Source organism: Silene latifolia, chromosome 4 (genome assembly GCF_048544455.1).
Source record: "Silene latifolia isolate original U9 population chromosome 4, ASM4854445v1, whole genome shotgun sequence".
Lineage (NCBI taxonomy): Eukaryota > Viridiplantae > Streptophyta > Magnoliopsida > Caryophyllales > Caryophyllaceae > Silene > Silene latifolia.
Window position 1 is genome coordinate 3,380,090 of NC_133529.1, and position 52,270 is coordinate 3,432,359.

The following is a 52,270-nucleotide window of genomic DNA, read 5'->3' on the forward strand; positions in this document are numbered from 1 at the left end:
TTTTATTCCGCTACGTATTTTATTATTCAAAAATCAAACATCGAAATCCGAGTAGTTTTACATCAATTTGGTAAAACTCGTGCTTATTTTATATCAAAGTGGTTATTAGAGCTGTGTTCAAATTTGTTTCTTAACAAGTTTGTCTTGGGAAAAGCCTAATCATGGGAGACAATGATGGAAAAGAGCTGGATTGCTACAATGATGAAGTTAAAGTAGAGGATATTTTATTCTTTTTCAAAGAATTTAAGAAGGAAGAAAATTCTTCTTTTAATTTCGATTTGCACCAATATATGATGATTATGGTGATGATGAACTACTCAATGTTTTTGGCTTCAAAGTTACAAACCCTATGAACTTTTATGTGATTGATTTCGTAGAAGAAGAGGATTATAAATCGCCACTTGACAAATATATTGATAAGAAGCTATATGGGAGGTGGGGTGGAAAGCACATGAGAGGAAAGCATGAACACGAGACGATTTTCGCATTTGATGCATGCTCCAACTTCAAATCAAACAAGGTGGATAAGCTAAAAGTCAACATATAAGATGATGAATTAGAGGAGCGTTTAGATTTGTGTGCAAGATTAACTTCTAATATTTTTGCATCTTGTGAATTCAAGCTTAGAAGATTTGTGTTTGATCCTGGAGGGCCTGATGATGAAAATTTCAACTTTAATATTTTGAAGATTCGAGGACGAATGTTTTTGTAGAAGGGGAGAATGATACATGAGAATAAATTCAAAACGAAAGTTCAAATCACTCTTGTCATTCAGATTCGTTCACTTGATTTAAAAGCTCAATATCTCCGAAAATATGGCTATTTTTGGTGTGATGTTTGTTGGAGATGAACTACATGATGTTAGCTTTCCAACGAGTGGTCATATGCCATATTTGGCTAAGTAACGAATGAGATATGATCGTTTTAAGATAAGTTGTCCAACTTCTACGCGGGTGACGAACTGACTCAAGTTTACTTTCCTAAAGCGAGTCTTATTATTAGTTTCCTTATTTTATTTTGCCTAATTTTAAGGTAGTGTTGTTTATTTCCGTGTTGTTTATTTCCTAATTTTAGCAAGTTGTAATAAGGCAATTTTGCCAATTCTCTAAGGGTTGAGTTTAGGAAAGTTGTTTTTCGGCAGTTTTAGGCCTTCTCTTAGTCGGCCTACTCTACTATAATAGAGGGCTTTGTATTCAGTTTATTCAAATGGAGTTTGAGAATTACTACAAGAGTTTCTTGTTGTGTGCTTATTTCTTGCGAATTATAAGTTCTTTATTTCGTCCTTGCGAGGTTGAGCTTTTAGTGTGATTCGATCATTGCGAGGTGAGAGCCACCATTCGTGTATATCTTCGAATTTCTTGCGAGGAAGGAGAGTTTATTCACGTCATATCCTAGTTTTAGTTGAGAGATATTGCCGGATTTTCACGACTAATTCATATCCATATTTATTTTTCGTTCCAATTTATACACAAAAAAACACATAAAAATTTACAATACATAATTCCGCTGCAATTTTACTCTAAAAGTCTCTAAAACTCATAGTTATTTTATATCACCAGGGAGGCGGAATAAAACTCTTCGGAAATCACACAGAAGGTTCCTCGGATCAGGTAAAGCGGTCACATAAAATTTGAGGAGTAATGGAGGACATTTGGGGGTGGCGGTATGCGATAAACGAGCATTCATCGAACCCCGGATAATCGTGGAAAATGAATTAATACTCCTATTTTAGACCTCAAATCAAATTGGATAACTCCTGAAATGCCTCGACCACGTGGTTGAAAAGCCGGGAGAAAAAGAAACTTGTTTCGGTACGACCTCCTAAACAACTCAAATTGAAGTGTATAATACACGGTTTTCGGGATTCCAAGGACCAAGAATAAAATTATCCGGAATTCACACAGAAGGTTTCTCGGATCAAGTAAAGCGCCCACACAAAATTTGAGGATCAACGTAGGACATTTGGGGGTGCCTGTATGCGATAAACCAGTAGTCCTCGAACCCCGGATAATCGTGGAAAATGGATTAATACTCCTTATTTGGGTCTGAAATCGAATTGGGTAACTTCTGAAATGATTTTGAACACGTGGTTGAAAAACCGAGAGAAAAAGGAACGTGGTCCGGTACGACCCCCCGAACGGCTCAAATTGAAGTGTAATACACGGTTTTCGAGATTTGAGGGGCCTGGAACAAAATTCTCCGGAAATCACACAGAAGAATCCTTGGATCGGGTAAAGCGGCCACACAAAATTTGAGGAGATACGGAGGACTTTTGGGGGGTACCGGTTTGTTATAAACTAGCATTCGTCGATCCTCGGATAATTGTGAAAATGGAACTTAATACTCCTTATTTGGGCCTAAAATCGAATAGAATGAATCCTGAAATGACCTCGGACACGTGGAAGAAAAATCGGGAGAATAAGAAACGTGGTTTGGTACGACCTCCCGAACGGCTCAATTTGAAGTGTATAATACACGATTTTCGAGATTTCAGAGACCCAAAATAAAATTCTCCGCAAATCACACATAAGGTTCCTCGGATCAGGTAAAGCGGCCACACAAAATTTGAGGAACAACAGAGGACATTTGGGGGTGCGGGTATGCGATAAACCAGCATTCGTCGAACCCCGAATAATCGTGGAAAATGGATTAATACTCCTAATTTAGGCCTCAAATCGAATTGGGTAACTCCTTAAATGCCTCGGAAACGTGGTTGAAAAGTCGGGAGGAAAAGAAGTGTGGTCCGGTACGACCTCCTGAACGGCTGAAATTGAAGTATATAATACACGTTTTTCAGGATTCCACGGATCCGGAATAAAATTCTCAAGAAATCACACAGAAGGTTCCTCAGATCAGGTAATGCCGACACACAAAATATTAGGTGCAACTGTAATACTACGGTTTTGTGTACCTTTGGGTGTTTTATCGTGTAAGGCTCACTCTGTCGAGTACACTGTCTGATGGGTACTCGATTGGTGGTCACTCTGTAATGCATGCTATTTTGAAACGATTTTAAAATCTATTTTAATAAAAAAAAACTTAAAAAAGATGTTAGGGTTTTTTTTTAAACAATGTGATGTATGTGAGAAGCTTATTCCGAATTTCAACTAATTTTAATTTTTTTGTAGGTTGTTAGTGACGAAGGTCATGGAGGACCGTTGTTGTATGTATCTCAAAGATGACTGTTTTTTGTTTGGACATTCAGAAACTAATCAGCCAACTCCTCTTCCGAGTGGTTACCCAATTGTCCACTTTTCTAGTGAGGAAAGTGTGACAATTTCAAATTTGATAATGGATGATGCTTTAAAAAATGTGTGTTTTTATTCCCGAGTTTTATCCTATTTATTCAATAATGTTTACATTAAAAAAAGGGGGAAATGCCGAGTTAAATTGTAATTTGAAAAATGTTATAAATTCAATATTAATGAATACATATTTACTTTTATTTGCTTTTTTTTATATTATATGTGCTAAATGAACTTTACCTTTTTATGTTATCTAGGAATGTTGTTCATGCACAAGTTTTGGTGGTTTATATATAAATTTTTACTGCATTAATGGTAAACTTATAGCGTCACATTTTGTAGGTGTGTATACACGAAATTGACTGCTTCAAAAAGAAAAGAGATAACGAAAACACCTTTCATGTCACAATTCTCGAGCAAAGGACCATGTGAAGTATTTAGAAATTTTATGAAGGTATTATAATTCAAGTATTTGTTATATTAATATGTTTAGAATGTAGAAAAGTAATTATTTTTATGTCATTAAACTTTAAATTGATACACTGTCATTTATTTCATAAAGATTATAACTATGATAACTTTAAGTAAAACTGATTTATTGGTTGTTGGGAAGTAAACGTATTTTCCTACGTGTAAGTACGGAAAATTAAATTAAATGGTGAATTAAATAAAATATTTCAAGAATGCTTGTAGCTCACCATCAATCTTCATATCCACCTTAGTTAAATGATTTACAAGTTCTTTGAAATTGTCAAAGAGCTCAATCATGCCTTGATCTTTCTTTTTCTAGTCTCACGCAACTTTCATTGAATCAAGATCCGTCTTCTCAACGTCCTCCTTTGTCTTTGAATCTTTCAGAATTATTTTAGGATCTTTCAAAATTATTGTAAAGGCATCATTCAATGCTTTAAAAAACAAGGCGGGACTATATATTGACAATTTAATTTGTTTGTATGTATGTTGAAATAATATAATGACATATTATATTTATGCTATGTATTTTATCACAATATACGTATATTTACCACATTTTAATAAAATTTTGCCACGTATTATTAGTATTTTATCATAACTATTACATTTATTTGTATTTTACCACGACTATTGTTATTATATTTATTGTTATTATCGTTCTTTTTCTTATTCTTATTTTTCTTATTATAGTTTTTAGTAACGTAAAAAAAATATTTCTCGGCAAGTGATAATGGATGCCAAGAAGAAATTCCTTTAAATAAATAAACTATATATTTGATTTATTTTCCCTCAAGTTTCAAGCAGGATTCACCTTTCGACAGATACAACAGACATGGAGAAGTAAGCTTAATCTCTGGCGTTCTACAAAAACATAAACCCTAGAATTAGTTGGAGTTGAACACTTTTTATTACAAATCGATAATAAATAAATAAGACTATTTTGGGACTACCTTACTGGTAAGGTATCATCACCATAATCTGCTTTTATCACATTTAGAGATTGGATCTAAAAAAAATACATAGTAATTAACTAACGGTAGACTTTACTAATTAGATAATTCATAAAACAAATTAATTAAAAAAAACTATCTCGATCTCGTGTACCAACTTTCCCTCTATAAAAAACTTACACAAGTAAAATATTTCTTACTCGATGGACAAGAACCAACACTCAGACACCACAGTCCTAATACGGCTATTGATCTTAAGCCTCGTTCTCCCTTGTTGTCCGCTAGCACCATAGTTACTATATCGGCTCTTAAAGCCTTCAAGACTTTAAGCTCTTTTGCCCACAAATTATGATATAAGAAGCTAGCGACATAGAAATCACCTTTACTTTTTCATTAACACAAGCCGATATTGCGTCTATAATATCACTCTTTTTCATCCTTCCATACGAACACATCCGATAGCATACAGGGAAAGACGAGGTGGTGTATCCAACCCTCTTAAACAACCGAGCGTGATATCCTTGAGCTTTGCATTAGGGATTCTTCGAGAAAAAAAATAATTGAATCACAAAAATAACAGTCGAGACATCTACTACCCAAATGCTCATAGTTAACTATTCCGGTTTTATCATTTAGAAATTTGAGCTTGTCCCTTTTGAAAATTTGTCCAGAATCTTTATATCACCGTCAATTATGACAACGGTAAGATTAAACAGAAACTTGGTTTTAGAAATATTAAAGAGTATGTCGATGAATCGAAAGACTTAATGGTACAAGTAATAACTTCCTGATATTGAAAACATGAAAACAATATAATTAAAAGGGTAACTAAAACACCTAATTAATGTGACATGGCAAAAATAAATGTGACATGGCAAAATAAATTGTGACATGGCAATAATTTATTTATTTGTGGCATTACTAGCATAGTAGCATATATTATACATTAATTAATTAAAATTCCTTATAAAAATGTCAATATATATATAATAAATTTTTGTATATATTAAATATTAATGATTAAAAATTCCAAGAGTGATGTAAACTCTACAAATCACATCTATTTCATATTTTATAACTGAAATTGACATTTTAATTAAAATTTTCGTAATCGAACGTGTTAGTGAACCGATTAAGATTTTTCGTACTAATTTTTTTAAACCGATATCATATGATAAAATGTTGGTTGAAAACGTTATATATTTTTTCTTTTGTAATTGTTAAACTTAATTTTTCAAATATCGTACTACTTAAAAATTACACATTCATTTATTTATTTAAAATTTATACAAATGAGTACAATTTTTTTTAAAAATATTTTTTGCAAAAAAAAAAAAAAAAAAAACTAAGTTAATACAAACTTTTTAATTTCCTCTCATAACTTTGGTTATCAATATACCCTATTTATTTAACCTTTATTTCTTTTATTTAATGGGACGACTTTTTGTTTTCCCTTAACATTATCATTATATTTTGTATTTATGTTACCATAATTCTTTTTTATGTTCCAATTCATTAACAAAATCTTTCTTCTTTCCTCGAATAATTAAATTGTTAAAATTAATTCGAAAATTAATTACAAAAAGTTTCTTATATAAATATTATATAATCCTAATTTTCATTGTAATTCAAAAAGTTGGTAAGAAAAGTATACAAAGAGAAATAAATTAATTATTTCACTTTATTATGTTTTGAATTAATAGTTACAATTTTTTTAGTTATTATTTTTGTGTTTGTGTTGAAATGACATTCTCATATCATCAGTAACATTGTATGAAATTGGGAAATCACAAATTCTCATTATAGACGGACACTATCCGTCTATATGTATAGACGGATACCATTTCCCCTCACAAAATACCCATTTGCCATAAAGTGGGAAGCACATGGAGGGTGCCCCACCTTGTCCCCCCTACCCATTTTATTAGAGGTCTTTACCCGTCTGTTCGCTTCATCCGTCTATACCAAGACCTATTGTTGGGAAATAATGGTTATGGATTTTCTTTACAATTTTCTTTTGGCTTGAATACTCTTTCATTTTTTATCGGGTTTTCCTTTTTTTAATTATTATTATGGTGTATGTGAAATATCAAATGGTAGTATGAATCTCTAATAAATGGTGAAATATTATATTTTATAATTCTATATACTAACCTTTGGGATATTAATCGGCAAATTCTATAAATTGTACTAGATTCTCTTTCACTCTTTCTTGCACTTTAATTTCCCGTGTGAAAAGTTTCTTCTATTTGTATTTTATCAAAAAGGTTATAAATCAAATTTCTTAGTCGAAGTGTTTAAGTTATTTTGCATGATTATTGATTAGAACTCGATGCTCATTCTCCAATTCGTTGTTCCAATTTTAAATGTTTTCAAGCTTGCTTTGAAGCCATTAAATCATTTTTGGTTTTTCATCAAATATTTTCTTCTAATACTCACAATTTTTCTTCGAGAAATGTTTATTTTTAATGAATTGTGTATACTTATTTTCTCATGAACTAGGAAAGCTAATAATTTTTATGAAGTATAGTAATATTGTTATGATTGTAATGTTGGATGAATGAAGAGGAAACATCTATGCTTAAATTTTACGAAGTATGTTTGAATCATATATGCTTAAATCTGTATTGATTGTGTGACCCTTTGAATAACGTGTTGTTAGTTTTGCTAATTTTCTACTACTAATAATTGTCAAGTCCACCTTTGTAGTTCTATTCCTTACATTTCTCTCCTACTCTTTCTCTCAAATCCAATCTTATATATACTACGAATTAGAAAATATAATGTTTTTAAATTGTGGATTTTATTGTTAAAATAAGTTATAGGACGAATAAGAATCACATTACATTACTCTTATTTTTTTTATTATTTATAAATTTAATCTACTCTTTTCCAATATATCCTCCAATTTAAATGAGTTGTAAGACCATCCGCATCAGTGAATATTCACCAATTTTCACTCTACACTGTTTTACCTATTCTATCCTCAATTCACGATCCACCTAACCTTTTCACTCACCACCAAAACCACCAAAAAACATAAAAAAAAAAACCACATCAACAAATACTCAACTTTCCTTCTCTTTCATACTTTACTATACCCCATACTATCCACCTCAACATTCCACTATCTTACACTATGTATTTATTTTTACTTGATTTTCATTATTTTCAATCATATAAAATTTTCGATTTTATAATTTATTATTTTTATTGTTATTATTGCAAATTCGATTTTTTTTTTTTTATGTTTTTTTTTTTTTGCATATAGATTAAGTAGAGAAAAAATAAAAGAAGTGTGAGGAAATATATAGAGGGTAAAAAAATATGAATTATAGTTATTTTATCCTTTTAAAAAAATAAATTATCTGTGAAATATTATCATTGTAAATTTTCTGCAAATATAACCATTGATAATAAAATGTATGGTTGGGAGAGTTGGGCAGAGGGACACATGTCAAATTCTAAGTGGCTAATTGATTTAATAAAGAAAAAAAGTGAAATGCAATGTTTCCTGCAAAAAGTAACTTAGAGGCCCCACTTCTGAATTCTCACAAAACTTCGAACAAGTGAAAATATCGCCAAAAAAATTGTGCCAAAAATGTACCTTTTTTATTTTAATATTATTTTCACATTTTCACGAGAATGGGTGAAGAGCCCATTGTGGTGGTCTAATGTTGTATACATAAAAAGAGTTTAAAACATAATGTTATAAAGTCACGTTTATGCAAGAAAACTTGTACAATAAATCTTAAACGCACCCGTGATTTTCACGGACACAAAAACTAGTTTGACAATTAAACACATCAAGTATTTAACTATACATTTTGCAGTTTCTGCACTTGTAGAAGTATTAACAAAGGCTCGTTATTGTCGCACACTTGTTTATGCATGAGAGAATAACAAAATGACATTATCAGTAAAACAATTTAGACATCAACATTTTATTGAACATCATTCTTTTCATGTCAGTGAGCTTTATTAATGAGCACGGTAAGATTGATCAATAGACATTTAGAAAACTTTGCAACCAATGACAAGAATTAGATCCAAAAAACTAGCTAGTAATCACAAAAAGAATGTTAATTAGAAATTGTAGAACAGGAAGAACAACAGTTAAGAGGAGATAAGGCTCTAAGAAACATTAAAAAAGAGCAGAGATACACAATAGATCATCCAACATATCTGATCGATTAAGCCCCTGAACTGATCTCCAATATTCATCTTTGAAGCAATATTTTGGACCTGCACCACACAACGATTCCATAATCAAAACTTCCTAAGGATTAGCAAAGATCAGTGATTTCAATTAGTTGGACTTTATAGGTAGTTGACTCTTTATTTCATAATCCGTTGTGTCTTTGAACTCGTTTTCATTAGTTGGGTTTGATTTTGGAACATTTGTATTTCATTTATCGGTTTTGGGATTTTGATGATTGTAAACACTTAAACTCATTTACTAAATATAGTACGTTTCTTTATGGTCAATTTGATATACATTGCCTCGAGTAACCGAGATGGTAGCACTTCCATGCATTAGGTGGTCTTGGTAAGGCATCTTGGTGTATGGAGGTGTTACAACAACGAAGGACACTTGACGGTGAAAAGAATGTTGTAACCGAGGTGAGTGAACCCTCGGGCTTTTCAAGACCTACCACGCTCAGTATGCGATAAAACAACATTCGTCGAAACTTAGATAATCGTGTAAATTGGATTAATACTCCTTATTTGGGCCTGAAATCAAATTGGGTAACTCCTTAAATGACCTCGGACATGTGGTTGAAAAACCGGGAGAAAAAGAAACGTGGTCCGGTACGACCTCCTGAACGGCTCAAATTGAAGTGTATAATACACGATTTTCGGGATTCTAGGGACCAAGAATAAAATTATCCGGAAATCACACAGAAAACTCTAATAATCGTGGAAAATGGATTAATACTCCTTATTTGGACCAGAAATCGAATTGGGTAACTTCGGAAATGACCTCGGACATGTGGCTGAAAAAGCGGAAGAAAAAGGAACGTGGTCAGGTATGACCTCCCGAACGGCTCAAATTGAAGTATACAGTACACGGTTTTCGAGATTGGAGGGACTACGAACTAAATTCGATTGTAATCACAAAGAAGAATCCTCTGATTAGGTAAAGCACACACACAAAATTTGAGTAGCACCAGAGGACATTTAGGGGTGCCGGTATGCGATAAATCAACATTCGTCGAACCCCGGATAATCATGGAAAATGGATTAATACTCCTTATATGGGCCTGAAATCGAATTGCGTGTTTTCTAAAAAGTCCTTGGACACGGGGTTGAAAACCGGGAGAAAAAGAAATGTGGTCCGGCACGAACTCCCGAACAGCTTAAATTGAAGTGTATAATACACGGTTTTCAGGATTCTAGGGACCCGGAATAAAATTCTCCGAAAATCACACAAAAGGTTCCTCGGATCAGGTAAAGCGGTCACACAAAATTTGAGGAGCAACGGGTGACATTTGGAGGTGCCAGTATGCCATAAACCAGCAGTCGTCGAACCCCGGATAATCGTTGAAAATGGATTAATACTCCTTATTTGGGCCTGAAATCGAATTGGGTGAGTCCTAAAATGAACTCGGACACGTGGTTAAAAAACCGGGAAAAAATGAAACCTGGTCTAGTACGACCTCCCGAACGGCTCAAATTGAAGTTTATAATACACGGTTTTCGGGATTCCAGGCACGTGGAATAAAATTCTCCGGAAATCACACATAAGGTTCCTCGGATCAAGTAAAGCGGCCACACAAAATATGAGGAGCAAAGGAGGACATTTTGGGGTGCGGGTATGCGATAAGCGAGCATTCGTTGAACCTCGGATAATCGGTGGAAATTGATTAATACTCCTAATTTTGGCTTCAAATCGAATTGAGTAACTCATGAATTGCCTCGGACACGTGGTTGAAAAGTCGTAAGAAAAAGAAACGTGCTCTGGTACGACCTCCTGAACGGCTCAAATTGAAGTGTATATTACACGGTTTGCGGGATTCCAGAGACCCAGAATAAAGTTATCCGGAAATCATACAAAAGGTTCCTCGGATCAGGTAAAGCGGTCACACAAAATTTTAGGATCAACGGAGGATGTTTGTTGGTGTCGGTATGCGATAAACCAACATTCGTCGAATCCCATTAATCGTGGAATATGGATTAATACTCCTTATTTGGGCCTGAAATCAAATTGGGTAAATCCTGGAATGACCCTGGACACGTGGTTGAAAAAACGAGAGAAAAAACGTGGTCCGGTACGACCTCCTGAACAGCTCAATTTAAAGTGTATAATACACGGTTATCGGGATTCTAGGGACTCGGAATAAAATTCTCAACAAATCACACAGAAAGTTCCTAGGATCCGGTAAAGCGGGCACACAAAATATGAGGAGCAACAAAGGACACTTGAGGGTGCCGGTATGCGATAAAATAGCATTCGTCGAAAATTGGATCAATACTCCTTATTTGGGCCTGAAATCGAATTGGGCAACTCCTGAAATGACCTTGGACACGTGGTTCAAAAATTTGGAGAAAAAGAAACGTGGTCCCGTTCGATCTCCCGAACGGTCAAATTGAAGTGGATAATACACGATTTTCGGGATTCGAGAGACCCGGAACAAAATTCTCCGGAAATCACATAGAAGGTTCTCGGACCAGGTATAGTGGCTACACAAAATTTGAGGATCAACAGAGGACATTTGGAGGTGCCGGCATGCGATGAATCAATATTTTTCGATCCCCGGATAATCGTGGAAAATGGATTAATACTCCTTATTTGGGCCTTAAATCGAATTGGGTTACTCCTGGAATGACTTTGGAAACGTGGTTGAAAAAACGGGAGAAAAAGAAACGTGGTTAGGTGCGACCTTCCGAAGGGCCAAATTTAAGTGTATAATACACGGTTTTTGGGATTCGAGGGACGCGGAACAAAATTATCCATAAATCACACAGAAGAATTCTCGAATGAGGTAAAGTGGCCACATAAAATTTGAGGATATCGGAGGACATTTGGGGCTGCCGGTATGCGATAAACAGGCATTTGCCGAACCCCGGATAATCGTGGAATATGGATTAAAACTCATTATTTGGGCCTTATATTGAATTGGGTGACTCCTGAAATGACCTCGAACACGTGGTTGAAAAACCGGAAGAAAGAGAAACGTGGTCCGGTTCGACCTCCGGAATGGCTCAAATTGAAATATAATACACAATTTTGGGATTCGATGGACCCGGAACAAAATTCTCCGAAAATCACACAGGAGGTCCTATGATGAGGTAGCGCGGCCGCACAAAATTTGAGGATCAACGAAGGACAATTGGGGGTGTCGGTATGCAATAAACCAGCATTCGTTGATCCCCGAATAATCGTGGAATATGGATTAATACTCATTATTTGAGCCTTAATCGAATTGGGTAACTCCTCAAAGGACTTTGGACACGCGGTTGAAAAATCGGGAGAAAAAGAAACGTGGCCCGGTTCGACCTCCCGAACAGTTCAAATTGAAGTGTATAATACACGATTTTCGAGATTCAAGGGACCCGGAACAAAATTCTCCGGAAATCACACTGAAGATTCTCGGATAATGTAAGGCGGCCATACAAAATTTGAGGATCAACGGAAGACATTTGGGGTTGCCGGTATGCGATAAAACAACATCCGTCGATCCCCGGATATCCGTGGAAAATGGATTAATACTCCTTATTTGAGCCTGAAATCGAATTGGGTAACTCCTGAAATGACTTTGGACACGTGGTTAAAAAACCGAGAGAAAAAGAAATATGGTCCTGTAGGACCTCCCGAACGGCTCAAATTAAAGTGTATAATACATGGTTTTCGGGATTCGAAGGATTCGTAGCAAAATTCTCCGAAAATCACACAGAAGGTTCCCCGGATCAGGTAAAGCGGCCACACAAAATTTGAGGAGCAACAAAGGACATTTAGGTGTAGCGGTATGCGATAAACTAGCATTTGTCGAACGTCAGATAATCGTGGAAAATGGATTAATACTCCTTATTTAGGCTTGAAATCGAATTGAGTAACTCCTGAAATAACCTCGGATACGTGGTTCAAAAATCGTGAGAAAAATAAACATGGTCCGTAACGACCTCTCTAACGGCTCAAATAAAGCTCCCCACACAAAATTTGAGGAGCAACGGAGGACTTTTGAAGGTTGCCGGTATACGATAAACTAGCATTCGTCGATCCAGGAATAATCGTGGAAAATGGATTAATAATCCTTATTTGGGCCTGAATTCGAATTGGCTAACTCGTGAAATGACATCGAACACGTGGTTGAAAAACCGGGAGAAAAAGAAACGTGGTCCTGTTCGACCTCCCTACCGGCTCAAATTGTCGTGTAATACACGGTTTTCGGGATTCGAAGGACCCGGAACAAAATTCTCCGAAAATCACACAGCAGGTTCCTTGGATCAGGTAAAGAGGTCACACAAAATTTGAGGAGAAACGGAGGACATTTGGGGGTACCGGTATGCGATGAACCAGCATTCGTTGAACCCCGGATAATCGTGGAAAATGGATTAATACTCCTAATTTGGGCCTAATTTCGATTTGGGTAACTCTTGAAATGAGCTCGGACACGTCGTTGAAAGACCGGTAGAAAAATAAACGTGTTCCTGTAAGACCTCCCGAATGGCTCAAATTGAAGTGTATAATACACGGTTTTCGGGATTCCAGGTACCTGGAAAAAAATTCTCAGGAAATCACATAGAAGAATCCAAGGATCGGGTAAAGCGGCCACACAAAATTTGAGGAGTAACAAAGTACTTTTGAGGGTGCCGATATGCGATAAACTAGCATTCGTCGAAACCCGGATAATCGTGGAAAATGGATTAATACTCCTAATTTGAGCCTCATATCGAATTGGGTAACTCCTGAAATGACCTCGGCCACGTGGTTGAAAAACCGGGAGAAAAAGAAACGTGATCTAGTTCGACCTTTCGAACGGCTCAAATTGAAGTATATAATACTCGATTTTCAGGATTCGAGGGACCCAAAACAAAATTATCCGGAAATCACACAGAAGGTTTTCGGTTCAGGCAAGCGGCCAAGCAAAATTTGAAGATCAAAGGGGGACATTTGGGGGTGCCGGTATGCGATAAACCAGCATTCGTCGATCCTCGGATAATCATGGAAAATGGATTAATACTCCTTATTTGGGCCTGAAATCGAATTGGTTAACTCCTGAAATAACTTTGGACACGTGGTTGAAAACCGGGAGAAAAAGAAACGTGCTCTGTTACGACCTCCCGAATGGCTAAAATTAAAATGTATTATACACGGCTTTCGGCATTTGAGGGACCCTAACAAAAATATCTGGAAATTACACAGAAGAACCCTCGGATCAAATAAAGCAGCCACACAAAATTTGAGGACAACCGAAAGACTTTTGGGGGGTGCTGGTATGCGATAAACTAGCATTTGTCGATCGTCGGATAATCGTGAAAAATGGATTGATAATCCTTTTTTGGACCTAAAATCGGATTGGGTAACTCCTGAAATGACGGACACGTGGTTGAAAAACCGGGAGAGAAAAAGAAAAGTGGTCTTGTTCGATCTCCCTAACAGCTCAAATTGAAGTGTATAATACACGGTTTTCGGGATTCGAGAAAGCCGGGAAAAAATTCTCCGGAAATAGGACAGAAGAATCTTTGGATAAGGTAAAGCGGTCACATAAAATTTGAGGAGCAACGAGGGCATTTGGGGGTGCCGGTATGCGATAAACAGTCATTTGTCGAACCCCGGATAATCGTGGAATATGGATTAATACTCATTATTTGGGCCTTATATTGAATTGGGTGACTCCTGAAATGACCTTGAACACGTGGTTGAAAAACCGGGAGAAAAAGAAACGTGATCCGGTACGACCTCCCGAACGACTCAAATTAAAGTGTATAATACACGATTTTCGGGATTCCAGGGACCCGGATTAATATTATCACACAAAAGGTTCCTCATATGAGATAAATTGTCCACACAAAATTTAAAGAGTAACGGAGGACATTTAGGGATGACAGTATGCGATAAACCAGCCTTCATCGAATTCTAGATAATCGTAGAAAATGGATTAATTACTTCTTAACTGAGCTAGGTGAATCATGGAATGACCTCGGAGTTGTGCCCTTGGTGTAAAGCCCATATCCACAAATGACAAATGGTGAGCAAAGCAAAGCAAAGCAACCCAAGTTGGATAGACACTTCCACACATCATCTTAAATTGAGAGGCCCTTCTTTCTCTTCTTCTAATCCCCTCCTTCCTCTTTACAGATAACTCTATCTTCCTTCACTCTCATTTCTCCCAAAACCCCCTTCTCCTCCCCAATCCTCTCCTCCTCCTCCGACAACAACAACAATGGCTTCCTTCTCTACTTCAAGACTATCCTCAACAACAACAACACCAACATACCACACACCACAATTTCATATTTCCCAAAATACCCTTCCTTTCCTCTCTTTCCACCCAACCCCACCATCAACCCTAACCCTAACTTCCTCCTTCACCCCATCCTTCTCCACCACCAACACCACCACACCCCCTCACTCAACCTCCACGCGCCGCCGCACTTCCTTCACCGTACGCGCCGCACGTGGCAAATTCGAGCGTAAAAAACCTCATGTCAACATCGGCACAATCGGCCACGTCGACCACGGTAAAACCACTCTCACCGCCGCCTTAACCATGGCTCTCGCTTCCATGGGTAACTCCGCTCCTAAAAAATACGACGAAATCGACGCCGCCCCTGAAGAACGCGCTCGTGGTATCACCATCAACACCGCCACCGTCGAATACGAAACCGAAAACCGTCACTACGCCCACGTTGACTGCCCCGGACACGCTGACTACGTCAAAAACATGATTACCGGCGCCGCCCAAATGGACGGCGCCATTCTCGTCTGCTCCGGCGCAGACGGCCCAATGCCGCAAACAAAAGAACACATTTTGTTAGCAAAACAAGTCGGCGTACCGACTATGTGCGTCTTCTTAAATAAACAAGACCAAGTCGACGACGAGGAGCTCCTCCAACTTGTTGAATTGGAAGTACGTGAGCTTTTAAGCGCTTACGATTTCCCCGGCGATGATATTCCGATCATCTCCGGGAGCGCATTGCTTGCGCTCGAAGAATTGATGAAAAACCCGGCAATTAAGCGAGGAGATAATGTTTGGGTTGATAAAATCTATCAATTAATGGATGCTGTTGATGAATACATCCCAATTCCGCAACGACAGACTGAATTGCCGTTTTTGTTAGCGGTTGAGGATGTTTTTTCGATTACCGGTAGAGGAACAGTCGCAACAGGGAGAGTAGAGAGAGGAACGGTTCGAACCGGTGAAACGGTCGACATAGTAGGAATGAGGGAGACAAGGAATGTGACAGTAACCGGAGTCGAAATGTTCCAGAAGATTCTAGACGAAGCGTTAGCTGGAGATAATGTTGGGTTGTTATTGAGAGGTGTGCAAAAGATGGATATTCAGAGAGGGATGGTGTTGGCGAAACCAGGGAGTATTACGCCTCATACAAAGTACGAGGCGATAGTTTATGTGTTGAAGAAGGAAGAAGGAGGAAGGCATTCGCCGTTTTTTGCAGGGTATAGGCCACAGTTTTATATGAGGACAACTGATGTTACTGGGAAAGTGACTAAGATTATGAATGATAAAGATGAAGAGTCGAAAATGGTTATGCCTGGTGATAGGGTGAAGATGGAGGTTGAGCTTATTGCTCCTGTTGCTTGTGAACAAGGGATGAGGTTTGCTATTAGGGAAGGTGGTAAGACTGTTGGTGCTGGTGTTATCCAAAAGATTATCGAGTAGACGAAGAAGAAGACGATATGTTATGTAGTTGTGGTGGCTGTGGTGGTGGTTTATGGATCGCTTTTGGTGCTAAGCTGTAAAATTTCTTGTCTTTTTACCCTTTTTTTGTGTTATTATTTTGGAGTAGAAAGTTGAACATTTGAGATAATTGTCGTAATTGTGTTAATTTTATTGAGGTTTTACACGATTGCTTGCCTGATTTCTGCTTATTTACTTGCTATGCGATAATCTTTTTGCTTGAATTGTAATGCCAATTGTTTGTTACGAGTTAATGTTAAGCTGGTGAATCGCTGTTCTTGGTTAGACTGCGAGAAGTATGTTATAGGAGTAGTACTTACTGATTGATTTGCCAGTGAGTATGGATCACAAAATTGTAGCTTGGAGGGAACTTTTGGTTAACGGTTGAATTGGTTATTATGCTACTTCCATATCGTTAGAACTGCCATTGTTTGCGCTTTTGAGCGCTATGAAATGGGCGTTATGTCCTGGCGAATTGTTGTTTCTGTACGTTGGTCCAATTGGTTAACGCATCTGCTGTTCGTACTATGGTAGTGTATGAGCTTAATTTTTGCCGTGGTTGTATTTGCCTTCATTGAGTTGCCTATTGATAGGTTTGTGAGAATTGTGATGAATCAATGTTACTCTTGTGATTGTCTTCTAGGAAGATGTATTGTAGTTCTCCGTATATATAAGCTCCAGCCTCCATGTACTAAGCCCGTCTGATATACAAACCTTCTGACACTCTTGTGACTGCCTTTTTCGCAATCTGACACACCACATCTTATCACATCCTCCTCGCAACCAAGTTTGAGTAACAGTACACTAGCCATCTCTGAATTTGGAAGTGTTTGCTCTTAGATTTTCGTATGACATGACTAATTGACTCGGTGATTTACAGTTCAATAGCTTCTGTAGTTAGTCTATGTTGTTTGTGTTTTCTTTCTCCTTTGACAAAGGAGAGAGAGCTCTAAGGATGAGGTATGAACTGTAGCTAAACGACCCTTGCTAAGGTGCTCAATCTTTATCTTTCATTCAAATCGTTTGCTGTATTCTGCCTTTCTATAGAGTTTGCTCGTATCTTTGCTACTTCATCGGGCTTTTATGTTGGAGTCTATGTGAGACAGACACAGTTAAACAGTATCCCTATCTGACAGTGTCCAATTAGTGTACCAGGTTATTTCATGAAATTCCTTGTGTTTTTGGCGTAAATTGAAATTATCTGGCATACTCGTGCCTGAGTGCCAAGTATATAACACTGGCATGCGAAATTAATCTTAAAAGTTACGACTTTCGAGTCACATAGGTTCCTGGTTTAGCCTGTAATCCTTTTTCTTGGACATCATGTGAAGTGGTTTATGGTCGAATAATGCTATGCTGGTGATCCTGTTGTGAAACTCATTTTTGTTCCTAGGGTGGTTCTACTAGTTATCGTCGTAGATTTACCGTTTTGTTTTAGGATTGAATTCTAAAATCTTGTTGTCGGATAAACAACTAAACAACAATCAGTGAGAAGAGGTCACTGAATAACTGAATCGTAGCTGCATTCATTTGTTCAGATCATTTATCTGTTTTACAGTACACTGCATTGTTTGCAAACGCGGCCTATTTATATTAAGATTTGTCTGCAGACCTGTCAACCAGGTTTTTTGAGTCGGATCAGTTTGGGCATGGGTCATTTTGGGTATGGTTGCATTCGGTCAGGGTCAGGTCGGGTTGGGTCGGTGAGGTAATTTTTGAGGTAATGGTCAATTTGGGGCCATCAAATTCTGGTTTGATTGGGTCAGTTATAGTATCAGGTCAAATTCAGGTTTGTCTGTTTGCAGACGGGTTAAGTGTTCACTTCTGCAAGTTCTACTAAACATACATCGGTTCTCATTAAGATAGCGATTGAATATTTGAATTCATGCATTACATAATTCAGAGTACTGGTACTGACATTACGGACTACAGAGGGCTGCATCGCTATTGTTCTACATGAATTATATTTGCTGCTAATCGCCATAGATATACTATACACGGATCTAGCGACACCTCTAAACACATTATCCTGGTCTCTAGCAATCTCGAAATGATGGGTGAAATTTGGAAGAGTTTGTATCATAAGATTGTTGAAAAAATCAAATGCTGGCAAAATTCAGCTCTCTGTTTCATCTCTTCCGAGTCTTCTTTCAATTCGATTTGATTTTGCGTTGGCTTGGAGCTGCATGATCCAAACAAACATATCCGTTAGCATTTTCAGCACGGTTCAAACAATGTTATAGACAATGTCGGTATGCAAAGCAACCAACATCTAGGGTTAGTTACAGCAGAATTTGTCCGCAATCTGAGCTGAACGCAGATTAGTCTGTAGCCACCCGGCCAACTCAATAATAACACAGTTGAAACAAAATCACAATCGAATAACTCGTGGTCTACACTTAACTAACTTCCAAAACACGCATTTCAACGACATATCGAGCATTGTGAAATCATCAAGTAATCAACATTGGCATCGTCAAAGTACCTTTCTGTCTCTAGGGTGAATGAGACATCCTCGGCTGAAAACGAGTGTTGTGATTGATTCTCCTTACTCTCTGAGTATGGCATGCTAAATAAAAATGGGGATAGAAGTGGATCGGGTGCTGAACCATTTGCATTGTCCAAGCCGTTCCTTGCAGTTAGGCCACCAAGCGTGTTTCTTCCAGCATAGAAATTCCAGAATCCCGACTTGTGAGACCTTTTCTGCATTTCAGAACCAATAGATTATGTTAAATATACCGCAGATGAAAAGGGAAATGACAGCGACATGGGAAATGACTTGATCATGGTCGAACCTTGATAGAATTTGAATGATGCACTTTAAAATGCCCGGCTACATCCTTGCCTAGATTCAGCGCGCACACTGGACAAACCTGATTTCAAGAAGTGAAACAATTCACAACATTTCGGCAAAATTGGTTTTCAACATGAAGATTTACCGTTCTGATAATCCTACCTGACTCAAATCCGAACCAAAACACTCAAAAAAAAATCAAAAACTAAATAGAAGCTAAAATTGATTTGTTTTCTGTACAATGAGCAACAAAACAACTTGATGAGCCAGGTTGCTGTATTCAGTACAGATTCAGAAAGAAAGCATCACACCAAAACAGAATTTAACCGCAACATCAGGCTGCAGAGAAAAAGAAGCATAACATACTGCATTCTTGAGATCAAAGCAGTGCTCTTCTTGCAAGTGATCACAAACCAGAGAAAGATCGGTATCCATATAGCAAAATGGACAAGTGAAATAAGTCTTTGCATCATCTTTTACTTCTGAATTATCCAACACCGCCTGATTTCCTGTCAATAATATGAACTCAGGATTCAGCAAACCAGTATAAACACTGAGACCTAACATCAACTCAGAAAACCAACAAAATCCCTTCAAAATTCCCGTCTTTTTACTATAATTTCACACTTATCCTCCTCATTTTCGGAAACTGTAAGCTTATGCAATGATACAGTTTATGTTTCTCACGGAATAAAGTAAATGCAAACTATTGATCAGAAAAGCGGAATTAACCAAGTACTTGACTTTACTGAAATTCCTAATTTGCAAAGGCAAACATCATCCACACAAGCATAATCAACAAATATAAAGCTGAGTAGATGAAGATAATGACTTTATCAGAACATCAAACAGAACCACATAACCATTGAAATTAATCACCATTAAGATAATTTATTCAACAAATTTCCTAAAACCCATGAATAATTCACTAATAATAACCAAGTTAACAACTTTTTAGACAAAAATTACTGTCATTAAGACATAATAATGAAAGCTGAGAAAATGAAGATAATGACTAATCAAACAGAAGAACATAACCATTGAATTTAATCACTTTATTGAACAAAAGCCCTAAAACCCATGAATAATTCACTAATAATAACCAAATTATCAACTTTTAGACAAAAACTACTGTCATTAAGACATACTCTCCCCGTTCAAGCTAATTTCATACGTTTGATTAAAATACGTCTCACATATATTGAACAAATGTATATATCGATAATAAAAAGTTAACCTGAAGTGGGATGAGCTGAGAAGTGATTAGAAGAATGAATTCTTGATGCCCACATATCATCCATCACTGCTTTGCAGTCTTACACCCACTTCACCTATAAAATGCAACACCATTAAAAACATAATTAACCCAAATAAAAAAGTTGATTAAAAACAAACAAAGAAAGAAAGAACAAAAGTACCTAATTTTTATTTTTTTATTTTGTTGGGTATGATGCAAAAATATGTGTCTTTTTCTAAACTTTTTGCAAGTTCTTCTGCAGTTCTGAGTCACTCACTACTTTTCTACACTCATTTAATATACAGTAACTCATGTAACAGTGGTCTGCAACCGTCATATGGTATAACCCGATAAAATGTGATTATTTTATAATAAAACGTAACTATTTTATGTTAAAAGGTTATCACTTCTAGTACTTTCTTTATAATAATACATTAATAATAAAATATGATCACTTTTTAATATAAAATGATCATTTTTATCATAAAATAGTCGTATATACCGTAAAATTTAGTCATAAATTTGTGATAGCTAGTGTAGGATTGAGGGTTAATGGTGGAAAATTGCAAGCAAATAGGACAAAGGTTGAATGGATAATTGACACGTGGAAATGGTAATTAAATTTTGCAGGAAAATTAAGAAATGAAATTGTGATGATATAAATATGAGGTCATGGTCTTTGCTTGTTGCAGGCACCCAATCAGAACTCATCTGACTTAAGTCCATGTCACTCACTCACTCAGCCAGGCTTTTTCTCACGTTTCATCAACTGTTGCATTATTAGTAAAATAATTATTGAGTAACACCGTCATATTATGTGATACGATTATTTTACTTGTAATAATACTCGGTTACTAATGTAACTTGTACAATTAAAAAAATAATTGTAGATGTTATTGATAGGCATGATAGCGATATGAGATTATATAGCAGATCTTATTCAAGTAATTTCGTAAAACCTAAAGAGAAAGAATGATACTTCTCGGTTTTACTAATTTCGAGTTTTCTAATGTGTATCCTTATAACACATGTAGGAGTACTACTAGTTGTTGCTCATAAATAATAAAGGCTACCTAGTTGGTAGCTGTTGCTAAAGCCTAAGATTCTAAAACACTTTCATGCAAGTTAAGCAAGCAATCGTTTGTGGATCCCCTACACGCGAAAAGAAAGGAGAAAGCAAGCTTGCTAGGATAAAAACTAATGTTACCAAAACCATGCACCATTAGTGCATGTAGACCTGTAGTTGACCCACCTAGGCAGGCACCTTCACACTAATATATTTAGACAAAACAACAAAATGATGAAGCTTAACCTACTTTTGTCCATTCATTAATACTTTAATCACAAATTCTCACCCTAGACGGACACTAACTGTTTAAAATTGTAGATGAATAGTATCCCTCTCATAAAATGAGAGTGGATAGTGCAAGTGAGTGGGAAATGGGTACCCCACTTGCCCTCCCACTTGCATTTTGTGGGAGGGTCATTATGTCTACAATTTTAGACGGATAGTGTCCGTCTACAATGAGTCGGATTGTACTTTAATACATACTTGACACATGGAAATTATCCGAATTCTCAAAGACAAAAAAAGAAACTCAGATGCAGATTTCAATTAACTTAGTTGATAAAATTACAAACACTGGTGATGGGGCATATTCTGCACCGCTGACCAAGTCAACATATTGAGCAAGGTCAAAGATATCCACAGCAAGTCAACGACTCATGCGGCCTAGCCGTGACCCATCTACTGTCGACTGGTCTCGGCATGGCAACTTGCCGGGGGGCACATACCCGTACTCACATCCAAGACCTCGGCGGTGAGTCAACAGGGCCCGCCGCCGGCTCGCCATAGGTCCCCGGCCGAGGGGTAGATCGGTCTTTCCACCGCTAGCCACTTGGCCACTTGGCCACTACGTGACAAAAGGTGAAAGCCTATAAATACTCCTCAACCTTCATTGAGGAAAGGATCCCAACATATACACAACTAAACCTAAATACACTATTCATCCAGTAATATCTTCCTTATCTCTCTACAATATACATTCGACCAAGTAACAACTTATCCTTTAAGTTTTCCGACTTGAGCGTCGGAGTGAGTACGTTTGGCACAAAGCCAAGCCCTCGCCGTTCATTGTTGCAGGAGAGACCGAGAGGAACGATTAAGACCAAAGGAGAATCCAACTCAAGACATCATTCAGCAAGCCACGGGTGGTAACTATACCTGCTCTGGAATTACACCCGGAACAATTGGCGCCGTCTGTGGAAAAAGACACTAGAAGCTAGTCACATTCATTCCCAAACAACAAAAACCCACCCAAAAAGCTAAGAAGATGTCAAAACAACAAGACGCAGTCGTGACCGACGAAACCGCATTCTACCACGATGACACTCTCAACAGTTCGAGTCGTGCGGCCCTCCACCGGCGGAGTAATCCAACCGGAGTTCGGGATGCCAATAATGCCGGACACGTCGGCTGCCGACCCAACCAGGTCACCATCATGGGACACGTGGGTTGACATAGCAAAACTAAAGATGGTCCTGGACACGATTAGTAATACGCCTTTGCTCACACTTTGTCACGCCCGACAAGAGCGGCGGAAAACGCCCAGAAACCGGGGCCCAAAACGTGACTCGAGAAATTTGAACGAGCACCGGGAGAAGCGACCCGGTCAAGTCGCGGGGAGCCCAAAGTGGGCGTGGTAGACCTAAGTCCTTCCCGCACTCATGGGAGGACGGCGTCCCCGCAACACGAACGAGGCTTACCCCGGAGGAACCAGAGGAGTCCGACTCGGCGGGGTGGGGAAGAAGTCCGAGTCGAAGAAGGAGTCCTCCCGCTACGAGGAGAGGAGCCGGAGTAGGAATGCGAGGAGCCGATCGCCGCGTGTCGTTCGACACATGGTCGACGACCCCTCAACGCCTACGTCCTAGAAGTCCGGTGCCAACTAAGCTCAAGTTGCCACCCCTATCGTACAAAGGAGATAGTGATCCAGCCGACCACGCCGAGGCTTTTGAGTCTTACATGTCGGTATGGGAGCAGCCCGATGAGGTCAGTGCGAGTCTTCCCAACAACTTTGCATGGGATGGCTCAAAGTTGGTACAAAGGGCTTCCCGACGGCTCAATATACTACTACGCCGACCTAAGGGACGCCTTTCTAGCCCAGTACTCTTGCAACAAGAGAAGGGCCGTGGAGACATCGGACCTCCTAACTATCAAACAGGAGGGGGCGAGTCTCTACGAAGCTATGTGAAGAGGTTCGACGGAAAGGTCCAGCAGATTCGAGAAATTAATCCCGAAGTGGCGGCCTTCTTGCGATGAAGGGCCTCCCAAGGGAGACTTGAAAAATGAGCTCATCAAGTGCGGAGGCTGAGCTTGGATGCCGCGGGAGGATGGCCGACCAGGCCATCAAGGTAGAAGACTATCACAAGACATGGGTAGGCCCCAGCGAAGCCGAGCCCTCCGAAAAGAAGAGTCATAGGGAGGACAACCGGATGAGAGGCGCCGTGACAACAACGGGTCACGGTCCGATGAAAGACGCCGTGAGAACAATAGGTCACGATCGGACAAACTGCCGGGGAGACGGGACTCGACGGGCGCCGGGTGGAGTTCGGGAACGTACCACCGAGGCGGTACGGTGATAAAACCCCTCTCGTCGTATCGGCCGCCGAGGTTTTGCCCGAGCAAAAGCGAGGGCGAAGTGGGAGAGACCCCCAAGCCAAAAAGTGACGGTGACACGAGCGATCTTTGTGAGTACCACGGCCACACCGGCCATTTAACCAACGACTGCCGGCATCGAAAGAATGCCATTGAAGAGGCGATCCGGAAGGGGAGCCTCGGCAAATACGTTGCCAAAGGCCAAAAGACGCGACGCCGACGGCTCGGGTAAGAAATCCGTCTTGAACGGATAGGAGTGATCCATGTTGTCATCGGGGCAACGAGAACGGAGGGTCCGCCCATGGGCACAAACGGCACCTGAACGAGCTATATCAGGCCATCAACTTTGTGCCCAACACAACGATCCCCGCTTCCAACATCCCCGATATAACCATCGGAAGGAAGGACTACGAAGGAGTCATCTCTCCTCACAGCGACCCACTTGTAGTCAATTTGGACATATCCAACCACCTGGTCAAGAGGTGCACGATTGACACGGCGCGTACACGAACATCATGTTCGGGGAGTGCTTCCTCGGCCTCGGCACGAAAGTCAAGGACTTGAGCCCCGCACCAACCCACTATACAGCTTCTCTGGGGCCGGCCTGGTACCACTGGGATCAATCAGACTCCCGGTGACGTTCGGCGAAAAGAACGCGGCTAAAAATGTCCTAGCTAAGTTCGTGGTAATCGACGGCTCGTCCGCCTACAACGTTCTCATAGGTCGAGTCACCCTGAGCGAGGCTGACGCAGTGATGTCCATCCGGGCCCTAACACTGATGTATGTCTCGGACCGGGGGGAAGCGCATAAGCTCGTCTCCAAAGACGAGAATGACGAGGTGGTCAACGTCCAGATAGCCGCCAGAGGATGCAACATGCAATCCCTCAAAGTGGCAAAGAAATCAGAGAAAGGGAAAGGTCTATCCTTACAACAGGAGGGCGACCTCATGGATGTAACTAGCGGCTGACTAGGACGTTGTGCCTTCGACAGGCCATTAGGACGCTGGTAATCTCGGGAATAATCTATGTAGCGGCGGAGGTGTCCAAAACAGCTGTGGGCACCCCGACGCATGTTTTTACCTAAATGAAAAATCATCCAAGTCTTCCATCAAAATGTTCGCTCTTCCCATAGTCACTAGGAAGCAGCAGACGCCGACTCACACTGTCATACCGACAAGAGCGGCAGTCTTTATCAGTAAGCAGATGTCGGCTCACACTGTCATACCGACAAGAGCGGCAGTCTCATGAAGAAATAGGCGCCGTCGCAGTCACCCCAAGTAGTAGACGCCACGGCAGTCACCCCAAGAGGTTGGACGCCGTCGCAGTCACTCCAAGTGGTAGACGCCACGGCAGTCTCATGAAGAAACAGGCGCCGTCGCAGTCACCCCAAGTAGTAGACGCCACGGCAGTCACCCCAAGAGGTTCGACGCCGTCGCAGTCACTCCAAGTGGTAGACGCCACGGCAGTCTCATGAAGAAACAGGCGCCGTCGCAGTCACCCCAAGTAGTAGACGCCACGGCAGTCACCCCAAGAGGTTGGACGCCGTCGCAGTCACTCCAAGTGGTAGACGCCACGGCAGTCTCATGAAGAAACAGGCGCCGTCGCAGTCACCCCAAGTAGTAGACGCCACGGCAGTCACCCCAAGAGGTTGGACGCCGTCGCAGTCACTCCAAGTGGTAGACGCCACGGCAGTCTCATGAAGAAACAGGCGCCGTCGCAGTCACCCCAAGTAGTAGACGCCACGGCAGTCACCCCAAGAGGTTGGACGCCGTCGCAGTCACTCCAAGTGGTAGACGCCACGGCAGTCTCATGAAGAAGCAGATGCTGGCTCACACTGTCACACCGACAAGAGCGGCAATCACGACCATCGCAGTTGATACTCGCAAAGCAATCAAAATGCCTTAGAAGCGTTAACACGATTGAGATACGCGCTCTAGACTGCCTCGGCCAAGCCGAGGCGGAAACAAAAGAGACACTCAATTAATAACGTAAGAAGACAACCCAGACGAAGACAGAGACGCTAAAAGTACAGTTGAGGCTCAAATACTACCGCAAGAAAAAGAGGTAAGGTAAAAACCTCGGCCAGGCCGGAGGCAGAAGAAACGAGCTCTTATTAAAAAATGTTCCAACGAATTACAAGAAATTACAAGGACAAACCAAAAGACAAAAGGCTACGGATATCATCTCCCTATGTCTGCCGTTGTTGCGCCATCGGCGGTAGTAAAGACTTTCTTCAAGGGGCAACCCAGTAGCTCCCTTAGCAGCCTCAGCTTCAGCAGCCCCAGCCTTAGCCTCGGCAGCCTCAACTGCCCTTGCCCAATCGGCTTCCGCCTTGGCCGCTTTAGCCTTCTCAGCGATAGCTGCCGCCTCCTCGGCCGCTTTTTGCTCTATCTTCACTCTCGCCGCCTCCTTGACCCTCTCCTCCACGGCTTTCTCCTTAGCTTCGAGCTTATCGTCAAACAGCTCGTCATATCTGTCCCACGGAAAGGAACCTTCAAGAGGAAAAAGCTCCTCAATTACTTCCCTGGCAGCTGCTTCGGCCAGATCCCGGAATTCGGAACACAGGTCAGGGAGCATTTTGGTTTGGAGCATCTCAATGTCGTCCTCCTTTTGCCTGATGATGGCCTCCTTGCTCCGGATCACCTTCCCCTGGATCTGAAATTTGCCCCTAAATTCATTCCTTTCTTTGGAGATAAAGGTCGGCATGCCTCGAACAAGGTCACACTTCTCCAAAGAACTTTGCAACTTCGGCGCAGCAGCCTCGGCCTTGGCTCTCTCGGCAAGGACCTCCTTTTCAGCGTCCTCCCTAAGCTTTCTCTCAGCCAAGAGCGCTTTCTCGACATCTCCCCTAAGCCTTTGCTCATTAAGGAGATCCAGCCTCGCCTTCGCGGCCACCTTCTTAGTGACATCAAGCTCGAGAGCGGACTGAGCCACGGCCTTCTCTTGCTCTATAATGCGAGCACCGGCCAGCTCGTTCCACCTCGCCAGCTCCTCGACCAACCTCGCACCTCCCGCCACGAGCCGGGAGGGGGAAACCTTCTGGGATGAAGGGTCAACAGTGACATTTCGATCACTAGTCTGCGGTCGGGAAAGGGAAACCTTCTGGGATGAAGACCCAATGGCGACGTCATGATCATCAGCCTGCGCGGGTTTCTCTTCCACTTGCTGCTCAACAGGAGCGGCGACTGACAGCGGCTGATCTACAAAATTTAAAGAAAGCATCAGTATCAACATACATCGACATGCCGAAGAGCCTATCATCGGCGGCTGATGAACGGCTAAAACGAGCCACCGAATAGATCAGTACCGTGCTTGGCCTTCTTGGCCGAAGGGCGCATCTCCTCGTCAGCAGCAGAAGCAACGGCAGCGGTAAAGGTTGTCTGTTTTCTCTTACGGACAAGGGGAGACCCCTCCTCCTCGTCAAAATCATCCCCATTAGAGATGTAAACGATCTCCACCGTCTCCTTCTGAACAGGGGGGATGGGGGGTGGAACTGATGTCGGCGCCACCACCGCCGAAGACTTTGTTCTTCGCGTACGGCGCGACACGTGACTAACGACCCTCGCCTGGGCTTCCACCGCATTCAAGCATCTCAGCTGCTGGTCCATAAGCTCATTCGGCGACGTCCTGCGGTCATGGGTTAGAGCCTTGGGATGCAATTTAGCAACGGTCTTATCTTTGTGCAGCCCCATTCTCCGGAGGATATTCTCGACAGTCCGCCCAAAGCGGTGCGCAAAGGAAACAAAGCGGGAGTTAGGTGGAAGAAATAAATCAAAGTTCGAAGAACAAGAACATTGAGAGCGATGATGGGCCTTGCACCGACCCCACTCACCCGCGCTAGGGCGGGTATGAGACCGACATAGCAAAGCGGCTCATCCGAAGAATGATCGCGTCGGGGGAATCCATTTTCTCGGCACCCCACTCTTATCCGTCTCAAAGAGCCTCATCGCCGACTTCTCATCCGCGTTAAGATAGACACACGGTGGCATCCATCTTGAGCTTCTTGTATGAAACCCACTGTCACGCTCCGCCTTAGTCTCGCACCGCAAATTAACCGGTCTTTGGAAGGAGCGAGGCGGCGGATAGTCATCCGGCACCTTAACGTACACCCACCGATCCCTCCCGGTCCTTGCGGGAGGTAAGTTTGTCAACAGAGGCATAACCATGCTCCATTTGCACACTGTACCATCCGACACGGTTAGGTACTGATGGCCGGAGATAATGAAGCCGGCGGAATAAATTCACTGTCGGGGCCTCTCCCTTGAAGAGACACAGCCAAACAAAACCGACTATGGTCCTCATGGCCAACGGGTGTAGTTGGGCAACGGCAACGTTCATGGCTCTAATGATAGCCATAACGTACTCATTTAGCGGAAACCGGAGCCCGTACTCCAAATGCCGCATGTATACACCAAGTATGACCCGGTGGAGGACAACAGACCTTTGACCCTCCCTAGGAATAACAATCTCGTACCCCTCGCCAAAGAAGAAATGGTCCTCGAAAAATCTCTCGCCGGAACAACGGGCAAGCTTATGGGTCCAAGCACAGTCAAGGCGGACCTTACAAGCGTCGCCGTGATCCATAACACACTGCCTCTCCTCATTAGGGCGAGCCTTTTCAGCATCATCACCAAAATCGTCATCAACCTCATCGGAGTCATCCCATTCCTCCAAAACTCGAGGATCAACTTCAGGAGAAGGAGACCTAGGACCCCCCGGTGCAGAAGTACTAGCCCCGGCGTCGACAGGAGACATGATAGCAATAGTTACTTAACAAAATAAGAAGGAAGTTTGTTTGTTTACCTTAAGGAAAACACTCGCCGGAGTAACAACTCTGAGAATTAGAAGACAAAGAAAACCCTTGAAAGTTTAGAGGAAAATTTTAGAGAATGAAATTGGTGGCCAATTTCACGGGATAACTGCCCTATTTATAGGGAAAAGCCCATGAAGAAGGACCAATCGAGAAGAAACGACCCATGAAGCGTCAACCAATCAGCGTACAGACACGTGTCGGACATGCAACCACGGGATGTCAATCGTTGCAACAGTTAGACGTCAATCAATGCAACAGTGACCAAGCGTCTTCAACACGCCCATTCGTATCTCTCCGCCTATTCACCTTCCTCAACAAATTCCCAGGCATCAGTTCTCCGCCGGCCACCATGTCAACCAGGCTATATAGCGCCGGCCGGGGGCAATCAAAAACAACCGGCACTCTCAACCCTGGTCTCCGCAGGCATCACTCTTTCTTTTCCACATCGGATGCCCTTTACACATCCATGTGGAGGGGGGATATGGTACGGACTAAGAAAGACCAGGCCGAGGTAAAAGAGGCCGACGCAGAAGAAGCCGATGCAGGAAATTTTCCACAAATTACGCAGAATATACGCTCAAACGTACATCGGAGCCCATACCACGGCATAGACTACGCTGGGGGCAAATTGATGGGGCATATTCTGCACCGCTGACCAAGTCAACATATTGAGCAAGGTCAAAGATATCCACAGCAAGTCAACGACTCATGCAGCCTAGCCGATGCAGCCCATCGGCCTGTCAGCCTGGGTCTCGGCATGGCAACTTGCCAGCCGGGGCACATACCCGCGTACTCACATCCAAGACCCCTCGGCGGTGAGTCAACAGGGCCCGCCGGCCTGCCATAGGTCCCTCGGCCGAGGGGTAGATCAGTCTTTCCACCTACTAGCCACTTGGCCACTTGGCCACTACGTGACAAAAGGTGAAAGCCTATAAATACTCCTCAACCTTCATTGAGGAAAGGATCCCAACATATACACAACTAAACCTAAATACACTATTCATCTGGTAATATCTTCCTTATCTCTCTACAATATACATTCAGCCAAGTAACAACTTATCCTTTAAGTTTACTGACTTGAGCGTCGGAGTGAGTACGCTTGGCACAAAGCCAAGCCCTCAGTTCGTTCATTGTTGCAGGAGAGACCGAGAGGAACGATTAAGACCAAAGGAGAATCCAACTCAAGACATCATTCAGCAAGCCACGGGTGGTAACTATACCTGCTCTGGAATTACACCCGGAACAACTGGTATTCCGTTAGCATCAAAATTGCTCTTATGACTTCATTTTAAAGATAAAAAACTTGGAACAATTGGTAAAGAATTGATTCAATTTGATGTTAGATTAAAATTACTACTCGTAATTGATAATTTGGTCGTTCTCATGCTCATTAATATGTACATTACCAAACTCCGTAGTACATAAATTCATAATAAATTACATACTCGAACGCAATAAAAACATAATTTAAAAATGATCATAAAACTACTCGATAATGAATTATGCTATTTAAACCAATGTTGTTCGGATCGGGATCCTACTTTGGATCGATGAGATTACTAGGATCAAATCGGTAGGATCGGATCGTAAGATCGTAAAATTCTACAAATTAACTAAAATACGTAATTATGCCATCAAATTATGTTAAAATCTCATTTATAAATCTCAAAAAGCTACTCCCTCCTATTCTACATAATCGTCCCATTGTGAAAATAGCACAAGAATTAAGAAAGTGAGTTTAGACCACACAAAACGGACAATGGGACAGTTATGTGAATAGACGGAAATGGAATTGAATTTGGACCACACAACACTTACCAAAAATAGACAATGGAACAGTTACCCGACTAGGCGGAAATGGACAATGGAACGATTATCTGGAATAGGAGAGAGTATAATTTTATCTTGTGTCCACAAATTATTTCAGTAATTTTCTATCTCAAATTATGTAGGATTGAGTCGTCTAATCGTAGGACCGGTTACGATTCTACTTTAGAAATTTTTGTAAAAAGTCGAATCGTAAGATCCTACAAAATTAAGATTCTATCTAAGATCGGGATCGGTCACCACTTTTTGGATCGTAGAATTGTAAGATCCTATGATCCGGATCGGAAGTTTAACAACAATGATTTAAACAATACAAGCGAAGTACTTTTGTAAAAGCGAAATCATTAGAACTAACACTCTTATATAACGAGTGACCTAAGTACATTTCGCTAATTTAATCTGTGATGGAAAGTTGAGCTGGTGAATGGTGATTATGGTGCTAATTGTATATAGAGTATAGACTACCTAATCTAAGTAGGACATATATTAGCCGTCAACACTTTAATACTTAGCTTCGTCGGCTATTAGTTTTTAATTAGTCTATAATAATAAGACTATAACGTAGATGAAAGGACAAGATTATACGTTTGTTCGTCAAAGGAATACGGCCCTGTTCTTTTGAACTTAAAGTCACTTAATTTAAGTTCATTTCAGATTCCATAAGTTCAGTTTAGTTCAGATCAGATCCTATAAGTTCAGTTCAGATCTTATAAGTTGATTGATTCGAGATCCTATAAGTTGATTGATTCGAGATCCTATAAGTTGATTCCGTTGATTCGAGATCCTATAAGTTGATTCGAGATCCTATATGTCACTTAATTTAAGTTGATTCGAGATCCTATAAGTTGATTGATTCGATTGATTGATTCGAGATCTTATAAGTTGATTAAGATACTATAAGTTGATTAAGTTCGAATCCTATAAGTTGATTAAGTTGATTAAGTTGATTCGAGATCCTATAAGTTTTCAAATCAAAAGAACATGTCCGTAACGTTCTACGTTTAAGCATGTATACTAGATTAAAATCACGTGAAATCACGTGAGGGGAGGGTAGGTTGAAGATTCATATGTTGTGAAACTATTCCACGTATAACCTATAGATTCTTAAGCTATTCTCTCAATCTCGCCTGTGACCAAATTGACTAGTGAAATCTTAGAACCACCTTCCGTTTAAAATCTTATTTTAACCGATTGTGAGATTTCAGAAGCGTCTTACGCATCATAAATGAAAATTTATGTAGATCCTTAGTTAAAATTGACTTTCGGCTTCTAAAGTCGACTCATTTTCCTATTTTGGAATATGACCGTGTCATTTTATAAGTAATTTTGTATAATATGCCTTGAGGTCAATGCTTTGACACATGATTTGATTACATAAATAATTTACATGAATTTGATGGAGTTTTTTTACTTGTGAATTGTGACATCATACAAAGTATGAAAATGATGGAACAATATTAGTTAAATAACAATCAGCTCAAACGTAAGGTATAGTAATTAATTCGTAATTGACTTTCTTTTACAATACTTGGCAATGATGATCAACATATTAAAATAGATCGATTATCATTATAAAATACTCTTTATCAAGTTGGTAATTATATCCGTCTTATCATAAAACGAGTTATATGGGAGAATCTACATAGTATAAAAGCTGAGTTTTTTTATGGGCTGTGATTGGCTGCTTGATTTTAGGCTTTTGTTTTTGTTTGGGACCCACTGCAATAGCAATAGCAATTTCTTTTTTTTGCTCCACGTTCTAATTTTACTTTCAATCCTATTCATATTTTTAATTCCATAAGATAAAATGATACTCCCTCCTATTCATTTTAACCTTCCCCCTTTCCTTTTTCATCTATTCATATAACTCTCCCCCTTTCCTTATTTAGTAAAGTTTTATACTTATTTTAATCACCTTACCCCACAACAATACCCCACAATACTCATACTTTATCTTATTTTAATCACCTTACCCCACAACAATACTTATTTTAATCATCTTACCCCACAATAATACCTTCCCTCTCTCCAATTACCCTACACCACCACAATACTTTACAATAAAATTGTTCCGGGTTTAATTCCAGAGCAGGTGTTAGTTACCACTCGTAGCTAGTAGAATGATGTCCTTGCTTGAATCCTCCTTGCGGTCTCCTGAAACGATGAACAAACTGAGGGCTCGGCTTTGGCCGAGCGTACTCACTCCGACGCTCAAGTCAGTAAACTTAGAGAGAAGTCGTTGTAACTTGGCTAAGAGTGTATTGTGGAGAGATAAGCAAGATATTACCAGATGAATAGTGGTTATTAGGTCAATTTGTGGATCCTTTCCTCAATGAAGGTTGAGGAGTATTTATAGGCATTCACCTTTTGTCACGTAGTGGCCAAGTGGCTATCAGGTGAAAAGACCGTTGTACCCTCGGCCGATGGACCTGTGGCAGGCTCGCCGAGGGTCTTGGATATGAGTACGCGGATTTGTGTCCCTGCGCTAGTTGTCCGGCCGAGACCAGTGACAGCCGATGGGCTTCACCGGCTAGACTGTCTAAGTCGTTGACTTTCTTTGTGAATACCCTTGACCTTGCTCAATGTGTTGACTTGGTCAGCGGTGCAGAATATGCCCCATCAATTTGCCCCCAGCGTAGTCTATGCCGTGGTATGGGCTTCGATGTATGTGAACGTATATTCTGCGTAAGTATTTTTGCAAAATTTTTGGTATCGGCTTCTTCTGAAGCATCGGCGTGGTTCTTGTTAGGCCGTACCATATATCCCCCCTCCACATGGATGCGTAAAGGGTATCCGATGTGGGAAATAATATGACGCTGGCCGAGACCAGGGCCGAGAGTCGGTCACTTTTGATTGCCCCCCGGTGCTTCCCGGCATGGTCGATCATGTGGCGGCGGAGAGCAGTGCCTAGGAATTTGTTGAGGAGATGAACAGCGAAGAGATGTGAATGGGCGTGTTGAATACGCTTGGTAATCAGTAGCATTGATTGACATTCAATCGTTGCGTCGATTGACATTCAACTGTTGCATGTCTGACACGTGTCCGCTTGCTGATTGGTTGACGCTTCATGGGCTGTGCCCTGATTGGTCCTTCTTCATGGGCTTTTCCCTATAAATAGGGTATTTACTCCGTGATTTTGGCCATTAATTTCATTTCTTCAAATTTTCAAAATTATTTTTCCAAAATCTTCCTCTTTAAACTTTCAAGGGCTTTCTTTTCTTCCAATCTTCGGTTTCCGATCCGGCGAGTGTATTTCTTCAAGGTAATCAAACAAAATTTCTTTTATTTCGTTTGTAATTTGCGAACATGTCCTCTGTTGATGCCGGGGCTAGTACTTCTGCGCCGGGGGGTTCCCCGTCGCGCTTTGACGAGGAGGAGATATTAGAAGCCGTCCCGTTAAGGTTTGGGGGCCCTAGGTCTCCCTCTCCCGCTGTTGGTCTGCCCCTCCTGGAGGAGCTGGAGGATGAGGATGATGACGATGATGAGGGGGCTCCCGTTGATGGTGGAAGGACGATTAATCCGGATCATGGTGAGGCCTGCACGACTGGCCTCGACCGTGCATTTACAAATAAATTCGCAAGCAGTTCCGGAGAGACTCTTTTCGGAGATCATTTCTCCTTCGGTGAGGGGTATAAGATTGTTATCCCTGAGGAGGGTCAGGCGGTCTGCTGTCCTCCCCCGGGTCATATTGGCGTGTATATTAGGCATCTGGAGTATGGGCTCCGGTTTCCTTTGAATGAGCACGTCATGGCCATTATCAAGGCTATGAACGTCGCCGTGGCCCAACCGCATCCGCCGGCCATGAGGACGATAGTCGCCTTTGTGTGGATCTGTCTTTTTAGGGGAGGTCCCATCGTTAACTTGTTTCGCCGCCTCCATAGTCTTCGGCCGTCAAAATCCGGCAAAGTGGGGTGGTGGCGTACAGGCAAAGTGAGCCGGGCTATGTCTCGTGAACAAACTCACTTCTTGCAAAGATCGGCAAGGGCGATGGGTGTACGTCCAGTGCCGGATGACTACCCATTGCCTCGGTCTTTCCGAGCCCCGTTCACTTACGGTGTGAGACCCGGACGAGTATGAGAAACACATCACCCGGGGTAGCAAGGTTAAGATGGACGCTTCGTTTGTCCCCCTTACTGCGGATGAGAAGCGGCGCGATGCATTGTTTGATGCTAAGGAGGGATGGCGCCCCGACTCGATTATTATCCAGGATGAGCCTGCTATGCCGCGTCGGCCTCATACCGCCCTCAGTGGGGTGAGTGGGGTCGGTGTGAGGCCCACCTTTGCTTGTTATGTTTCTTTTTCAGAGCGTTGTTTTACTTCCTTTATGTAACTCTTGTTTGATTTCTTGCAGATCGGTTTGGGCGGGGGTGCATGCGAGAAGGACTTGAAGAGGCTAGGGCTTGACAAGGACGGGAAGGTTGTCAATCTGCGTCCTACGGCTGATTCGAAAGATCGCAGCTATCCCCAACGAAATCATGGAAAAGCAGACTAGGGATTGGATCGGGAGACGGCCCATGCACGGGTTCTTGTGGGCGTCGAAAAGATCGAAGAAGGCGGCGCCCAAGTCGGCGGCGGTTTCAACGCCAACTCCCTCTTCGCCCCCGGTGGTCCAAAAGGATCATGTGGAGGTGATCAACATTGCGAGGAGGAGGTGACCGCTGCTAAGGTCCCTTCTCCGAAAAAGAGGAAAGACCCACCGTCCGCTTCTACCGATCGGAGAGAAGCTCGCCTCTACCGACCCTCCAAAAAGAGGGTCCAAACGGTACGGATCTAACTTGTGGTTCGGATTTAGCCGGTTCGTTGGCGTTCTCGATGACAGACTTTACGATGTGCCAATGCACGGTGACATGGATGCCCTGTGTAAATTTTTTGTAGATACATCATCGGCGTGGCGTTCTCACCGAACGGCAAGCGGGAAGCGGCACGAAAAAGACGATTGAGAAGGCGGGTGACAAGAATGTCACCGTTGACTCCTCACCCTGTAAGGCTACTCCTACCGAGCTCGTGGCGGAGGGTGAGAGAATATATAAGAGGTTGGGGAAATGGAGCCGTCTAGCCGCCTCCCTCATCATGGAGCAGGAAAAGGCCGTGGCCCAATCTGGGCCACCGAGCAAAGCTCAAGCTTGATCTCTCTCGCCGCGAGAGGGGAAGCCGGTGAAGGCTAATTTGGATCTTCGTGTTGCCGAGAAGCGTGCGGAGGAGGCCGAGAAGTCGCGAAGGCCGAGAGGGCCAAGGTTGAGGAGGCGATGGCGCCACGGCCAAGATGATGGAGGAACCGGAGAGGTATAAGGGTGCCTACGACGCCGTGGTTGCGGGGAGGGACGAGTGGGAGGATCGGTTCCGAAGCAGGCGGAGGTGCTCAAGAACACACAGGCTATCCTTGCTCAAAAAGAGAAGGATGTTGACATGCTTTAAGATGATCTCCTCCCTAAAATGTGCGTTCAATTCCGGGACCAGGCCGAGGAGGCGGCTAAGGAGGCAATCGGAAGGCTCGACCCCGACGGCACTTTCCCGTGGGATAAATATGACCAGCCTCCCGGACGAGATAGTCGAAGCTGCGGAAGGCGTGGCTGCCGAGAAGGCGGAGGCGGCGAAAGCAGCTCAGATTGCGTTGGCCAAGGCGGCCCATGATGCAAAGGAGGCCGAGAAGGAGGCTGAGAGGCAAAAGGTGCCTGAAAATGTCGAGCCTTCTCTTGAGCCGGCCACCGCAGATGCTGCTGCCTCTGACGGAGGGGAGCAACAGCATAGGGAGACGGGCGGTCGTCACGGACTCACCCGCATCTCGGATAGCCTTAGCTGTTCGGGGCCAACTATTGAGCCTTTCCTCCCTGCCATCTTTTGGCGCTTCAATTGACATGCTTGTAACCTTTTGCTTTTCTTTTCCCTTGTTTGTAAAAACTTTCTTGGTAGGTTGTGTTTAGGCTTACCCCTATGGGGACGGCCGTCGTCTGTATTCTTCTTACAACTCTTTTAACAAAGTTTATCCTTTTGGCCTTTGGCTTGGCCGAGGCATTGATCAACTATCTTTGTTTGTCCTTTTTGCGTTATTAATTGAGTGCCTTCGTTTTTACCTTTGGTATGGCCGAGGCAGTTCGAATGTATATCTCAACTGCGTAACGTCTTTGGTGTACTGACCGGTGCGTCCCCGTCGCTCTCGGCAAGTTGCGGAGGTAACGGGGGTTCCGGCTCGATAGCAATTCTTCTAGCGTACCGGTCATTGTGTCCCCGTCGCTCTCGGCCAATTGCCAAGGTAACGGGGTTATGGCTCGGTAGCAATTCTTCTAGCGTACCGGTCATTGTGTCCCCGTCGCTCTCGGCCAATTGCCAAGGTAACGGGGTTATGGCTCGGTAGCAATTCTTCTAGCGTACCGGTCATTGTGTCCCCGTCGCTCTCGGCCAATTGCCAAGGTAACGGGGTTATGGCTCGGTAGCAATTCTTCTAGCGTACCGGTCATTGTGTCCCCGTCGCTCTCGGCCAATTGCCAAGGTAACGGGGTTATGGCTCGGTAGCAATTCTTCTTTTTGGGTGGCGATTATGGAGGACAGGCACTTGGATGGAAAACTTGGTTGTTTCTTCATTTAAGATCACGCGTTGGGGTGTCCACATTGGGTTTGGACACCTCCGCCGCTATACAAAGTACTTTCTTAAGTTGTCGGTGTTCCAATGGCTCATCAAAGGCACACCCTCCATGTCCGTCAGCCGGTATGTACCCGGTCTCATTTCTTCAATCACCTTATAGGGACCCTCCCAGTTGGCCGTTAGTTTACCGTGAATATTTCCTTTGTTGGTGGCGGCCGACTTTCTTAGGACTAGATCTCCTACTTTTAAGTCCCTCTTGTGGACTCTTCGGTTGTAGGCTCTTCTCATCCGGTTTTGGTATACTGCCAAGTTGAGGCGTGCCGTATCTCGGCTTTCTTCGACCAGATCCAGGGAGGCTTTAAGGCCTTCCTCATTTTCGACTGGATTAAAGGTAGCCGTTCTGAATGTCGGCACCGTCGCTTCAATTGGTAGGACTGCTTCGGATCCGTAGACTAAATGGAAGGGAGTGTACCCCGTTGCTTCTTTCTCGGTGGTCCGTAGGGACCACAGGACGCCGGGTAACTCATCGGCCCATCTTCCTTTAAGGTCTTCCACTGTCTTCTTCAAACCGTTGAGGATTGTCTTATTGGCTGCCTCCGCCTGTCCGTTGCTCTGTGGGTGGCAGACGGAGGAATACGCATACTTGATGCCAAGCTCTTCCAACCAGTTCATTATCAGGTCACTCCAAAATTCTCGGCCGTGGTCGTATACCATGACTTGGGGCAATCCAAAACGGGTTATAACATTTTCCCAGATTACCTTTCGACGCCGGCCGTGTGGTCTTTGCCGCATCGCTACGCCTTCAACCCATTTGGTGAAGTAATCAACGGCGACGATCAGGAACTTCCTTCCTCCGGAGGCCGTTGGAAACGGCCCTAGCATATCCATCCCCATCGTGCGAAAGGGAGGGGCTAAGCACCGGTTGTAGGTCTCGGGAAGGAGCATGTATCACCGGGGCATGCATCGACGGTTCGTGCACTTCTTGGTCTTTGTTCGGAGTCTTGAAGCATGGTGGGCCGAAGTAGCCGGCTCGGAGAGCTTTGTGGGCTAGTGTTCTTGCCCCCATGTGGTGTCCGCATATGCCCTCGTGAATCTCGTCAAGATAGCTCTGCGTCGGTCGGGCCGACACATTTCAAGAGTGGTCTTATTACGGACCTTCCGTACGTTCCCCTTCGAATACCAAGTACCGGCGGAGATCCTTTTGAGCTTAGCCGAGAGATTGCGGTTATCCGGTAACTCACTTGTGAGTTTGTATTTCATTATCGGAGTCATCCACGTCGTCTCGGTTTCCACGTCCCCTACCATGCCGATGGTCTCAGTGATGCTCTTCGCATTTCGATGTCTACAAGCACGGTTCGGTGACGTTTTTGACGGTTGAGTGGCAAGCTTTGAGAGAGCGTCGGCTCGGTTGTTCTCGGACTGGGACACATTGGATTTGGAAAGATTTCAATTTTGCTATGTCGGTTTTTACCCTTTCCAAGTATCTCACCATCCCGTCATCCCGAGCCTCAAACTCTCCTCTGATTTGGTTAGTAACCAAAAGTGAGTCTGTCTTCAACACAATGTGTTACGCTCCGTGGCGGCTCGGCCATCTCGACTCCGGTTATCACCGCTTCGTATTCGGACTCGTTGTTGGACGCCGAGAAGGTAAATTTCAAAGCGTACTCAAACTCGTCTCCGTTTGGGCTGATGATAAGGATGCCGGCTCCCGAGCTGTTCGTCGTGGAGGAGCCGTCGGTGTAAACCTCCCATACACCTGGGTTTGGCTCTTCTTGATATGTGCATTCGGCCAGGAAATCTGCAAGTGCTTGCCCCTTTATCGAAGGCCTTGGTTTGTACTGAATGCCGAAGCCAGAGAGTTCTACCGCCCATTTGATAAGCCTACCGGATTGTTCGAATTTCTCCAAAGCTTTTTCCAAAGGCTGGTCGGTTAGGACCGTCACGGGATGAGCGTCGAAGTAGGGTTTTAACTTCCTTGCGGCGACGACGACGGCGAAAGCTGCTTTTTCAATTAGCGGGTAATTTCTCTCGGCGGGCAGCAGTGTATGGCTGACAAAGTAGATTGGGTGTTGCTGTTTGTCTTCTTCCCTGATGATCACGGCACTGACCGTGGCCGAGGTAACTGCTATGTAAAGGTATAGCGTCTCCCCCAGCATCGGCCTGGACAGAGTTGGGAGAGTCTGAAGATGAGCTTTTAGCTGCTTGAAAGCTGTGCTTTGTTCCTCCCCCCAGCTGAAGTCTTTATTCCCTTTCAACACTTTGAAGAATGGAGTACTTTTGTCGGCTGACCGAGAGATGAAACGGGCGAGAGCCGCCATTCTCCCGGTCAGCATCATAACCTCTTTTCGATTCCTTGGTTCCGCAGATTTAGGATTGCTTGGACTTTAATCGGATTAGCATCAATGCCTCGCACCGACGAGTACACCGAGGAATTTACCCGCCGGACACCGAAGTTGCACTTCATTGGGTTGAGCTTCATCTTGTATTTCCTTAGCGAACAAAACGTTTCCCGTAAATCGGCCAGGTGCTCTGTTGTCGGACTTGCTTTTTACGATAGCGTCGTCGACGTAAGCCTCAATGTTTCGCCCTTTTTGACTTTGGAATACTTTGTCCACCGATCGGTGTACGTTGCACCGGCGTTTTTCAAACCAAACGGCATCATTTTGTACATGTATGTGCCGTTCGCGGTGATGAATGCGCATTTAGGCATGTCCTCCTCATCCATGAATACCTGGTGATATCCTCGAGAAGGCGTCAGCAGGCTCAGCATGGTGTAGCCTGCCGTGGCGTCGATTAAGCTATCTATCCGAGGCAAAGGGTAACAATCCTTGGGGCATGCTTTATTAAGGTTGGTAAAATCTACGCACATTCTCCATGCCCCCGATGATTTCTTCACCATTACGACGTTGGCTAACCACTCAGGATAAGTACAAGGCATAATAAAGCCTGCTGCTAGTAATTTATCTACCTCGGCTTTGATGGCGTCATCTTTCTCAGCCGAGGAGTTTCTCATCCTTTGCTTGACAGGGCGAGCGGTGGGGAGTACGTTTAACTTGTGAATGATTACCTCCCGGCTCACGCCTGGCATCTCGGCCGCTGAGTAGGCGAAGACGTCTTTGTTTTCCTTCAGCAGATCTAGGAGAGCGGCTCTGAACTTTGGCTCCAAGTCGACACCGATAGTCACGGTGCGGCCTGGGTCAATCTCTACCTCCTCGGTCTCCGCTCCCTCTACCATGCCGACGGTGGTATCCGTGTGTTTGCCACCCTGTCGTAAGGATGGGCTCTTCCCCTTTCTCGATTTCTTCGCCGCTTTAAAGGATTGCAGGTTGCACCCTCTGGCGGATACTTGGATATTGACCACCTCATCGGTCTCGTTCTTCGAGACGAGCTTATGCGCTTCCCCCGGTCCGAGACATACATCAATGTCGAGCCGGATGGACATCACCGCGTCTACCTCACTCGGGGTGTCTCGGCCTATGAGGACGTTGTAGGCGGATGATCCGTCAATGACCACGAATTCCGACATAACGCTCTTGGTCGCGCCTCGCTCTCCGAACGTTCTTGGCGGCTGATTGACCCCAGGGGTACCATGCCGGCCCCGGAGAAGCCGTACAACGGGCTAGTGCGGGGGTCAAGTCCTCAACCTTCGCACCGAGGCTAAGAAAGCATTCCCCGTACATGATATTTGTGTAAGCGCCTGTGTCAATTAGGCACCTCTTCACCAAGTGGTTGGCTATGTCCGGGTGAATTTGTCGTGGATCATTTGTGAGGTGCGACGACTCCTTCGTAGTCCTTCTTCCCGATTGTCATATCGGGGACGTTGGAAGCGGGGGTTACTAAGTTGGGCACAAAGTTGATGGCTTGATATAGCTCATTCAGGTGCCGTTTGTATCCACGAGTGGACTCGCCGCCCTCGTTGCCCCTGATGACGACATTAATTACTCCTTTCTGTTCTAAGACGGGTTTTTTATTTGATCCGCCGGCATCTGCTCTTGACCTCCGGCAATATATTTGCCTAGGCTTCCCTTAGGATCGTTCCTCAATGGCATTTTTCGGATGTCGGCAATCGTTTGTTAAGTGGCGGTGTAGCCGTGGTACTGCAATATTGGCTTGTGTCTCCGTCGCCCCTTGGCTTAGGGGGCCTTTCCCACTTCTGACCTTCGCTTTTGCTCGAGCGAAGACTGCGGCGGATACAACCGGGGGTGTGATCATCGATCGCTTTCGGTAGTGAGGTGCCGAACTCCCCCCGGCGCCCGCCGAGTTCTGTTTCCTGGCGGACTTGTCGGACCGTGACCTATTGTCGACGCGGCGTCTCTCATCCGGGCTATCATCCCGGCGGCTTTTCCTCTCTGAGGGCTCGGCGTCGCTGGGGCCTACCCAGGTCTTGTGGTAATCTTCTACCTTGATGGCCTGATCGGTCATCTTCCTGGCGGCGTCCGGCCCAAACCCCGTGCTTGATGAGCTCGTCTTTTAAGTTTCCCTTTGGGAGGCCTTTCATCGGTCGAAAGCCGCAAGTTCGGGGTTGATTTCTCGAATCTTTGGACCTTGCCGTCGAACCTCTTCATATAGCTTCGTAGAGACTCGCCCTCCTCCTGCTTGATAGTCAGGAGGTCCGACGTCTCCACGACCGTCCTTTTGTTGCAAGAGTACTGGGCTAAGAAGGCGTCCTTTAGGTCGGCGAAACAAGATACCGAACCGTCGGGAAGCCCCTTGTACCGTTTTGAGCCATCCCATGCAGAGTCGTTGGGAAAACTCGGCACGGACTCATCAGGCTGCTCCCATACCGACATGTAAGACTCGAAAGCCTCGGCGTGGTCGGTCGGGTCATTGTCTCCTTTGTATGTGAACGCCGCGCCTTCGGCTTGGTTGGTACGGCGGTGTCAGGACATAATCACCGAGGGGGCTGTTTGACCACGTGTCGGATGACACGCGGCGACCGACTCCTCGCGTTCTGGTCCGGCTTCTCTCCTCGTAGTGGGAAGGACTTCTTCTCCGGCTCGGGCTTCTTCTCCGCTCTCTGAGTCGGGCCATTGGTTCCCCGGGGTGTGCCTCGTCGGTGTTGCGGCGGCGATGTCCTCTCCCGAGTATGAGAAGGACTTACGTTTACCACGACCACTTTGGGCTCCTCCGGCGTCTTGGTAGGGTCTGCTTCTCCCAGTGCTCCGTTCAAGTTTCTTGGAGTCACGTTCTGGGCCCTGGCCTCCTGGACGGCTTCCGCCGCTCGTGTCGGCGTGCCCATGTGAGTGGTGTACTCCCACCATTAGGTCCAGGAGTGTCTTCGGTTTCGCTACGTCAACCACCGTCCCATGATGGTGACCTGGTTGGCGGACGGCAAGTGTGTCCCGTATTATCGGCATTCAATTCCGGTTGGACTACTCCGCCGGTGGAGGGTTGCACTACTCCAGAATGGTGAAATGTATCATCTTGGTGTAGCTCGGTTTCGTCGGTCACGACTACTTGTTGTTTCGACATCTTAGCTTTTTGGGTGGGTTTTTTTGTGTTTTTGTTTTTGTTGTTTGGGAATGAATGTGACTAGCTTCTAGTGTCTTCCCCACAGACGGCGCCAATTGTTCCGGGTTTAATTCCAGAGCAGGTGTTAGTTACCACTCGTAGCTAGTAGAATGATGTCCTTGCTTGAATCCTCCTTGCGGTCTCCTGAAACGATGAACAAACTGAGGGCTCGGCTTTGGCCGAGCGTACTCACTCCGACGCTCAAGTCAGTAAACTTAGAGAGAAGTCGTTGTAACTTGGCTAAGAGTGTATTGTGGAGAGATAAGCAAGATATTACCAGATGAATAGTGGTTATTAGGTCAATTTGTGGATCCTTTCCTCAATGAAGGTTGAGGAGTATTTATAGGCATTCACCTTTTGTCACGTAGTGGCCAAGTGGCTATCAGGTGAAAAGACCGTTGTACCCTCGGCCGATGGACCTGTGGCAGGCTCGCCGAGGGTCTTGGATATGAGTACGCGGTTGTGTGTCCCTGGCTAGTTGTCCGGCCGAGACCCGTGTGACAGCCGATGGGCTTCACCGGCTAGACTGTCTAAGTCGTTGACTTTGCTGTGAATACCCTTGACCTTGCTCAATGTGTTGACTTGGTCAGCGGTGCAGAATATGCCCCATCAAAAATAATCTTACCCTTAATTTGCGTGCCCTTTTGAAAGGGGAAGGTTAAAATGAATAGGAGGGAGTACAATTTTTGTATAAGTAAAAACTAGCATGTCATTTAAATTTTCACACAAAAGGAAAAATAAGATTGCTTAGCAACATAAAACTTTTCGCACAAAAACTCCAAAAAAAATACAGTAACAATCATAAAATTTGTATAAAATTTAAAGAAATTACGAAAACAAAAATTAGTCATATAGATTTAAACCTAATCGAAAAACAATGTATTTTGAATTCAAGCGAAATTTTATGGCTGAAAACCGAATCTTCATAAATTTTAAAAGAATATTAATATCTGAAAAATAAATGATTACTAATCATATTCTAGAACTAAATAAGTTAGTTAATTTACAAGTCTAGGTAAACGATATAAAATCAAAGAAATTTTCAAAAGTTAAATTAACACACAAAAAAGAATACAAATTTTAATGAAGATTAGTGTAAATCTCTCAAAAAGAGTACTTAATTAATATAATTAAGTATAATCCGCATAAATTAGAGAAAGAAATTACTTCGTACATTCCGTATATGAAACGAAATTCATCAGAATATCTAACTTTTATAAGATACTAATTCGTCTTTCATTGCCTCAAAATAAAAAATAATGATCGTCAAAAGGTAGGAAATGAATTTGCATTAGACGAATGCATGCCAACAAAAGAGTGAATCTCAACATGTGAAGTAGTGATTTTTTTGTTTGAATCAAAGTAGTGATTATTTATTTATTTGTGTTTAAGATAAAAGAGGTTAGAGTGGATATGGGGTAGAATATTTAGGGAGACGAAGGTAGGGCTAGAAATTAGAGAGGGTATGGGGAGTATATTATTCATATTGTTAATGGGTTATTATTTGGGTTAATTAGAAGGAGTTGAGATCATCTATTCCACTTTTGTGTCCCATCTCCTGTCCCATTGTCTTCATCTTACGACACATCATCACTCACATAATGAAAATGGTAATTATTTTTATCAAGTTAATGATGTGTCATAAGAAGGGTTAATGGGACACAAGATGGAACACCAAATGAGACAGAGGATCCTCACTGAATTAGAAAGGGTTAGGTCTATCTAAAATACGTGAAAATAATTTAAATACTACTGAAAACGAGTACTTTAATAAGTTTAATTTTTAAAAATATTTCATTCTATTGAACATAGTTAACTAGAATCATTATTTTGTTTTCAATATTTATGCATCTACTTATGATAAAAAGTACTTCATAATTATTATGATAGATTAAATGACACGGTTAATTTAAAAAGTATACTATATCCGTGCAATTTTCTTGCACGGGCTTAAAACTAGTTGTTACACGGAGTTTGGTTTGTAAATTGTAAGCCCATAGCAAGGCTTAAGTTTCACTATTACTGCGCCAATATGATGTTGGGCTTTTATTATATTAGTGGGCTATGGCCTTTGAATGATCAACCAACAAAGCCTTCTCCACATTTCATCAACTTTTTTTTTTTGCAAATATAAGATACTTTCTTCTAGGGGTGTTCAGAATAAACCGAACCGAAAAATCGAAAAACCGTGCATTTTTAAGGTTCGGTTAACCAAACCGTTTTGACAAGGCAGCTCTTTGAACCGAACCGTTAACTTTATTATGGAAAAGGTTTGGTTAAGGTTCGCATTTCTACGTTTAAAGGAAGAAAATTATGAGCAAATTAGGAGTTTGGTGTGGATTGGAGGGAGTAATTCACATTATTTCTCCCATTGGCCATCCCTATTAAAAGTTTCTCCCTTTTAAATAATGCAACTGATGTTGACTCTTGAGTAGAGTTGAAATGAACTGAATTTAACGGAATAGAATAGAATCAAACTGAACTACGCTTAATGAAGCTGAATTGAATAAAGTTAAACTAAATTGAACTGAATTATTTGGAGTTGAACTAAATGAACTGAAGAGAGAAGAACTTCAAAAGTCTAAAACAAACTCGAAGTCCTTTAATATATAGTATAATATAACTACTTCTTATATCCCAGTAAACTGTTTACATTTGCTTTATTTTGTAAGGAGAAAATAAAGCAAATGTGAACTATTGGCTGCGACGGAAAAACAATTCCAGAGTCCAGACACCAAAACGAGAGAAACTAATGACAAGTGACAAATTGATCGACAACCTTAAACACACTCATGCATCTATATATTAGAGAAAAAAAGAAACAAAATGAAATAATTAATTATTATAGGTGATATCAATGAGCTATATCTTCATGCATAACATGTACTCCCTCCGTCCCGGTCATTTGTTGTCCTTTGGTTTTGGCACAAAGACCAAGGAAAGGGGAGGGAGCCAATGACTAAATGACAAGTGGAATAAATTGAGTGTGAATGATCAAATTACTCATCAAATTCAATCTTAAAATAGAAAGGACAACAAATGACTGAGATACCTAAAAATGGAAAAGGACAACAAATGACCGGGACGAAGGGAGTAGCTAATTATGAATAGCTTCTCACAAATTAAAGCAAATCCCAAAAGAAAAAAAAAAGTTGAACCAAAAATAATACGCCATCAATCTTTTGAAATTGTTCCATTTTTTAAAATATATAGAGGGAATTTGAAAAAATGGATCAATTCCAAAGAATGAGGAGTAAGATACGTAAGTAAGTGACCGAATTCGGACCAGGAGTGCTTGATTCCCCTTGCATGGAAGATCATCGTCTATTGATCTCCATCAAACCGCGTCGTCGTCGCGCTTAATTGATGTAACCTTATGGCATTGTAGGCATCAATGCCCTAGCTTCCATGTATATGCTTGTAACAATAAGAACACAAAGATAATAATCACATTGCTTTTGTTGAAGAAAGGAGCCTAACATGAGCATTTTCATGATGTAAACCGGACTAGAATCTTCTACCATCTTGAGAGTCTGAGACTACAGAGAACCCTTGAAAGGTAAAAAATGATTGAGACGGAAAAAATATATATATAAGCGAAAGAAATTAAAAGGAAGTGTTGTGCTATATGCATGTTAAGAATACAATAGCATGGGGACGAGTATTTATACGTAAGAAAAGTGGTTTGGTTTAGTGACACGTTTTGGAGTAAGATTAAAGCAATTTGAATTTCAACGTTTGCGTAAAATTTTAAATATTAATTTATTACTATTTCTCTAGGGAAATTATTGGGGGATTTAGGAAAAAAAAAAACTTAAATATGTGAAAATATTACCTAAAAAATATCTTTTAGAAAATATTTTAGGCCTAATAATTGGATAAAATACGTGAAAAGTTTTCGTTTTTCCAAAGTCAAAGGCCCTAACTAAGTCATTCGGATCGGATATGCCAACGACTATTTTGCTATTACAATAGTTAATAGCGGATTAAAGTTCGAATTCATTGAAGGTTTTTTTTTTAGGAACATTAAAGGGTTTTTTTGATAACTTATACCTTAAATAATTCACTTTTTCAAATCTTATGCCTAAGATAAGCTTCTTTAAAACCTTATATCTAAAATAACATTTTCTTCCAAACTTGATACCAAATCTTAAAAAAATGCCTTAAATTGACGATTTTGCCCTTACTAATTTGATGGTTTTTAGTGGTGGTAATTGTGGATGTGTGGGTTAATAGGTGAGAAAATGATGATGGTGTATAATTATTAATTAGTAAGGAAAAGATCGTTAATTCAAAGCTTTTTTCGATATTTGGTATTACGTTTGGAAGAAAATTTTATTTTAATTATAATATTTTAAAGAAAGTTATCCTAGGTATAAGATTTGAAAAAGTAATCTATTCAAGTATAAATTATCAAAAAACTCTTCATTAAATTATTTAAAAAAAGATTACCCAAATCGTCAAAAACTATATTGTAATTAGTGTCAATATCGTATGATTCATATCGTCACATGTATTTATAAATCCGGATAATAAATAATTCAAAAAGAGAATAAATTGATAGAGTAAGAGAAAAGGGATTAAATTTTACATTGTGGAGCACGCATACTTTTTATTATAGAGACATACCCCGCCCTAAGAATAAACGTAAATTGCATACATTCCCGCATGCATAGAAAACGCACTTTTCCGACCAAGAGAAAAGAGAAGAAGAAAGGGGTAATATATGTGTATAGTGGAGGGGCTATTTTCTTGTTTAAAGGGATGGTGCCCTAAAGCTAGGGCTCTTCTTAAAGTGTACCTACATCAAACCGTTACTTCTAAAATAACAAACTTTATTCAATATATGCCTTGATATCTTTAATTTGTTTCGTGCATGTTTCATCCCCTTCCTTTTTGTCTAATCTTGTTTCTTCGACAACAAAAAATTTCATCCTACATTACTATATATGGTTGCGGACTCGCAGCTACGCCTCAATTTAACTGAAATGGTTATGTTGCGTGATTATACAAATTCTTTTATAAAACAGATCGGTATAAAGAATTTGTTAATTAAAGACCTTTTAATTTGTGAATGTAATACTCCGTATTGTTTTTTTTTCTCTCATTGAGTAGAGATTTTAAATGAAAGCAAATTATTATACATAGAGGCGACCACAACTGGTTTAAATTGGGCATGGCTAGACCCATAAAAGGTTTGGGTTAGCTTAACCAGCCCTAACTTGACTCTAAGGCCATGCATGCATGTTGGTTTAGCCGGGCTAGGGAGAGTTAGCTCTGACTGGAGGAGACGTGATTTGAACTTTAGCAATAGGGGGTGAACAGTTAATAATAGAAGCTAAATTTGGAAAAAAAATAATCAAAAATTTCAATCAAAAACTTTGAATTAACGGTAGATAGGAGAAGCATAGGCTCTTTTGTGTCAGCTAAAGCTTAGGGCGACAGAAATAATTAGTACGGATTACATTATGCGTTTTAATTGATGTCTATTAGCTAAAGTTTGGAATCATGATACTTGAGTAAATCACAAAGCTTGACTAAAATGACTAGGTCGAAATTGGACAAAAGCTAATAGTGACAAAAGAAGTCAATTGTCAATTTGTCGTCAAAAAGAGAAGCACAATCTACTCCTAAAATTGTAAACAATTAGTCTTGTTATAGACGGGTATATCCGTCTATTGTTATAGACGGGTCAAATACAATGAAAATAGTGACATTTTTTGGCCCCACCACCCCACTTGTTGTTTGTCCTATTAAGAAAGTGATATTGTATTTGGCCCGTCTTTCATTATAGACGGATAGTGTCGTCTATAATGAGAATTTGTGAATTGTAAATTAGAATGAAGTACTACGTATTATTATTTGGTTTATGTTACGTATATTTACATGAACTACTCCAATAATACTTGATGCAATGGCCAATAAGAAAAGGAAAATGCAGATCTACATAGCACGCTTCCAACTTTTTTGAATGTTAATGGAGGGGTGGTCCGTTTGGTGTGTGCCGTGAAAGGCAACTAAAGTTCATGTTATACGCCGAATTGACTCAATCGAAGTTGACAAGTGAAGACCCAACACTAACTACAACTTTTATATCTTTGGCACTTTGGCCTCTTCTATCAGTAGGTCTCCCTTGTGACGGGTCGGATCTTGCGACGGTTATTTTGTAAGTGGAAATGGGTAGAGGGGACAAGGTGGGCACCCACCCCATGTGCTACTTCTCTCACCCCCTTTGGGTTTTTTGTGAGACAATATGGTACCCGTCTCTTGTTTGTGACGGATACCCTCCGTCACAAACAAGATTTTGTGCTCTTCTATTTCACAAATTCTTATTTGTGACGGAAGGTATCCGTCACAAATAAGAGACGGATACCATATCCCCTCACAAACTACCCATTTGCCTTGAGTGGGGGATGCACATGGGGGGACCCTCCTTTGTCCCCTCTACCCATTTCATCTCACAAACTACCCGTCGCAAGCAAGACTTACACCTTCTATTTAGCATTCTCATATCATTCTCATTTTTTTTTTATGTAACTAGAGAAATATAATTCTCTTTTTTGGGTGTGCTTTTATAAAAAGGTACTCCCTCTAATCCAATCCAAACTACTATAATAACATCGATTATATATAGTCAAATTTTAGAAATTTATACATAAAATTGACATACTTACGTTTGTTATAAAACGAGGTTTCGGCAAATTATAATTTCGAAACAAGAAATCTTTTTTTTTTTTTACTTTTGATAAAACTCAGAATGTTTTTTTTTTTTTTTTTTTTTTTTTTTTTTTTTTTTTACTTTTGATAATACTAACTGGGACAAGTTTGTGTGTTTTATATTTTCAATTGGTCTTTCTTGTGACGGGTTACCATTTGTGACGGATATTTTGTGAGTTAAAATGGTAACAAAATGGGTTAGTGGAGAAAAGGAACCACATGAATAGTGTTGCAGAGAGAGAAAAAGTGGGTACTTTGTGAGGTAAAATGGTATCCGTCACTCAAGAGTGACGGATATGTGCCGTCACAAACAAGAATTTGTGTTATATTTTATTGAACCATACATACTCTAGTTTGGTTAATTTATGAGTAGTTTCTCTGTTTTTTCGCATGTTTATTGTTATAATTATGAACAGTTAGACGACGATCGTGTTGCTAAAAGAGGTACTATATGGTCTATATCTTATATGCGATTTTTACAATTATACAGGAGTATTTTAATGAAGTTAGATGACGACCGTGTTGCTAAAAGAGGTACTATATCTTATATGTGATTTTTGAATAATCCATGTTGAGTTCATTAATTCATTATGCCACTCTTATTCTCTTACATTTCATCTTACAACACGACTTGATGATCATTACAATGACCCGAACATGATTATGATTTCCTCAACATGCAACATGCATCAGATAAGTAAGGTTTTTGACCAAAATGTGTAGGTTGAATTAATGGCTGAGGCAATCATGATTCTTGAGTATCAATTTTCAATTGTTAAGCATAAGGGTTTAAGGAAGGTTCTTCTATATTTAAATGAAAATGTTCAAACCATATCTAAGAATAGTATCAAGAGAGTGTGTCTTTTAAAATATGTTGAGTTCAAAGCGAAGATCAAACAATTATTGGGTGAATTAATACTAGAGTAAGATTTGTTTGACTTGTGATGTTTGGACGACTTGTACCTCTCGTGGTTATCTTACTCTTACCGCCTGCTATTATGTGGATATTAAGTGGAATTTGCGTTCTAAGGTCTTGAATGTTGTCCATTTCTCTCCACCTCATATATATGGGTTTTTGTGTTTTTAGTTTTTTGCTTCCTTTGCTTCAAGATTGGGGCATTGAGAAAAAAAATTAACTTTAACACTTGATAATACATCAAGCAAAGATAGCATGGTAAGTGGTAACTGACATGAGAAATGCATTAATGGAAAATTTGCCTTGTGGCGGAGATTTTTTCCATATTCGTTGTTGTGCACTTGTGCCCATATTTTGAACTTGGTTGTTAAAGATGGATAAAGGTCATTGATGAGTGTGTTATCAAAGCGAGAGAAACAGTGAATTATATAGATGCATCTGAGGGAAGAATGATAAAATTTTATCAATATATGCTCATTGATGCTTCTTACCTACTAACACAAAATTGTGGATGGATGTGGCAACAAGGTGGAACTCCACTTATTTAACGTTGAAAAAAATTACTTTTTATAAAAGGGCTTTAGACATGTATGTTTCGGATAAAAGTGGTTTCAAGCACCGTATTTCTAGTAGTGAATGGTTAAAGGTGGAGAAGATTTGTGGCTTGTTAGAGCCTTTTAATGAAATTACTAATGCTTTTTCTGATTCTGAGTATCCAACCACAAGCTTGTACTCTACAACTTATGGGAAATTCAGCGGCTTCTACTCTTGGCAATAGATGGTGGGGATACAAGTATTACACAAATGGCTACTAAAATGTACGAGAAGTTTGACAAGTATTGGCATAATTTCTCTCCTATTCTTTCTTTTGCTGTGATCCTTGATCCTCGTTACAAATATGATTTTGTGACATATGCTCTTAAGAAGTTGCATGGTGATTTAACCGGAATAAATAAAGCTAATGTTATTTATGGGAAATTTCTGGAGTTGTACAAGGATTATGAAAAGAAGGTCTCTTCTACTCCTACTGTAAATGTGAACCATGAAGATTCTGGATGCGGTGATCTCGAGGTAATTGACATTAATTACTTATTATCTCCATGAAATTTCTCCTAATAGAATTTTTCGTTCTTAATATTCTGCATACTAGTCGTGACCTTTTCATTATTCTGTTTGTTCTTGTTCTTATTTGTTCTTATTCCCTGACCTTTTCATTATTCGATCTCTATAACAACAAAAATCCCTCGCTTTTGTTCTTTTTTGTAATCTTTTCATTATTGTGTATACTTTATATTTAAACACAAGTTATTTTTATACGTATTATCATTAACTAATGTTTTCTTTTAATGTTTCCCAAATAGGATTTTGATGTATGTTATGGATCCTCTCATAGATCTGGTGGAACCGAGCTTCAAAATATTTATTGAAAGCCAAAGAGCCTCGCATAGTTCAAATTGATGCTTTAAACTTTTGTTCTAAAAATGTCGACAAATATCCCATTCTTTCGTCTATGGCAAAAGACATATTGACGATACCCATAACAACTGTTGTTTCGGAATCGACTTTTAGTATGGGTGGGAAAATCTTGAACAAATGGAGGAGTTCGCTTCTATCTCAGAATGTTGGAAATTTTAGTGACAAATCGTAATTAGCTATTTGGATATGAATGTAAAAATCTAATTGGATGC

At 41.6% G+C, this 52,270-nt stretch overlaps 2 protein-coding genes across 2 annotated transcripts; one reads left to right on the forward strand and one right to left on the reverse strand.

The window, feature by feature from the left end:
* The first annotated feature begins 14,893 nt into the window (after nt 1–14,893).
* LOC141652591 (elongation factor Tu, chloroplastic) lies at nt 14,894–16,714 on the forward strand. The gene has a single exon (XM_074460128.1). The coding sequence runs from the start codon at nt 15,058–15,060 to the stop codon at nt 16,513–16,515; it is 1,458 nt and encodes a 485-aa protein (XP_074316229.1). The 5' UTR covers nt 14,894–15,057; the 3' UTR covers nt 16,516–16,714.
* Nucleotides 16,715–18,371: 1,657 nt separating this feature from the next.
* On the reverse strand, nt 18,372–20,887 carry LOC141652595 (protein DEHYDRATION-INDUCED 19 homolog 5-like). The gene is made up of 6 exons (XM_074460131.1): nt 20,746–20,887; nt 20,565–20,658; nt 19,694–19,836; nt 19,329–19,406; nt 19,019–19,236; nt 18,372–18,715 (listed from the first exon to the last, which is right to left on the reverse strand). The coding sequence occupies exons 2-6, from the start codon at nt 20,626–20,628 to the stop codon at nt 18,613–18,615; spliced, it is 606 nt and encodes a 201-aa protein (XP_074316232.1). The 5' UTR covers nt 20,629–20,658; nt 20,746–20,887; the 3' UTR covers nt 18,372–18,612.
* Nucleotides 20,888–52,270: the final 31,383 nt, after the last annotated feature.

What these genes read in the sequence shown, in the direction of transcription:
- LOC141652591 (XM_074460128.1), top strand. Translation starts at nt 15,058, where the DNA reads ATGGCTTCCTTCTCTACTTCAAGACTATCCTCAACAACAACAACACCA.
- LOC141652595 (XM_074460131.1), bottom strand. Translation starts at nt 20,628, where the DNA reads ATGGATGATATGTGGGCATCAAGAATTCATTCTTCTAATCACTTCTCA. An exon ending in CTCAGCTCATCCCACTTCAG is followed by an intron (nt 19,837 to 20,564) that starts GTTAACTTTTTA and finishes TATTATTGACAG; the next exon opens with GAAATCAGGCGGTGTTGGAT. An exon ending in ATCATTCAAATTCTATCAAG is followed by an intron (nt 19,237 to 19,328) that starts GTTCGACCATGA and finishes TCTGAAATGCAG; the next exon opens with AAAAGGTCTCACAAGTCGGG.